At 30.2% G+C, this 72,089-nt stretch overlaps 2 protein-coding genes across 6 annotated transcripts in view; one reads left to right on the top strand and one right to left on the bottom strand.

The window, feature by feature from the left end:
* Positions 1–21,202, top strand: part of LOC134707579 (calcium-binding mitochondrial carrier protein SCaMC-2-like) — a 24,069-nt gene extending 2,867 nt beyond the window's left edge. The window contains exons 5-10 of the mRNA XM_063567480.1: positions 1,773–1,931; positions 2,500–2,652; positions 6,643–6,750; positions 12,477–12,644; positions 13,967–14,111; positions 16,549–21,202. Of these exons, the coding sequence (XP_063423550.1) occupies positions 1,773–1,931; positions 2,500–2,652; positions 6,643–6,750; positions 12,477–12,644; positions 13,967–14,111; positions 16,549–16,721 (906 nt within the window). The 3' untranslated portion in view covers positions 16,722–21,202. The remainder of the gene's footprint in view (positions 1–1,772; positions 1,932–2,499; positions 2,653–6,642; positions 6,751–12,476; positions 12,645–13,966; positions 14,112–16,548) is intronic.
* Positions 21,203–23,318: 2,116 nt separating this feature from the next.
* LOC134707577 (formin-binding protein 1-like) lies at positions 23,319–67,486 on the bottom strand. Of its 5 annotated transcripts, XM_063567475.1 has the most exons (17): positions 67,337–67,486; positions 51,393–51,508; positions 50,352–50,405; positions 48,077–48,224; positions 46,868–46,930; positions 46,550–46,654; positions 45,718–45,846; positions 43,084–43,230; positions 41,784–42,008; positions 38,973–38,987; positions 36,854–36,966; positions 35,386–35,518; positions 34,791–34,948; positions 34,022–34,069; positions 30,932–30,964; positions 29,350–29,462; positions 23,319–28,534 (listed from the first exon to the last, which is right to left on the bottom strand). In XM_063567475.1, exons 1-17 carry the CDS (start codon positions 67,358–67,360, stop codon positions 28,371–28,373), a joined length of 1,788 nt encoding a protein of 595 aa, XP_063423545.1. In that variant the 5' UTR covers positions 67,361–67,486; the 3' UTR covers positions 23,319–28,370. The 5 variants fall into 5 exon arrangements, with proteins under 5 accessions (XP_063423545.1, XP_063423547.1, XP_063423548.1 ...); XM_063567477.1 differs by lacking the exon at positions 30,932–30,964; XM_063567478.1 differs by lacking the exon at positions 34,022–34,069.
* Positions 67,487–72,089: the final 4,603 nt, after the last annotated feature.

Below are 72,089 nucleotides of genomic sequence, written 5' to 3'. Positions count from 1 at the left end.
TATAATTCATTTATAAAATGTAATTTATTTACAAGAATGAAATTCATTTATAATTTAAGTTTACAAATTAAAAGATATTTCATCTTTTATTTCTTGAGAACCTTAGTAAAGGCTAGAAGTTTAAAGGAGCATTGTTCTAAGCAAACCCTGTATATTTTTGTGAAGATGTTCTGATTATAAAAACAAATAAGCTACTTAAACGATGATTGCAATTGAATAACAAATGTGACAGACATCAACTAACCGTGGACAGTAGTGTAGCAGCACAAAACAAGAATAAATAGAAAGACATAGAAAAAATAAGTAGTATAAAGACAAAAGACAGATCCCAATTAAAAAGTAGTTTTAATAATAAAAATATATTCAGTGCATGTCTTTAAAAAATGTGTGAGTACCCCAAAAAGAGTTATCAGTAACCAAAATAGAAATTATTTAGGACACCTGCATTTACTATGAATTTATTTGAATTATCTCAGATAAAATAAAAGAACATGAATGAGAAATAATTAATAATGTGTTGGAGGTAAAAAAAAAGGAGTAATTTCCTTTTTAATTTAAGCAAACTAAACATCAGTGTTAATGTTTATCAAACATATAACAAAGTTTAGAAAAACTAACTGCAATAAATGTTTTTGTTTAAGTAGTCTAGGTTCCTCTTTCAATAAAGATGATGAAAAATGTGCAAGATAAACAATAAATTTGTTAGGTAATAAATTATATTTTGTGTGCCTTATCTCCCTTAGACTACATGTAACTGGTTAATTCCAGTTAAGTTAAATCTACTTTCTTTATCAGTGTATACAACATCATGCATGTTGTACATGATTTTTTTGGAAATTAATAAGGAAAACAACAGGTAAAACAGAGAGAGGTGTAATTAACCTGTCATTAATCATAAGATAAAACTACATGAGGATGAAATACTTATAAAAAACATGTGACAACTTAAAACATTCATATGTATGCTAGATGGACTCACATAATAAGATGTGATCTTCTTAATAATGAGGTAAGCACTGATTTTCTTTTTGCATCTGTTTGCAATTGTGTATATGAGTGTGGCAATGATGGGTTTTTTTTTTGGAAGGGAAGGGGGGGGGGGCTCCCTTTTGATTTTTTGTAAATTTTAAGATTTTACATTTCCCAGGACAGGGTTTTATTATCTAATAAAAAAAGGGGGGATTCTCCAGTTTTCAGACAATAACTCAAAAGTGCTTTGAGCAGTTTTCCTGAAACTTTGGTGAATTGTTCATATCTGTTAACTTAAACTCCCTTTTAATTTTTACAAATTTTTAATGGACCCTTCCAAGTTATGGGATTTAATTCATAAAAAAGGGGATATTTGCCAGTTCCAGACAATAACTTAGTTACTCAAAAGCAATTTTCATAAAACTTTGGTGACTGGTTTATATCTATTAGAATAACCTCCCTTTAGTTTTTGTTTTATTCATTTCTGAATTGACATTGAGGAGGTATGGAACTTTATTCGTTGAAAAAGCGACTATTGTATTGTGCAGCCCTTTATTATCTTGTGAGGTGAGATGAGATTTAGCTGTAGTTATACAATACTGGTAATATGATAGCCCAGTTATCACTATCAACATTATAAAATGAAAAGATGCAGATTCATGTCAGCATTAGATGTCAAACAACTTTCAATGCCTTTGCTATTTTTGAATATTTGGTAAGCATTAGATAAGAACACAACAACTACTGCTCTGATTCATTTCCAATATTGAAATGTAAAATTATAGAACTTGTAATCTTTTCAGATTATAGACATTGGTGAGAATGCAATTGTACCAGATGATTTTACAGAGAAGGAAATGCAGACAGGAATGTGGTGGCGTCACCTAGTGGCAGGAGGAATTGCTGGAGCTGTATCAAGAACAGCTACTGCACCGCTGGATCGTATCAAAATATTCCTGCAGGTAAATTGAGCCTCAAGATAAAATATTTATCCTTCATCATCAATATAGAATTTTGTTATGATAATAAGAGGTCAGACATAATCATCAGTTATCAAATAAATGGTATTTCCAATTTCTGAATTTGTATTAAGGAGAATACACTTGATGTCATGTATGTAGGACAAACTATTTTTAATGCCAATATTAAGGCAAGAAATATGGGAGGAGCATGTTGTGATATAAAAAGAATTGTCACAATTTGTATCTACGTATTTTCCAATCTTGCTAGCATTATGATAACAACTGTAAAGATGTTATAATAAATAGTGATCTTGTAGCGAACACACAACCCTATACTGTGTTTGTTTTTTTCTACGATATCTAGTTAAGAAAAACTTTATCTTGGAGAAGTGAAATCAGGAAGAAATAAACAAATTTTACAACAATAAAAAAAAAAAAATATTCCTTTGATTGTATTTAAGATTACTCAAAAATTGTTAAATTTTCAAAATTTGAAATTCTTCATATTTCCTCTTTGAATTAAGATCAGAATGAAAATGGCTTTTACTGTAACATTTCTTTCTTATAGGTTCATGGAAGTAAAAATTCAAATTATGGTGTTGTAAATGGATTGCAGTACATGGTCAAAGAAGGAGGAGTTAAATCTCTGTGGAGGGGCAATTTTATAAATGTTCTTAAAATTGCACCAGAATCTGCTATCAAATTTATGGCTTATGAACAAGTAAGTATTCAGAGTAACTAAAAGAAATACACAAGTAGTAAAACCAAAAACTGAACATAATTGAAAAATCGAAAATATTTAAAAACATAATAAGCATTCATTTGTTTCATAATAAAAAAAACATTGCCACATATAAGGTGGCTCTGGCCTCAGTGTTCTCCCCAGGATTTTGGGATAGCACCAGGGTAACGCGTGACGAAATGAATTTTACAGTATTTTGTGTCGTGTTGCGTCGCTTATTTTTTTCTTGTTACTTTGTGTCATAACCTGTTTGCCTTTGTTTTGTTTACTGTGGTACTGTGTTGATGGACTTTGGGTCAGAAAATTATTGGCAGAATAAGTAAATCAATAAACAGTTTGTATTCTTTAATATCTTTGAAGAATAAATAAAAGAAAGCACAATTAGTCTTTAAGCTAAAGTCACTTCTTATATTTTGATCAAGCCATTTTGTCCCAATACTTGTAGTTACACTACACATTCCCCATGTTTGATTTCACCATAACAATGAACTTTGAACAAGATTTTGATACAGAACCTTCAGTAAATTAAAAACTATTTTCCATAGTTTTAAACCTGATTTTTTTAGGCAACAAATTAATTTTAACAGGTATTACTTTGTTACAGACATTGAGAGTACTCTATAAAAGATAACTATTCTCAAAGCTATTGTCCTGCATGGGAAAGTATGAAAGTTGTGGCAGAAGGCTTTAAAAAACCTGTTACAATCATATAGATTTTACAATAAAAAAAATACCTGTTTATTATTATATGTTTGTGCATCAATATTGGTATGATTCTCAAAAATAATTTGCAAAACATTTTCGTTGGTATGTTCTAAGAATGTTTTTATCCTTAATGTAACATTCTAATATAATTTTGCATTCAATTTGTACTTTATTTTTATTTGCAATGAGAAATTATATATGAGGAGCATTTATTTGTAATTAGCAAAATCAGGGGAAGTAACTCCACAATTAATTCTTACAGGGCAAATTATTTTGACTTGAGACTGGCGTAATAGGGTTCATTAACAAATGTCTGCTTGTCCCTCACAAGTCTGTTATTACAATTATGATCTCTTAATTAATTAAAACACAAAAGAATCATGTACATCGATTAAATCCAATCATCAAGGTTAACCTCAACCAGGTAAATCGATCACGTGGTGTAAACAATCTACTTGTCAATACTGGATTAAACTGGTTAGAACTGGTCAATTTTTTAGCACCACGGAGAAAAATTATACATCGCGGCAAGAACGATACCACCGCGGTAGAAAATTATACATCGCGGGCCCGTGGTCCTTTAAGGGCCTGGGGAGAACACTGAATAGAACATGTAGAAGTTTCTAACAGAAGTGCCGTATTTTTAGTTATTTTATTCTTTGAAATAAATGAATCAAATTGGTCGAAAAAAAAATTAAGGGTCACCGACCATTTAAGCTCAAAATTTTACTTTTTAACAGGTATGTAAAAGGGACCATTTTTCAATGAAATGATAGGGAAAATAGAGGTGTTGACATATATTTTTATCGGAATATAAAAAAAAAGTTCTATGACAATTTGCACAAAACTGAAATATAGCTTCAAAGAATGAGCCAATAAAAAACTTGGTCACCGATAAGGAAACTAAGGAGACTACGCAATCCTACATTCCGTCGTTGTCGGCGGCGGTGTCCACAAATATTCACTCTGTGGTTAAAGTTTTTGAAATTTTAATAACTTTCTTAAACTATACTGGATTTCTACCAAACTTGGACAGAAGCTTGTTTATGATCGTAAGATAGTATCCAGAAGTAAATTTTGTAAAAATAAATTCCGTTTTTTCCGTATTTTTCTTTTAAATGGACTTAGTTTTTTCTGCGGGGATTCATTACATTCACTCTGTGGTTAAAGTTTTAGAATTTTAATAACTTTCTTAAACTATCCTTGGTTTGTACCAAACTTAGACAGAAGCTTGTTTATGATCATAAGATAGTATCCAGAAGCAAATTTTATGAAAAAATAAATTCATTTTTTCCGTATTTTACTTTTAAATGGACTTAGTTTTTTCTGCAGGGAAACATTACATTCACTCTGTGGTAAAAGTTTTTAAAATTTAAATAACTTTCTTAAACTATCCTGGGTTTGTACCAAACTTGGACAGAAGCTTGTTTATGATCATAAGATAGTATCCAGAAGCAAATTTTATGAAAAAATAAATTCATTTTTTCCGTATTTTACTTTTAAATGGACTTAGTTTTTTCTGCAGGGAAACATTACATTCACTCTGTGGTAAAAGTTTTTAAAATTTAAATAACTTTCTTAAACTATCCTGGGTTTGTACCAAACTTGGACAGAAGCTTATTTATGATCATAAGATAGTATCCAGAAGTAAATTTTGTATAAAGATAACTCCATTTTTTCCGTATTTTACTTTTAAATTGACTTAGATTTTCTTCAAGTTAACATTACATACAGTCTGCAGTTAAAGTTTTCAAAACATTTATTAGATTCATTAACTATCCTAGATTTTTACCAAACTTTGACAGAACCTTCTTACAATCATAGGATAGTATCAAGAGGTATATTTTTATTGATTTTTTGCCTCATTTTTGTTGAGCCTGCAATTTACAGCAAAAGTTGGCGAGACACTGGGTTCCGTGGAACCCTTACAAATTTTTCATAAATCTAAGTAATCTTTTACAAAAATCTTCTCCTCTGAAACTACTGGGCCAAATTAATCCAAACTTGGCCACAATCATCTTTGGGGTATCTGGTTTGAAAAATGTGTCCGATGACCTGGCCATTCAACCAAGATGGACCCCACGGCTAAAAATAGAACATGGGTAAAATGTAGATTTTGGCTTATAAATCTGAAACCAAAGCATTTAGAGCAAATCTGACAAGGAGTTAAAATGTTAATCAAGTCAATATCTATCTGCCCTGAAATTTTAGATGAATTAGACAATTGGTTGTTGGGTTGCTGCCCTCCAATTGGTAATTTTTAAAGAAATTTTGCTGTTTTTGGTTATTATATTGAATACTATTATAGATAGAGATAAACTGTAGACAGCAATAATGTTCAGCAAACTAAGATCTACAAATAAGTCAACATGACCTAAATGGTCAATTGACCCCTTAAGGAGTAATTGCCCTTTATAGTCAATTTTTAACAATTTCATTAATTTGGTAAATTTATGTAAATTTTTACGAAATATTTTTCTCTGTTACTAATGGGCAAGGTTCATTATAGATATAATTGTAAGAAGCAAGAACGTTCAGTAAAGTAAGAACTTCAAACACATCACCATCACCAAAATACAATTTTGTCATGAATCCATTTGTGTCCTTTGTTTAATATGCACATAGACCAAGGTGAGCGACACAGGCTCTTTAGAGCCTCTAGTTTTCATTATACTTTTATTGTATTTTCTGTAAGGGTTTGATTTGAATAATGACCTTTTTTTTAAATTACTTGTATTCGTAAATTGTAGTAGTAGAGAGAAAGATTTTCACATAAGGAGGCATGTGATACTGATTATTTTTAAAATTGCTATCAATTACTATAAATTCAGAAATTATTGTGATGTTTTTTATTATTGCGAAAAAAATGCCACAGGGTTAAAATCACAATAATTGAAACTCACATTTTGAAATTTTTTGTATGAATTAAAAAGGATTTTTCTCAAAATTGCAAATATTAAAATCAAAATTTATTCTAAAATGACAAAATCACTAATAAATGCACGCAATAATTTCTGAATTTACGATAGTTAATGATACTGATTTCATCTATACATTTTTATATGATGTATATTAAAAATGTTGCTTGATTAAAACCTTGTTTTTCTTGACATATTTTTTTTAAAAACAAATTATAAATGAAAAATGTGTTGTGTATAAATTTTAGTACTGATCTACATTTACCTTTGACTGGTACACAAATTAAAGAAACTGAAATCATACTTCATTGATTTAGCATTATGATACAAACTTTTCTTTTATTAGTATAAATCCATGTTCAAAGGTGACAGAAGCGAAATAACAATGGTGGAGAGATTAATGTCTGGATCTTTGGCAGGAGCTACAGCACAAACAATTATCTATCCAATGGAGGTTTGTTATTAAGTAAAATAATCCCTATCACAGTCTGTTGATACCATAATAGAAAATATTTCAGGACTTCAGATTTTGTGATGGCAAAATTGTTCTCTAAGTAGGAAAAAAAGATTTATGTATTAGTTTGGGATATGGTGAGGTTCATGGGGAACCATGAGTGCTATTTGGTTTGTAGTTGTACACAAGTGTTGGCATCTCATTTCCATGGATAATTTATGGATTTTGTCATGGTCTATTGACTTAACTTTTTGCCTATTTTACATGTATTAGTTTGTGATTAGGTCAGGTTAACAGCTTAGGAGAAACTATAAGTGGTTGGTCAATGATGTTTGGTATGCAGATGTATTAGCATTGACACATCCCATTTCTATGGCGATAGTTTGGCTGCTCCCTCTCCCCTATTAAAATAAATTTGTTTATTAAAGTGTCACATATTGATTGCCATAAAACCAGTTATGGTTAGCAAGTAAACAAAAATATTATTAATATCTTTGAAATTTGGAACACTTCCATTTTTTTTTTACCAATCAATGCATTTGAATGGGGACATATGTTTAGAATCCCCCTTTTAAAAATGGATGGATTTGCCCCTGTTTTAGTATGGTGATGTGGACAAGATATCAAGGAAAGTGATTACCTATTTTGTATAATCTACTATGTTTATAACCTGAAATCTTCTCCATTGATTTAGTATCTTTCATAGTAACTTCTGTTTGAGTCGTTGGCCCATTTTTATGCCCCTGTCACTAGGCTAAAGGGGCATTAAGTGTTACCCTTGACTGTCCTTCTGTCTTCAGTTTGTCCTTTCGTCCGTCCCAAAAGTATTTCCAAATATTATAAGCAAGCTTGAGTGGGGGCATTTATGTCCACGGACACATTCATCTTTAATTGTCAAAATGACTGCCCAATTCCAGAGTGTTTCTCTGAAAAGAGCAGTGTTGGATTTTTTAAGGTATTTGTTTAATATTTACATTTATAGCAGATCAATTGCATAAAAAAATCGAAACATGTTTCTGAATCCCATTTTTAAAGGCAGTGCTTTAAGGCCTGACTTTTAAGTCATGAGGTTCATCTTTTCATACGCAATCCATGCTGGGGGTCTTTTGGCCAGATATAGATCCGGAAATGTTCGAATTTCTCCTCTTCTTTTTATGGTATGATATGGTTTTTGTTTCTTTCATTTACATTGGGGACTAAAGAAACGATCAGTGTGTATTGTTCGTTTTATAGAACTTGTTAAAAGTGTGTATTTTGCATTATAAGCAGTCAACCTGACTACAAACTATCATTATTTGTATATTCCGTGTGGAAAGAGGTCGGGTCAATTTCCAAGTGTTATCTGACATCTAAAGATTCTTTAATTAGTTCAGACGTTGATATAACAATGAAAAGTCGACTGAACATGATTAATATTGCATCTTCTATAATTCAAAGCGGAATTCGGTTTATGAACGAGAAACCGTATATTTCGGTATTAGTTACGTATGTTATCTACGTATTATCCTGGTTCCCGGTACTACGTTCCGGGTATTAGCTATTTGATATATTTGATGTGTAACATTACAATCGGGTACCAGCCAATCTACGTGTGTATGTGTACATGATTTACCGCCAAAATGACCGACTTAAAAAATAGTCCATAAACGTTCCGTATAATGATATGCAAATTCATAATTAATCGTAACTTTTTTTTTATCTTTGTATAATTAATATAACAAAATGGATTCCACAAAATTGAAAATAGCATTATTTTACGAGGATTTCTCATATTTTTTTCACTTCGGGGCGCAGTAATACGTATGTTTTGAAGAAGCTCGACGAATTTAACAAAGTGAATTGAGAAGGAAACGGATAGATATACGTTCTTGCTATCAGGTAAAACAATTTAAATGTACAGAACAAACACATTTACTTCACACAAATAGTACAGGCTTAAGCTTTTTATTGTCTAGCTTATACACGACTGTAGTCAAGTGTTTAAACGACGGCGGTGACATACTGGGTCAAGTCTAAATATGTAAACATATCCACGTGCTATTAGGTAGAACGCATCGTAATGCAATATCTACAATTTTTCCTCCTTTATACATCGTTAAACCAGATATATTTCTCCTTTTTACATCGTTTAACCGGATTTATTTCTCTTTCAAATACACTTAAACACGGGTTGTATGTACGTATCTTTTCTAGTGTTTTCTTGTTGTTATTAAAGTTCATTTGTTGATGTTTAGAAATTTTTGAACGACTGAACACAGGAGTGAATGAATGCAACACTTATATATACTGAAGACTTGGGCTGTACAATGATAGTATACGTATATCATACTGATAATCATTCTAGCAGTAATTATGTTAGTTTAGGATGTAATGTCTAATGACAGGAATTCATGAGCTATGCCTCAGGCTTTCTGAAAAAATATCAATGACAATGTAGACAGGAACAAAACATTGACACGAATGATGCTCTCTTCTATGTTATATAGTTATTTAGGTATATGTGTTGCACAAGTTTCAATTAAACTTAAGTTGTAAAACTTTTTTTCAGGGCACAAACCCACTTTAAAGAGACTTGTCTACTGCCATACCCATCCTATTTTCATGCACCATTTGCAAGCGAGAGACTGAATGGTTTGCAAAATTAAAAATCAGGACGGTGTCCAATTAAAACAAAAGAACTAAACTGGATGAATATTGTAGGAGAAATCTAGACATGCTAGAGGAAAGTTTTGATTTGTGAAATTGGTTTTCCTGAAAAGTCATTCATCCTAGCCTGCAGAAAGGAACTATAACTGTCCACCACCAACTGACGAGCTAATGTTGAGCTTCACATATGGAATTACTCAAATACCATCAATGTCTATGTTTTCAGCACAGATTTCACAATTTATGACACAGCTGTGCTTTTTTTTATACTGTTAAAGAGTTGTATACTAAATTTTATTTTTTTATCAATAAATATATATTATATTAATTGTGTCATCTAAGAACAAAGTCTTGTATTTTGCCAAAAGATGCATACTAGTGAATGAAAGTGGTGCAGTTCATTTTGCTTTGGTATATAGAATTGAATTACAATTGTTCATGTTATTGGAATGCATATAAAAATAAGGAGATGTGGTACAATGTATATGATATTAAGTGAGTTTATCAAGCAAAAGTGAATACGAAATAGGTATAAGCAGTTACAGGTACTACTGTACAATCTCAAACAAGGAGAAAAACTCATACCGTAAAGAGAATTTCATATTTACAAGTAAGTTTTGTTTTTGCGTTGAAAAATTTTCTTCTATTGTTTTAATTGCAAATATGGGAAGTGGTTAAAATGCTAATGAGACAGCTGTTATGGCCACAGAGCCTTAATTGAAAACTTCTTTTTCATTCATACCGGTAGATTTTGCCTGGAGTTAGAAACATATCTGCCAACTTTTCAAAATGCACATGGGGGTTTTATGTGAAAGATGGTTCATATAGTCATACAAAACCTTCAAGGGGGGCTTCAAATCGAAGCAGGACAAGTCGCCCCACTGGCTAATCGGCCCACTTTTTAAAAAAACACCACAAACTGATTTATCAAATCACCCCACATGTGAAATTGGTTAAATCATGTTTAATATTACTCCTGCCAACTCGCCCCACATGTGAAATTGGTTAAATCATTTTAAATCGGGGTTCTCGCTAAGGATTTTTGAAGGCGAGTCCAGGGACTCGTCATTTTTGGCCACGGTGAGTCATGGTAACTGTGTTCAGTTTTTATACAAAATATTTCAATATTGATGTATTTGTGGACTCACCATTTTTGAAAATGGTGAGTCCAGACAGATTTTGTTGAGTCCAGGACTCATGGACTCGCCTTAGCGAGAACCCTGTTTAATATTACTCCTGCCAACTCGCCCTACTTATAAAAAAACAGTAATTTTTAGATTAATATATATATATATATAATTAAAAATAAAAACTCGCACCACTTTAATGAAAACTAATCTACACAGAATACAAACAAACCGAAAATTAATTTAATTACTATTATTGATATATACTGAAGAATAAATGTAAGTTTTGAAGCTTAGTTATTTGCATAACAATTGAAAAGAAACCTGTTAATTGTATCATAATGCAATATAAGGAATTGAACTTATATTCAATGGGATAACATCTTTTTCCATACGTGGGGCGAGTTGGCATTACTAAATTCATCCTGGTTAATAATATATTTATCTAGATTTCACCGATTTCCATTAGGTGGGACCAGTTGGCAGGAGTAATATTAACAGAATTTAACTTATATACACATGATACAACGGGAGAACAACTTTTTACATAAGTGGGGCGAGTTGGCATTACTAAATTCTTCCTGGTTAATAATATATTTATCTAGATAGTAACGTTTTCTATTAGGTGGGGCGAGTTGGCAGGAGTAATATTTAAGGGATTTAACACAGTTCACAAGTGGGGCGATTTGGTAATCCAGGTTGGGGCAGGTTTTTTTTTAAAGTGGGGCGAGTTAGTGAAAAAGTGGGGCTATTTGCTAATGGGGCGATTGTCATGGATTCCCTTCAAATATATTCTAATGTGGTTTTTGGCTTCTTCTTGCATTAACAAGCTTATAGCCATTGTTGAATAAATTGTTTTCTTTAAATAGTCGACAAAATTGCTCTTACAAAATTTCCATTTGGGAGCCTCAAGCTCGATGGGGGAAATACTCTGCAAATACTGACAGTTGGCAGGTATGGTCATCAAAATAGTTGACATGTTACTATGTACATTTACCATTATGTTACTTGATGTTCTTGCTATACACACAGTACAGAGACTAGTCAATCTTTGTGAACTATTTTTTATGGGAGTCATAGAATATGCCTATACAATCAATAATTAAAAATAGTCTATTTATATTGAAAAGGAAAAGTTCTTATATGTCTAAAGAAGAGGGACGAAAGTCACCAAAGGGACAGTCAAACTCATAAATTTAAAGCAAACTGACAAGGCCATGGCTAAAAATGCATTTCATGGCGAGGCACAGAAAATATACTGTAAACAGTAGACTATAGATATAGGTGAACTAAGGTACAAAAGAACTCTAAATCTTAAATTCTACATACCACCTCTGTTCTATGGAAGATAATGATATAACTGGACTAGAAATACACACAACCTGTAATTAACTGCCTTTACAGCGCTTTCGCGCTTTGATTGACAAAAATGTATAAATTGATCTCTTGGTGTGTAAATATTTGTATGCCCCTGATGTAATGTTAAGCCCCTTTACAAATGGAAAATTACTAAATTTTTCGTTTCCATTCTCTTAAGTTTGCCTCATCAAAATGTTATGAAACTAATACACAATGCTTTTTACCACAAAATACAGATAAATTTGAATTTTTGTGGTGTCACTTTTACTGATCTAAAGTTTTGCCCGCTTACAAATGGAAGAATTGCTGGATTTTCCATTTCTGATCTCTAACTTAGGTTAGCCTCAACCAAATCTAATGAAACGTATACACATCATGCTTATTACTATGAAACTAAGATTGAATACAAATTTGGGTAGTGTCACTAACAGTTCTTGAGTTGTGTCCCTTTATAACATTATATGCAATCATGGCATCATCTGTGTCTTAAGGACACATTTCCCATTAATCTTTTGATAAATACTGTTTAAATTTAGACAGCAGTTTTTAGAGTTTAAATAAAAGACTATAAAAATTGAACATTTGTAATTACAGGTGTTAAAGACAAGATTAGCATTGAGGAAGACCGGTCAGTTTGATGGTATCATTGACTGTGCAAAAAAAGTTTACAAGTCAGAAGGTGCACAAGTATTTTACCGTGGCTATGTTCCTAATATGCTTGGTATTATTCCATATGCTGGTATAGATCTGGCTATATATGAGGTAAGAACAATCCACTATATATTGATCTTTACACTTTGTGAATGCTCTTTTATTTGCTAAGGTGAATTGTTTATAAAAAATCATTGTTAATAGTTATTTAAATCTGTGACTTCAGAATTTTCATAAATAAAATATCAGTGGGGAAATCTGCTACTTGAGAGGTATGAATTTTCTGGTGTTTTTTTTTTAATTATTGCATAACTGACCGGTATTTATTTATATGCTTGTTGATATGGACGAACTGAAGTTAGTTTAAAAAATTATGTTATCCAGTCTTCATAACAGGTGTTGCTCTCCACCTATTAAAATTTACTAAAAATTATGATCCAATTGCAATTGTTTCATCAAATCAAATTTCATCTGGTCAAAATTTTACCGAAATTGCTATTAACAAACCGCAGTCAAATCATATACTGTGGATTCATTTATTTTTGTGGATACCAATTTTTGTGGATTAAAGAAAACTTACATGTTCGTGGATACTTATTTTCGTGGTTTTGCCGAAATCTGCATACAAGCCTTTAGAAAATTTGTTATTCGTTGAACATTTAATTTGTGGTTAGACTCTACCCACGAAAGCCACGAAAATTGGTATCCAAAGAATAATAATGAATCCACAGTATATGATAGTATCTGGATGTGATATTAAAAAAAAGCATTCTTACCATCCTATTGAGTCAGAAGACAGCTATAAATGAATTTCAATTTTCAATGATGATGATAGAATTCCAGCAGCAAACTAAATGCAAATTCAGTAGGAGAACATGATAATGCAAGATGAAAGCAAGCCCTGCTTTTATCTCAGTCAATTAATAATAAATTTGACCCTAAATTTGAAGATTTTGCAACAGAATATTTTTAAGTTTTAATCTTTAGCATTATACCCCAAATATACACAGAAAAAGTCCCATAAGATTTAACTTGAGGAAAACTCAAAAATCGCGATTTTAAAATTCCTATGGAGATTTGCATTGATATGGGAGATAACTCTGCAAAAAATGGCAGAAATATCAATTCAAATTGATACAAAATTATAACTTGACCGCTTCTATTCATCAGAATGTATTAATTTCTTGATATTATAGCCGTCTTTAAAGTATAACAAACAAATCTAAAGGTGTTTTCATATCTTATATTAAGCCAACCTTCTTTTGTTCTTTCTCTTTAATGAAGCAATTCTAAGTTTGGTTTTTGTTTTGGTTTACTCAGTAAGGGATCAAATTGCTTTCTAATGACTGTATTTATAATACTTATAACAATGAATTGGAAAATTAATCCATTTGGAATAAAGGCTTTTAGATATTGAAATTTCTTTTTTTCAGACACTAAGAAACATCTACACAAAGAGAACAGGAGGAGCTGACCCAGGAATATTTGCATTATTAGCTTGTGGTACATGTAGTAGTACATGTGGACAGTTAGCTAGTTATCCTTTAGCTCTGGTCAGAACAAGACTTCAGGCACAACGTAAGTATTCAAAGACATTCGTAGACATGAATAACACTGATTATCATGGATTTATACATATATTGGTTGCTTTTAACTTTCAGATTTAATTAGATTTACCATGGTCCCAGGATTCATTTTTTTCTGAAAGGAATTGGTTTATCAACTTATTTGTTCTTTCTTTTTGTCTGATATTGGGATTTTTTCACCAAAAAAATCATTGGAAATACTTTTAGAGTTTACTATATAGTCCTTATTGTCTTCTATAAAGCAGTAACTATAAGTGATAAATGCTTGATTTTTAAATCACATCATCAGTAAGTCAGATCTTACCAGCAGTGGTATGATTGCCCATGAGACAACTCTCCACAAGAGACCAAATGACACAGTAATTTATAACTATAGGTCACTGTTCACATAAATACAAGTAATGAAAGTTACCAACCAATGTCCAACTTTCTATATTTGTGTATTTTTAATAATTAATCAACAAATTGATTCTGTGAATTTTATGTTCTAGAGAGACATATAAAGACAAGTATGTATGGTTTGTGTGTGAAGATATGTTGTCACTGTAAATTAATCAATGTGTCATGTATAATATGTTTCAACAAACAGTGCTATCATCTTTGTTCCTTCATACGTCATAAGAACTTCATCATAGGGAATAAACATACCAAAAAAGCATTGTTTTCGGTTTCTAAGTTTTTCATTTCGTTGTTTTAACCCTTTCCTCCATAATGACGCCTTTTGACGCCACCCCCTTTACTCCATAATGACGCCTTTTGACGCCTGTGTAGTACCTCAGTTGAAATGCTCTGACTATGAAATGTCTGGATCAGACTTAGAAAAAATTGTATCCAATATGAAAAGGATATCCATGAGAACATCTGACTTGAATTTCATTGATGAAATATTTGTTTTCACAATGCATCAATACTTTAAACCTGATGATTTTTTTTTTATTGAAAAAATCCTATGCGAATCTAGTATGTAAAAAAAAAAAATCCATGGAGGAAAGGGTTAAGTGTTGTAATTTTTTTTTATGAATATCTGATACAAGTGAATTTTTTGTGCATTTATTCTATTTTTTAAAATTTTTTATTGGTGTTTATCAAATTTTTAAAATCTTGGTGTACTTTTGGTTTTAAAGTAATTAATTCCATTTCATGGTTGCCTGCTTGTTTTTTGTTGTTGTTTTTTTTAAATTATTTCTCATAAATTCTAAATACAAAAAATCAGCTTTTAACATGGAGAGGATGATGTTTTCAATTAGTAACCTAAATGTTGACACAACAATATATATTAATATCACTGAATCATGCAAATATTTGTAAATTCATTAAATGAAAAAGTTTGCTTGGAAGAACTGTATATTGATTTCAGCAAAATAATTGAGGGAGGTGCCTGCCTTAACATTCACCTATACTTGTTTTGGCAGTCACCTGTCTCTAATGGTGACTTGAAGACTCTCCCAAACGTATTTTATATAATGTAATTCTGTTCGTCAAACACCTGTCTAACTCAATCAATGGTCACCTACTACTCGCACGATATAATATGTTTATATTCATAATAATCTACCACTATAATCATGACAAAAAATATGTGTTTAGTTATGAGGCAAAATGAGAATAGGAATCCGTTATCAACCAAGATTGTACTTGTAATAGGAAGAGTATTTGTGAATACTTCATTTTTAACTCTTTTTGTTTTCCAACATTATCGCCAATTTATTTCTTGATGTATATTTATGCATTCTAAATGTAGGAAAATAATACATGTTATTTGCCCATTATCTTGAAAACCCTTATAAGAGGGTGGTAAAGGGTTATTTTCGTGCAACGTGATCACCGTTTTTATTTCACGTTCAACATGTTTTTACTTTTTATTTGACGTTCAGTCGTGCAAGACAGGTGCCTCATTCAACGTGTTCTGCTTATTTAATTTCACATGCATCGTGATTTTCAAAGTCTTATTTTGCGTGCTCGTATTTTTCAAATAAAATTCAAACACTTGACAGGGATCATCAAGAAATACTTTTTTAACAGTCGTAAACCAATTATATTATAAATGTGTATACTACATCGGGAATATCAAGTAAAACAAAGCGTTATATATACAAGAAGACAGTGACTCAGTCACAAAAGGTTCACATACAAGTATTTATTTTTCGTGCAACGTTCATTACAGAAACTATTTCACGTTTTTTCGTGCAAGCACCCCCCTTTGCCACCCTCTTATAAAAACAAATTTAAATGACAATGGAAAACTGAAACTACATTCATGTTGCTGTCCAATTCATAAATTACAGACAGAAAAGTCACTAAAGTAATATCAGTTAATTTCCACCCAAAAAAATATTTTGTCCTTTGATCCTTGAACCTTATTCCTGACTTCCATCAATTAACTATAAAATTTTAAAAAATTAACATATAATTTGTGTTTTTTTTTATAGGAGAAGGACATGACACAATGTCAGGAATGTTTAAGAAAATCATCAAACAAGATGGACCATTGGGACTGTATCGTGGTTTGACACCTAATTTTCTCAAAGTTCTTCCAGCAGTTAGTATAAGTTATGTGGTTTATGAAAAGACTCGGACTGCACTTGGTGTAAATATGTCTTAATGTAGATTTTTATTTAGGTGTTTATAATAAATACTTTATTGTAAGTGTCCATTATCAAACTGCGATACATTTACTACAATTTTATAAGCACTTGCATAATTAAGAGATTTAGACTAATGTTCAGGCTTTTTGATTGGAAGTTATATGCCATGTGACTAGAAATCAGACTGAGGCTGTCTTTATTTTTGTATCTTCCTTAGTTAGCACCTATTTATATAGTTGATATTGTAACTTTAAGGATATTTCAAGTGGTAGCAATATTTTACAGTACAGTTAAAAAAAAAAATCTTTATGAGAATTATTAAGAATTATTAACAGTAAAAATTATTTCTTTCAAAACTATTTTCTGCTGTTTAAGATTTTTTTACATTGATAAGAAAAAAAGGTTTGAGAGGAAATAAATGCTTAAGTATGGTTTGTGAGAAGAATTTGTCCACAGAAGTTAAGTTTGTCTCAATTTTTTTCCCATTACAAGATCTTTATGTTTTTTCTTATTCTATCTTTCTGATTATATGCAATAGATAACGATATTTAATATTTTTTATTTGAAGTAATTATCATCTCTTAGCAGTATATTATTAGTTGTGTGCCATGTATTTTTTGTTAAGGATATAGAAAACCATACTAACAGAGGCTTAAATCTCATATATTTAGCTGTATTATTGTAATGTACTATTCAAATATTTATATAGTCAGTTATATAGAAACGGTTTGTTAATGTCTGAACCATTTTATAATTATTATAGGTTGATTGTTAATTTTGACGTTTTTTTATTTTCCCAATTAATCTGTTAAAATTGTTTAAATTGATACATGTACTACCACATCCTGTTAAGTTTAAGATATTTTGCTACAAGATTTTGAAAAGCCAGAAATATCTATTTGGGATGGGATGTTCATATCTGTTTCAACAAAATAGATAAGCAAAATTATGATATGCTAAGAATGTTAAATTGACATCACAAATGACATTTCTGTACTAAAGTGACAGAACACTATTGTGCCATTTATTCTTTTTAATCAATTAGCATAATTTTTGAAAGGATTATTATTTTTTGCAATTTCAGAAATTGTTAAATAACCTTGCCCTCACACCACTGCCAAAATGAAATAGCCAGTAATCATTCCCTACATTGACAACACTATAATTTAAAATTATAGCTATAAATAAATTTATAATTATTACATCATTCATATTTTAACCTTTCTTTGACAAAGCAGCATTATTAGCTGAAAGATAGAAACTTTAGAAAAAAACAAAACTTAAGGCAGTTGTTTTCCATTCATTCTGTTGGTTCATAATGTCCAGTGTTTGATTTTTAGGTTTTATTGATTTTTCCCATTATGATTTTATACCTTGGAGTTTGAAATTTTGTTTCATTGTAATACCTTTTTTCATTAAGGTAGTACCTAACACCTTGACTAAAATTAATTTGGCTTGTTTAATTTTCATAATATTCTGTATACCCTTTGACAAAAATATAAAAAAAATAAAAAAAACTTGAACCCATCCTTCCCTCGTAAAAATTTCATTGGATATATAGCAGTTTGATAAAATCTAATTTTGTTCATTGAGAAGCTTAATATTTCCTTAACAGAACAAAGTGATTAAAACGTTTAGCTGATATTTACAGAGTTATCTCCCTGTAGTATTAGGAACCCCCTTTAATTCATGGAATTCTATTATCTATTAAGAGAATACTGACAATTATTTTAACCTTTTTGTTTGTTTTTGTTTATTTACAAAGGCAGTGTTCTCCACGGGGCCATTAAACAGCATGCTACCATGGCACTATATTTGTTTAGTCATAGTGCTGCAGACAAAATAAATTTATAATATAATGTATTATAAATGTTCTGGTATAATTTGAAGGAAGCAGTGCTATTTCAAATTTTTAAAGTGCTATTTAAATATACTTTGGAGAACACTGAAAGGTGGTTCAGTTTTATTTGCAGCAACTTTTATTAAGTTTATTTTGTTAAATGATAACCCAGAGGACCAATGGTTATTTGTTTTACCTTCATGATTTGGTTACTAAGGGATTTTGTTTTATTTTTCATTGGTGCAGTTAAATTTTGTTATTTCTATTTTTTGTGAATGTTGCACATGATAGTTACAAATTGCAAAACTTCTCTCAAGTCACGCCATCCACCTGGTTTAAATTTGTTTCAAAATTTTGTTTATCATTTATGAAAGATATTTATAGTTAGTCTTAACTATGATGTTATGTATGTGTTAGTCTATAATAAGTCTTAACTATGATGTTATGTATATGTTATTCATTTTTTATGCTCTTCAACTTGTGCTTTATTTGGCCTTTAAAACTTTTTTGATTAAAGCGTCATCTTTGAGTCTTTTGAAGACAAAGCACACATCTGGCATACATATTTTAAGCCTGGTTTCTAGGATAAGTTTGTTTTCAAAAACCATGACATATTTTTCTGAAGCATTCCAAAATTTTTGAGTATTTACTTATTTTTTAATAGAAATTGGCTCTAGTAGAAATTTCAGTGTTTTTTATCAATTAGTTTGTGGAAATAGTTATATCGAATTCACCAATTTTCAATCCAAATGCATTCAGTATACATGTACTTTTAGACATATTCATTTGTATAAAACAACATTGAAACTCATAATGTTCAAGTTTTGTGATTTCACAATTTCGAAATTTTAGTGAAAACCAAATTTGACATTGCCAGTTTTATATAATATATGCATTATTTGAGATGTATGATTTACTGAAACATAGCAGTTAATCAGAAAGAGAATAAGATATAGTAGTTACAAAAAAATATGTTCAGTGGCAAATATTTGTCTTTGGTGATATCTTATTTTAAATAGAAATTTTGGAAACATTTCAGAATTTAATGTGGTTTGCATAATATTTCCTAAAGGATACATCATAGCTTAGTTAATTGTCAATAGATATCCAACCAATGGTGCAATTATTATACCCCTCCCTCTGCTTGCAAGATACAAAAAAAAAAGTTTCTGGGGGTGTATGTGAATCGATATGTTTGTCTGTCTGTCCATGTGACTTGTAATTAACATCTTGATAGTGCTGCTGATAATGTGCTTAAAGAAATAAAGTCTCAGGTCTACATGTTTAAGGTGGAGTTGATAAAACTTACATACTTACTTCAATATTGCAATATGTGGTTATAGTATTGAGGGGTGGGTATTATTTTTTTTATTTTTGGTGTAAGAACAATTAAATTGCTCTTTATTCTGTAGTTCTGTTTCTATTTATTGAAAATTTTACATATCTTTAGGGTTACTGCAATTTATATACAGGTCCCCAACTTCCAGTTGATAAAACAAAGTGTTAAGCTACAATCTGCTGACAAGATTTTTTTTGGAACTTGATGCTTTTGTATAATTTAAAATTTTGTCTTCCCTGTTTCAAGATAGATGGAGAATAAAAAGTTAAATCTTAATTGAAAAGGGTAATCGTCATATTTTGATTTACATTGTTTATAACTTGCAGGCATGTGTAATTTAGTGATTAGTAAAATGATTATAAATGTTGGTATACAAGTATGAATGAAAGAGGTGACTGATAAGGAAATTGTACTATTTTGCTCATTTTCTGAAAAAAATTCAAGCATTGCATAACAGGATTGTTTTTCATTGATATTGAATACATCTTATATTGTTAAACGCTACATGTATATTTATGTAAAAGAGAAGGTAAAACAGAGCTTTTGTAACAATATTATATTTTAAACATGTGGCAGAGAAATGTTAGGAACAACTTTTTGAAAGGGGATTCACTTGGTTATACCTGAGGGAAAGACATTTTTGTTCTTTGATTTGATTTGATTTAATGTATTTAAAAAGAAAAACGGAAAAGGAAAAATAATTCTAACCTTTTCCTGGATTTAAAAGACAAAAGTGTTATAAGCTTGATTTTTAATCCTTTCAATGTAGCTGCCATAAACATGTAATCAATCTTATGTTTGTAAACAATTTCACATAAAAAAAAACCTCTTTGGAGATTTTCTATACTCTTTGTGTTTTAGTTGAATACATGTATGTATGTATGTCTGTCTGTTTGTTGGTCTTTATGTGAGTGTTTGTAGTAGTGTCATACAGAATGCTTGGGATTCATAGACCTGGATTTACTATGTCAGGTTGAGGATTACACCTGGAGAACTTTGCTTATACATGTACACCTTAAATGTTTGCATTGAAGTAAAGTAAAGTTACTTTGGAATCATACCAGATATATGCTTATAAAACCAAATATACTTATGAATGTTTGATATGTCATGTACTCTGCTGTCTTATATATATTATAATGTGATTTAAATGTGATGATTTGTTACTGTTTTGATTAAATCTCATTTTTTACCCATAATTATTAATAATCTGAAATAGTTTGTACTCGTTGTAATGAACGTCCTGTTTAACTGCAGGATATTTCTGCTTGTATTATATGTCACTATTTTTTTACAATTAAAAAAAATATATAAATTCATTGTGTGTTTGATTTTATTAATTGAAATCATATCAAATGTTTTTTAATAAAAGTTTATGCTTATGAGTGGGAGTTCCAGTGAAATATTTTACTTATCTTTAACCTGGTAGAATATTTATTTGAGGATGCAAAAATTTTCAATTATTGCAAGCCCCACCTATTCAAGGAAGAATTATGCTCATTTTTGTCTGGCCTTATGCAACATAGGGACTACAAGGGGACAGGGTTAACTATTTGTATATAACTTTTTATTTCAGAAAGTAGAAAATCTGAATGCTTCATACCTTGGATGTAGATATCCTGTATGTTCAAAGTTCTGTCTGTCATATATCCATTATCCTTTTTCTCATTCTTGTCGAGCCTGTGACTGTTGTCACAGAGAGCTCCACATAAGGATAGTGATCAAGTTGCCGTGTTAACTAACATCTTAAAGGCTCAATATTTCAAAATTTAGAGGACCTGGATGCTCCATACTACATAAGTTATGATATGCAGTTTCCATCTGTCATATGCACATTGTCCTTGACTTCATTGTCATGGTTCAGTGACTACTTCAAGAAAAAAATCAGATTTTTTGTAATGTAAATTTTCTCTCTCATCATGAGTAATAGGATAACTATTTTTGGTATGTGTGTACCTAATAAGGTCTAATGCATGTCAGACAATTTTCATTGATCAGTGAACAAGGTTTATAAGGTTTGGTGGTCAAGTCAATATCTCAGATACCATGAGCAATAGTTCTATATTTGGTGTATGTGATGATTTTAAGGTCTACATGTCAAACTGGCAGGTGTCCTCTGACCTTAACCTCAGATTTTTATGGCTCATTGTTCAGTCTTGGTTAACTTTGTTTCTTAGATACTTTAAGCAATAGGTCAACTTTATTTGATGGATGGAATGATTATAAAGTGTCTGTCCGTCAGGGTTTATTTGACCTTGGACTCATTTTCATGGTCCATTGGTGTTAAATTTATGTTGTTTAAACTTTCTTCAAGGTACTGTATGTGTTAGGACCTCTATATTTGGTGTTTATCGGTCTGGCAAGTTCACCTGACCTTGATCACTGCTGATGTTAAGTTTATGTGATGCTTAAAAGTAAAATATCACAGATTTTCAACATCAATTAAATCACTAGTAATGCAGTTGAGACACTTCAACATGTGCCCTCTTGTTTAACCTAAGGCTAAAAAAAATGAGGGTATAGAGGTTTTTTTTACCTATCCATCTCAGTCTGCCAACATCTTAGTTTCATGATGCTATATTTTATTCTTTATATTCGCTCTTACATTTCTTGGGTATCTGGTCATTTATAATGAGAGGAGGATTCAATTTGGATTTAGGTAATTATGTCTAAGGTCAAGGTCATATTAAAAATAATTGTGCAGGGAAGGAGTTTCTTTATTTTGACTTAGAATCCTGCATTGGATTGGAACCAAACATATACATTATACGTATAATAAAATATCACTCTGTCATGGCTCAAAGGCCTATAAAAATTGCAGAAATAAGTAGAAAAGAACTTTCCATATAAAAATTCCAGAACACTGCATGGTATGCAATGAAAAATTCATATATAGTCACACATTATGAGCCAATTCCTAATGAATTATGAGATAATTGCTACTAATATCAAGGTCATGGCTACAAAAATAGACTGAAAATTAATTCAGACTAATCAAATTTGGTTCCATTTACAATCTCTCAATCAGGAACCTTAGTCAGTAGATAAAGGCTCCTTGGAGCTTCTAGTAAATCTTTTGAAAACATTAGTAGCAAACTGTCATACATTCGGTTTACGACACATTCCTGCCAATTTTGGTCTCATTTGTTTAATAGTGGTCATCCAAGGAAGAAATTTTTAGTGTTTACAATGGATGAGATGCTAAAACAGGATCAAGTTGTCTGATGATCTGGTAGACCAGGAGTACAAATGTTCATAATTAATCTTAAATAAGACAAAGCTGTTGTTTATGTGATGTTTGCTAGTCAAGTTTTTGTGAATTATAAGTACTGGGTTTCAATTCACAAACATTGAAACATTTACAAATTGGTAAAAAGATAAAAGCAGACAGCTGGATTGAATGGCAAACCAACAACAAAAATAATTAAAAACAAATCAACTTTTCATTCAGATTTATTTTTGAGTTTTGAATTGCATTATCATTGTATAAACAAAACTGTTAAGTATATATATATAATAGAATAATAAAAATTTGGCACTACCCTTAGGGAGTCAATATGACAGCAGTCTAAGGATGTCCACATAAAATGCAGATTATATTTTTTATGTACAAATACAAACAATTAGAGAGAGCCATTGAAGATTATCATTGATTTGCCCCTTAAATATGTGGAGCTTTAAAGATAAGGGAGCAACCATTTCTATTTGGGGCACACAAAAAGGCTTGTGATCTCCGATTATTTTAACCAAAACTTTTTTGCACAAATTTATTTTGTACTTCCTTTATTTTGTTTGTCTTTGATATTTATTTTTTTCTATGTAACTTTAATTCTTTTGGAATATTTTTTCAGAATTATGAACTGATTTCATTTCCTTATCTTTTCAATAAATATCAAATGATTGCTCCCATCTAACTAAACTCAACAAGATTAAACTTTTACAAGATTTCACTGGAATATAAAACATACAAAAATTCAATTATAACCATTCTAATGATTATTTATGTGAAACTTTTATTCATTCAGACCAAGAGATAACATCTTGAATGGCTGGAAGACATTTTTTCAGATCTTCATCGTTTTTATAAAATGTTTAACTTCCCAGATACACTTTAATTTCTATTTTATAGTTGCCTCAGGATTAATAAAATATGCAATAAGTTACTTTAGCACTAGTATCAATCATTTTTTCATCCCATTCTATAAATTAAACAAATTAAAAGTATACCAATCAATACAATAAAGTATGAAAAGTGTTGCGAAAAAAGATATCCTACTTTATTGTCTTCAGGAGTAATTTAATATAATGATTTACAATACATGAATTAACTACATACTTTAACCAGAAACACATCGTGGAACTTAAAAGTAATCTTTTCTAAGTAAAACCTTTAAAAAATGCTTTCAGTTAGGGAACCAAAAAATGATAATCTTCAATGGGAACTGAAATTGTCTCAATTCTTGTGACTGATTTCAGGAAAAAGCAGACTTTGGTTCGATGCCAATTATTTTTATGCATTTGAAGTTCATGGTTACTTAAATTAAGAGGCCTGGAAAAATGAAGGTCTTAATTAAATATATAACTAGGAACTAAATGTTCCACCAAAAATCAGCCACAAGAAAATAAGTTCTCCAAAGCTATTAATTGTTCACAGACAAATCGACAGACGTCGCAAGACATGGTTTAGGAGACTAAATATCATTATGTAATTCAGAGACAGAAAATGATTGTTTAAGTTTTAAGGGAAATAAAGATAATAAACTTTAAAATACAATAATGACTTCTATAAGAAGTATTTTCACCAAAAATGAATTCAGAAGTTGCCATTTAAAAGGATACAATTGCAGTAAAATATCTGCACTTGCATGATTCTCAATCAAGATTTGTGAATTGAACTGTTACTGTAAATTAAAAACAACTATAAAAATTGCATAAAATAACTCTATTATATTCTTATGTCCGATTTATGTATTGAGCACATAATTTTGAGCTACTGAAACAAATTCTTCTAGTTGTACATAAAATGAAATAGCTTTTGAAATCATGTATCTATCGATTAATTGTGAAATCATTTACACAATAATAATGTCTTGCAATATTAACTTATATAAAAAAATTAACACTACAAAATGGTAGAAAGTCTGAAATCAGTATAAACACTTCTCAGAATACGTAAATATAATTTCCGTATTTTATGTGGTTTGAATCATGATATGAATGATATAAGAATGACTTCATGAATCAAATGTATAGATCTCTGAATAGGGAAAAAAGGGGGAGGGGAATTACAAAACTCAACAGATCCAGCTCTGAGTATCCAACAAAGCAAAATAAATCACATCACAGAAGATAGCTCTAGTTAACAGATAAACAAAGATAAGCAAATACACTTATATATCACTCAAGCTGAATATAGCACAACTCCACATGGCATACCACACACATCCAAAATAACAGATAGCACATACTATATCATACAGCACACTACAAGTCTCTCATTAGCATACTTTATATATCTTATAGAGTTACAGTACATAATTTATATCTACAGAATAAGATCTATGAAGACTTGAATATTTTTTAATATCCCTATGTCTATGATTCATTGATCAGTTTTAGTGAAGAAATAAATTAAGGGTAATGAACAGTGGTAAAAATAAACACCAGCATTACGTGGCCATGCCCTACCATAACAGCAAACTCCAAAATCAGACTTAAGAAATAAGTGTATTGGTTAATATCTTCTATTGAATAAGATAATTTCTCAAAGGACAGCCACTGAGACAATCAATAATTGTATGGAGCAGATATGGATATTAAAGAAGATTTGTAATTTCCAATATTTTTTTTTTATAAAAATCAGGCAAATTCAAAGTTTGGTGCTTTTTCTTGTATCTTGGACAACATTTGTATTGCTAGTATATTGTGCTGGACATTTAATTTCATCAGATACTAAGACCAGACAATTAACAACAGCTCCATGCCATATTAAGGTATTGTTTTTGGTTTACCTTTCACAAATGAAGTTTAAAATAAAAAAAAACATTTCTTTCGTTTAGGTTTTTAGAAATATTAAATTAATGAGCTTTCAAAAATTAACATGGTGAATGTTGTCAGAAAAATAGTATTATAATAATCCATTTCAATTATGGAACATTAAAAAAAAAGGTTCCGACAACTAAAATTTCGATCTTTTTATCAGATATATATCAAATATAGGTACCATGTTTAGATACTGAATTTCAATGTCTGGTATACATTACAACATAGATTCTAAAGAATTTGCTCGTGAAAGTTATGGAACTTTATTTATCTTAGGAACAAAAGTGTAAAAGCACCAAATACCATAAAAGAAACTTGCATATAAAAAGGTTTTATAATATTTAATTATTTACGTTTATCTAATAAAAAATTACACATAAAAACAGGGGGCAAACCATACATACAAAAAATGCTTCAGAACACATCAAAATACAGTTAATTTATATGTATATGTTGTATATACATTGATAAAAAGTACACAAAATCTACACATGTATTATGGAGATAGAAATGGTTTGATTCAACATATTACATTAATGAGTTAGATATGAAATAAATTAAAATACTTAGTACAGAGTACATGTTACAATTCAAATAAAATAATCTGATGAATGAAAAGATTACTATCTTAAGTTATCCCTAGAATGTCATGTTTTAAACATTTCTTTTTTGATAAAAATTATGGGGGACAAATAGAGTATTCTATGCAAAATTCTCTTCTGAAGTAACTGCATAAGTTGGCAGTTAGTGATATTCAGGTGTTTTTTTTATTATTAAACAATAGAACTACCTCACTTGAAAAAAATGTTTAATCTTTATTCAAACTATGTTTCAAATATTCTTCTGTTTGTACCTTTGTTTTTCTCAAAATTTGCAATAAAAATAAATCCTAAACAAAAATTCATTATGTATTTATTCAATTCAGATTTCTATCTTGAAAATACTATAAAAAGTATTGTTTTCAAACATCTAAAGATTTTTCAAATTGACAATTTCTCGAAATAATGCTGTAATACTGATTGCAAACACATAGCTTGTTAAGCAGAAGCATGTACAATCACATTGGGAACATCTTTGATATATTTCAATACTGTAACACAGTTGACAAACTCCATTTCAATGATTGTAAATTTTTTGTATGTGAAATTTCTTAAAGCCATTAAATATCAGCAGGTACAATTATGTCAATCTTTTATTTGACTTCAGTCGGATTATCATTGATTAAATCTATCTGGGTTTTGAATTAGATTAAAAAATGAAGAAAACATTTCATAATAAAATATGGTTCTCTCATTTTTTTTCTATGCATGAAAATTTTATGAACAATTTTTGTAAAAGTTATCTATTAAGTATAAAATGATATAAACATTTTGTTCAACATTCCAAAAATAACTTTTCAATCAGTTACAATGTGTTCTCTCTAAGTACATAGAGAGTTGATTGTCTTTATTTATTTTTCTAAGAAATGATTTAATAAGGTGTGATTCATTTTTTCTTGAATAAAGTAAGAAAATAGTAGGATTTGGGGATATTTATAAATGTGATTGCATATTCATAACTTTAATTAACAAAAAAGTTTACAGAGTTGGAGAGAAGTAAAAAAAGAAATCTTGTATCTAGATAAAATATGGAGATTGACATTAAAATATGCATATCGCTACACTGATACCACAATTCTAATTATTACAATTACATAAAAACTTTACAGCACAGAGACCATAACTTAAGTTATCTCTCCTTTTTGAACAAGAGAACTATAACCCAAACATGGTATGTATGCAAGCTAACAATTACGGTTGATCTATAGACACTGAGAATTAAAAATAAAATATTTACAAAATTGCACTGTTCGCCATGTACAATCATGACAATATTTATCATTGAGATTGATACTAAAGGCAATAATGGTCATACTTAGGGTAATATCACTTATATTGACTGGTCACATGATCATAAATTAGCAAGTAGGATGGCATCACTTCTTACTTGATAATGCTAAGAAACATTGGAAGTTAAATATGTCATTTGTTAGTTGGTTAAAGACGACAAATGCTAGTAAAAATTAAAGTAATTAAAAAAACACTGAGTGATAATAAGAAATCTTTTATCTTATTCTTGTTTCATTACTTCATTTTTTTAAATGAACTAATACATAAAAATCTTAAACATAAAAGATAAAAATCCAAATCTAGCATTTGATGCAAACAATAATTAAAAAGTAGAATTATCTTATTAAAAAAGTTGACAGATTTATCTCTCAACACTTGTATATTTACATCTCAATACTTCCCATAAAATATAATTTCAATACATTATAGTCAGTAGTATGATATCATGATCTATTTATAGTCTATTTCATATATAGTTTTTGAACATTTTGAGACTTTTCTCTCAAGTTAAATGATTATCTCCCCTTTGCATTAGCATTCTATGTCATGAAAGTGTTCAAACTTCATCTTGATCAAAGAAATGTATTTGTATGTATGATGTAGGGACAAATCCTTCTCCTTCATCTTTTTTCCTTACTCTTGTCCATCCATCCCCTTGATCCTGTTCTAACACACTCATTTCTTCATTCTCTTCCATTGTAACAGATCCTTCATTTTCAGCTACAAAAACACAAATGTGAAATTAGTATATAAAATATATATATATGTGTTTTTTGTTATTTTATTCTGGGCAGATGTTGTATTTTAAAATCATTATCAAACCATCGAATTTGACACATGCATGACATGTTGGCCAAACTACTGAAACCTGTTTTCCAGCTAACATTTTATATTAAATTTATGTATAACTCAAAATTTCATTAAATGCATATTTTTCTTTGTGTTTATGTTTGAGTAACAGTTTTCTAACATATGCTTAAAAACATTCATATAGTTCTTCTGATTTATTGATCTATAATTACTTTCAAAAACATGTCTTTTTAAAACATACAAACCTTAGGAACAAAAATAAGTCAAATGTGAACATGTGGATATTAACCTTTTAATAACATTCCTGATATAGTTCTCTCCCTTTTTCTTCCTCCAAATGTTTGATCTCATACAAATCTGCTGCATGATATTCTTTTTTAGTTGTGTTTGGCTTTGAACTAGCTGTCAGTTACTGAGAGTACTCTCAGATTGGTACTTTTAGCTGACTATGTGGTATGGGCTATGCTCATTGTTTAAGGCTGTACAGAAACCTACAGTTGGTATTTTCTGCGTCATTAGAAGTTGTCTCATTGGCAATCATATCAAATCCTCTTATTCATTTAATTTATACCAATTTTTGTTTTCATTCAAAATACAAAAGTTTGCTTTCAAATTTCCTAATCATTTAAAGCTTTACACTCAAGGCTTGTGACTTATCTTTATGAACAGATTTTCTTTAATCTTAGAAACAAAGCTTCTTTCAAAGGAATCATAATTGAACTTACCAGTAAATGAATAAAGAGCTCTACATGTGCCTATTACAGGATACTGTTCTAGAACTTCTTCTGGGTCTTCAAATTCATCAGGACTGTGAAGTTCATCATCATCTGGTATTGAACTGGAAAACAAATGTTCAGTGTTAATACAACTTTAATGTATCATGACTTGTTATCTGATGTTTTGTTCAGAAATGTCAGTTGATATACTGTAAAATGGCTATTTTCATTGACTTTTTAGAACCATATCTATTTCCAGGATTTTGTGTTCATGTATTTCTTGTGTCTGATTCTCACACAATTGTATCTTAATCAGGATTTTAGTTAAAATAAACTACTCACAAGAATTTCCTCTCAATATTTTACATCGTAAATTTCCTCTTAATATTTTACATCAGAAAATGATAAGTTACCATTAATTTACTACAGTCAACAAATAGACAACCTTCATGTCTTAAGAATGACAGAGTTAGTATCTTCATAAAAAAAAGGAAAGGAATCAAAACTTATATTCTATAAACATACAACCTTATCATTATAGAGCTGTCATTGGTCAGTTAAGCCTTGCTTATGCCATAGAAGACATTTCACATGAAATAGTGAAGACAAAATAATTCAAGAAAGTCAGGATATCTAATCAAGATTAATCATTTTTAGAAGATGGAATTTTCATAGGAATAAAAAGTTCAACTAGCTTTTCTTTCATTCTGAGGACGCAAAAATAGGCAAAAAAAATCTAAGCATCTTTTTGTCAACTTAAGCAAATGATGTGAGAAATTATGATAGAAAGTTAAGCAACTTTGCATCAAGTTTTTGAGTGAAAATTTCTGAAAATAAGAAGTTTTAAACTTCTCAAAAAATATAATGACATTAAAACATGCACATCCTTGTACCCATTGGTTTTTATTTTAATTAGTATGGGTGTATATATATCTAATCTGTCTCTCACACAGTTGAATTTGGGTAATCCCAAATATTTGACTTCTGATACTTTTATATTTTAAAGGACTTAATGAACGTTTTTCCGGGATCATGTATTTTCTCAGCTTTTTGTGATGTTGAATTGCAGTTTGATTGATTGATTGTCTCTTTTCTTTCAAATTTTAAAATAAGATACCAAAAATTACATCACTAAATTTACAATCAAAATGGAATAATGCTCAAAAGTGCCAATCTGGTACATTTTATCCTGTTGCTAGTGCCTCTATAATAGCATAATAATTTACATAGAAACATTTCGTTTGTTAATTTACAATATATATAAATAAAAAAATGTTTATATGAAAATACAACTCTCAAAGAAAAAGCTCACTTTAGTCAGTGTTAGCTAGTCGGGTTAGGAACTCACCTGTTATAAAACCACAATATTTCATACAAACATGTGATAAATAAAATAGCAAAAATCAAGTCAGAGCCGTTTTTCCAACAGCTATCATTTGCAATATTGGACAATCTGGTGATTATATTTTTGTATTAGTATAAGCATTAGATATAGCTATAGATAACATAATCTCAAATAAAAGCCTTTTAGTGATTATTATTATCTACATGCAAGACCCTTATAAGGAATTTATAGACAATAATGGCCTACCTTTTTTTCTTAGGACTGTTAGGGATGTCAGGGCTGTTGTAAAATGATTTTTCGTCAGTTAAATTATTCAAATGAAATATTTACTATCAAATAAATGTTTATGATATACCCATTAAGAATTTTGCAAATCATGACTTTCATTCATTCCCTGGATGAGTTGTATATTTCTGTGTTCATTTGCTCGTTCTTTTCAGAACTGATTTACCTTCAACTTGGGTGATCTGTGTTAGCATTATTTTTATCTTGAATTTCTCAGAATGAAATAATGTTTTGAAATGAAGGAAACCTTTTAAATTTAAGGAGACATAAGGAAAGTAAATAAATTGATGACTCTTAAATCTTTCATTTCAGTAATTAATTATCAAGCCACAATAAAAGTCGCTAAGAATATTGCACCGCCACAGGAACACAGAGGGTGCTACAAACATTGCAAATAAATGAGACAACTTATTAAATCAATGAACTACAATCTTTTTCAGGTGAACCAAATAAATGAACCGATATTGAAATTAGCCAGTTTTAACTAATATCTGACAACTTTGATAGTGAAGTACATGTAATTTGTCCTAGTAAACAGAATCATTAAGACATAGCTTCTATTTACAAATTCTAATTCCTTTTCTTAGAAGTGATTAGTTTTAGTATTATAGAAATATACCTAAATATGTGGCAAATTTTTCTTTGTCTGTAATTTACAACTACATGTGTTTCTATTATTATTAGCTTAAATCATTAATGAACATCATTCTTCCCTTTAAACCATTAACTCTAATAGTCAACCACTCTCAACAGTTAAAATGAGTTTAGTGGTATTACCAATAAATGACTTCTGCTGATTTTGACCTAGAACAAGAAATAAAGGTCATTTCCATTTGATGCAATAATACCCTTAAATTTGTATTCAAACCCTGTAAAAAAGAAACGGCTAGTTATATACTTATAATTTCTACATTTTTCAGTTTTAAAATGTTCAACAAGTCTTGGATTTTGAAAACTTTGCTTTCTTGAGTATATACATATGCTAGACTTAAAAGTCTGTATGCAGAAAATTTGAAAATGGATTTGTGATAATGTTATGAGTGCAATTGTGTAAAGCACTTGTGTTTCTGTTTGCAAGCACATGGAAACAAGATGTGATGGACAAATGGACAGATATCCTTTCATCTATTATATGTTCTAGCAAACTTCACTTCAACATTGGATTGGTCAATTTCTAGCAATGAAACAGAGCTGAAAGTTGTGAAAGACACAGAAATGGGTTAGGTGGTATTACCAATAAATTACTTCATCTGATCTCGTCCTAGAACAAGAAATAATAATGACAAAAATTTAGTTACCTTTGTGTAATAAAATCCCCTTACTTTGTTTTAGAAAAGACATTTTATTTTTTAGTTATAACTTATACTGATATTAAATTACTAATTTATATAAATGTTGTGCTGCAATATTAAAGCTGTCAGTTGCCTTCAGAAAAGTTTTAACATTCAAAAAATAATCTATTTTGATCAGATCAATTTGGGAACTAATCTAATCTACTTCTAAGATTATACAACAAAATAGCATATAAACCTTTCCATGGTGTGACCAAAAATCCTTTATAAAAGGTAATTTTAGGGCCCTTTATATATATAGCTTGTTGTTCGGTGTGAGCCAAGGCTCTGTGTTGAAGGCCGTACATTGACCTATCATGCTTTACTTTTATAAATTGTTATTTGGATGGAGAGTTGTCTCATTGGCACTCATACCACATCTTCCTATATCTAAAACATAATCATGAAATTAATATTGTACAATTTCATATCTATTTGGTAACTTTTCCTTATCTTTACTTTAATTTTGTTTAAATAATCACTATTTTAACCTTTAAATGGTTTATTCCACTGTCCAAATCAAACTTGGCCTTTACAATTCAATGTCTGAGACAGTGTGTGTTTAAATTCCAAAAGTTTTCAGAGATAATTATTTACTATCATCAAGAATTTCTAAAAAAAATACAAATTTGGTCAAGCTTTAATTCATTAATAAACTCGAAACCTTAAGTTTGACAGATAAACGGACATTGTTCTAAGCATTTTTATATTGGAACAAATAAAGGTATTTTGTTGTACAACAATGCCCCATAACCTTTTTAAACATAGAATAACAAAACATACACACATAAAATACATATACATTACATATACATCAATAGTGAATATTCTCCATTACTGCTTTGTAATATTATAATTGAACATTTTAAATTCTTTCTATTGCAGTATTATTATTATTAAATGTCAGAGTCCAAGGGGTCAATTTTATCTTTTGATTTTCTTTTGATTGAATGGTTTCTGCAATCTACCTGTAACCCTATCATATATCAGTTTTTTACTACCCGGCTAGGTTTCACTCTTTGCATAACAAAATTATTAGACATATAATCATTTATATCTAAATTCAAATGGTTTGGGTTTTTTTTAGTACGTGATTTAATAATTTGCTCATGTTTTGAGTCCACTCACATATATAAGCATGTAAAATCTATAATTGCGAATCTGTATGTTTTGCATTTTAATATTTTGTGCAGGAAACAGAGACAAAGAAACATTGTGAGTTTGGATTACATTAAACTTTTTATAAGTACACAAAGCCACACAATAATAAGACATGGTAAGGAAAACCCAGCAATTTATGTCTCCTTAGACGAAATAAATAAATAATAAAAGTATTAAAACAAAAAGGTATACAGTATAAAAGAGAATGAAAAACCCTACATAGTTATTTTTTAAAGATTAGTCTGAAAAGCTAATATTTTTTAAAAAGCGTAAAAAAAAGAAGTAAATATTCTCTACATTAACAAATATTTGTCTTTCTTATTTCATTTTTTTTCCTTTCAATAACACATGTAAAAAAAACACCATTTTAATCATGCAATTTAATCTCCCACTTTCCGTTTTTATTCTTTGAACATAATTTACATGTTCTTATTCACAAAACTTTTTCTAAATGCCAAGTAATTAAAACGACTCATTGCTGAATTTTTAAAAACATATTTTTGATTCTACAAGATGCTACCGACAGAAAACTACACTTCTACTTTTACAAAGGTCAAACCTGCTATATGGTGGAGGCCAATGATTTGAACTGTTTGTACTATAACCCCTGAAATATTTCATTACAAAAAACACCAACTAAAACCCACAGCTAATAATGAACATAATAAGACGCACACAACATAAAATCAATGATTTGATGAAAGTGATAAAAGAAAAGTGATTAAACATAAAATGAAACAGCAAATAAAATAAGCTGAATTAAATTGAGAAACTGGGATTTCATTATTTTCTTTTTTTAAAGTCTTATCACTTTTGCATTTTTAATTCCAATGGAAAGCATCTTATTTTTGCATTTCTAATTCAGTTCGAAATCAAATACATTTGAATCTACATTTGAAAGTCATCAACCGTAACCCATTTCAATAAATTTATTACTACTTTTCATACAACAGTTGTATGAAAATTCTAACGATATATCTCAGTTTCCATAAAATACAATTATAATCCACAAAAAAAAGAAGACATGATTTGATGAATTGACATGATTTCTACATCACATTAAATATCTATTCTTAGTAACAATAAATATCTATTCTTAGTAACAATAAATATCTATTCTTAGTAACTAACCATGCTCATGCATCATGTACCAAGTTTGTTGGAAATATTTCTGAAATGTTGCTAAAATTATTTCAACATTTAATAATAATTGGGGCACACAATGGCTAGTACTTTTCATAAAAAATCGCAAGCATATGAGAAATTAATATTCAGTAGAAAAATACATAGTTTTCATATAAACAATATATTTTGTGATAGATACATACGTATAAACATCATTATTAGGCTGTTGTATACTAGGAGGTGGAGGAATTATGTTAGGATCTCGATTCACGCTACCATCAGATGTGCTTCGGGACAGAGAATCATCTGACACCGCTAAACTTGTTGTACTCTTCTTCCCTTCAGCATCATCTAAATAATTCTGCAATAAATACATAGGCAAAATTATTTTGGACATCAAGATCAGGCTTTTATGCATTTATCAAAATAATATGTCTTTCTAAAACTGTTTCTAGTTACATTTTATTTATAACCAAACTCATAGGAAATTTCAATGAATGGAAATCTTGATACAAATTTGAAGCAGATCTGTTAAAAATATAAGGCTCTTTTTTTCAACATTAAAATCTTAATCAATATTTTTAAGTCAACACTTCAAAAAAAAATCCCCAATTTTGAAACACATCTGTGAAACCTTCATTCAAATTTAATAAGGATCCCAAAAATATAAAGGTGCTAGCATAGAGGCAACAAAATTATTAAAGAATGGAACAAACACAGTATACTGTTTAAGACTTCATTGCATGGGGTGTAAAGCTAAAACTGCAGGGAAATTTTCTATCATATTGTTATTCATACCACAAATTTCGATAATTCTTTTCGACAACTATCTAATTTTTCACCATTTTCCTCTATTTTTTTATCTAAACTATTTGGATCTCCTAATGCTGGATTCTGTACATAAACATCTTTCATCTTTAACATGCCTTCCCTGAAAGTTTAAAAAGTATATATATTCAACTGAAATATTCATTAACTTGTGTTGCTATTAAAATAGTTCTTCAATATGATTTCAATAACACAGCTAAATAAGAAAATATATCGCCTAAAGTCAACTCACTCAATCATCATTTTTACTTGGGTTCTTCATTTTTTTTTTAAATAGGCACTTTTTTTAATTTTCAATGAAGCTCCTTGGTTCTCTTTACAAAAGTGATTGCTTTCACCACCAATTACTGCCTATGTGCTTAAGTTTAGACACCAATAATCAATTTATTACTTAAAACAAGAATGTGTTCATAGTACACAGATGCCCCACTAGCACTGTAATTTTCCATGTTCAGTGGACCGTGAAATTGGGAAAAACTTTAATTTGGAATTAAGATTAGAAAGATCATATCATAGGGACAATGTGTACTAAGTTTCAAGTTGATGACACTTTAACTTTATCAAAAAATACCTTGACCAAAAACTTTAACCTGAACTTCACACTATCATTTTCTATGTTCAGTGGACCATTAAATTAGGGTCCAAACTATAATTTGGCATTAAAATTAGAAAGATCATATCATGGGGAACATGTGTACTAAGTTTCTAGTTGATTAGACTTCAAATTCATCAAAAACTACCTTGACCAAAAACTTTAACCTGAAGCGGGACGAACAGACAAACGGACGGACGAACGGAGGCACAGACCAGAAAACATAATGCCCCTCTACTATCGTAGGTGGGGCATAAAAATAGGTGCATACAATGACTAACAGTAATGTTTTAACATTTAAAATCTTGTGAAACTCATAAATATTTCTTTAGTTTAAGCGTTTTCCATTCATTATGTGGAAATATGAAGCAGTTCTCAAGGAACTTAATAACTTTATTTCTGTTTTTTTTTATTGTTCTCTCACTGACATATACCTTCAGTAGTCTTTCCTTCAATCATATACCTTACTCTTTCCTTCAGTCATATACATGGTAAGAAAAAAAAACCTTGTTATGTTGCTGTGTTACATATTTGTTTTTTCTTCATCATTTTGTACATAAATTAGGTCATTAGTTTACTCGTTTGAATTGTTTTACATCTGTCATTTCAGGGCCTTTTAAAGCTGACTATGCGATATGAGCTTTGCTCATTGTTGAAGGCTGTATGGTGACCTATAGTTGTTAATTTCTGTGTCATTCGGTCCCAGTCATGTGGAGAGTGGTCTTATTGGTATTCATATCACATGTACTTTTTATATGCACTTTTTTTTAAATATTTCAGCACTTGGAAAATCCAGCACATCATATACTGCAGATATATACTGTTTAATAGAATTTACTGTTATACCTCTCTGCTGTTTCCCTAGTAATTTCTTTTTTTATTGAATCTATCTTTTTCAGTAACTGTTTCTTCCTCTGACTGGGAGGTAAATCACTAAAATCTTCTTTAGGATCATCACTCTGTCAAAAGAGAAAACAACACACATAACAATGGACCTTCTCATTCTTATATTGTTTGGATAGGTATTATGTTACTCCCTCCTCTGTAAAAGGCTGTTACATGAAAACAAACTTTGAAAATGAGGTTACCTATTACAGAAGCAATTTTGCAATGTTGAAGTTCGTACCCTGGGTCCCATGCAAGTGTTCAGTCCCCAAGTTAAACAGATGAACAACCAAATGTGTACAAGAATGTTTTGCAAAGAGTTTATTTTCAAATTTGGTAAGGTTTGATGTTGTCAAAAGAAAAGGAACTACATTTTCACTTCAAAATGAAGTGAATTACAAATTTATGTAAAAAGATACATCAAATGAATATTACCTTTTCAAAAAAACACATCAGTTTTTTAATGTCGGGGAAACTACATTTTTGATAAAAACAATAACTGTTTTCCAACATTTGTATAAATTCACAACTAGGTACACATCAAGGTTAAAAGGTGTTTCCTCTTCTCTTCAAAATAATGACACGCTGCATTTGATGCAAATATAATATATGTCATGCAATGATATAGATATATAATAAACCTATCTCTACAAACATTACATACATATATGCAAAACATGCAAGTATACCGGTGTTATTTAAATCAATTCACCTTATTTTTTTCTCTTTTACTAACACTGTTAGACATTTATTTTTTCTTTTAATAACACTGCAATACACTTATTTGTTTTCTTTGAGAAGGACTCAAAGACACAATAAAGCGAGGTCCTATAAGCAGGGATTGAGTAAAAAAGCCAAACCTTGGAGGCAAACTTAATACAAATTGGATTGAGAAAATAGAAACCATATTGATGAATGCCTTTTTAGGGTAAAAGCAATACCTGTTTTGGTGGTTTAAAATATCATGAATGAAAAACTTAAAAAAGGGATAAATGTACAACATAAATCAAGTGCCATAACTTGGACAGGGGAGATAATTCAGACCATGCTACAGGTCATGCCAATACATACCAGCAATCCAATAATCTGAGATATGCATGGAAACAAATCATCAGATAGCTTATATATACAGTTATACAATGATATGATAAAAGATGCTTCTAATGAAATGATGATTCAAGCTTTTTAGTGAAAAATATGAGAATGGAATTTAAATACTTTCAGATTAGAATAAATTGTTATTGAATTCTTTTAAGTAGAAGAAATCTAGTAAGATTGTTTGTTAAATTTTAAGGCATTTAACATCTCTATATCATACTTTAAAAGTAAGAAAACTATTAACAACAATGAGTCATTCAAAAAGAAAAACAGATATACAAGAAAATTACAAAAGAAATACATGTAATTCGAAATACCTAAACAAATAAAAATTCAAGACAGGTAGGATGTTTGCAAATAAAATATACAGAAAAGAAGAAAAAACATTCACATCCCACAATTCTAACACATTTTTATTTTTGATTCCCATTTTCTAAGTGTATCACAAACCATTACCAATCAAAATTGTGTTAACCGTCTACAAATATATACTACTCTAAGACTCTTAACCAAAACAAAATTTACAAATAAAAGTGTTCCAACATTTTGCTCTGACAGACAAAAGTACTATTTAGTACAAATGTTCTACATGTACTCATTTTTCAGAATTATAAATCATAAAATATTCTGCTAATTATTTTGCTTTGATTATTTGTGTCTTTTTGATGCTTACAAAATTTTCTGAACTTAAAATATATTCATGACCTTTTTCAAGCCACAAAACAACAAAGCAATTATTTCTTGACATAATTAGTACAGAATAGATAACAGCAAAACTTAACAAGCAAAAGTTATAATATCAATAATTCTTCTTATTCTATTATCAAAATTTCGAAAAGAAAAATGATGAAAGAAAAATTTCATCAAATTATTGCAGAGCAAAATGTTGTCTAGTGTTAAGAATGAAGCTTATGATAGTTAGTTTGACAATTAAGATGAAAGGGTACCAAGACATATACCCCACCATTGTAATATCACTTACTCGTGTTACATTCGTCTGAAATACACCAGAATACATAATGCTACTAATAAAGCAATTGATTAATATCTAAGTACCTGAAACCAAGGCATCAAAAAGGTCCTATAAATTAGTTTTAAGTTTTTAACTTAAGCTTAAGGGTCCAAAAAGTTTATAAAATGGTTATTTCTATTAAAACTTTTAGGAGATTTTATTGACCTTCATGGCAAGCAACTCTTAAAGAATTGTCTATTTTGATCAAGAGGGTCATTCAAATTACAACTGGCATAGCAAATTCTTTTGTGATGTCAAGCACAATTCCACATGTTTTTTTTTTTTTTTATATTAGCACAACGCTTTGCTTCCAAAGCGAAAGAAGAGAGTCACATTAGAATTGATATCAAAATGCGGCTGTCCAGTAGCAACAAAATACATGTATGTAGAAAAGTCAAGATCTTCTGTACAAGTACCATGCAAATGTTAAAGCTCATTAATGACCTAGTCAATTAATAACCTGATTTTTTTGGGGTGTTTTTAAAGCTTTTTAATAAGGTAATGTGACTTCAGATAAAAAATGAATAAAACTTAGACACAGAAGAGGGGTAAAATCAAGTGCTGAAAAAAAATTGAATAAAAATAGAATCATAGTGAGAACAAAACTCAGGGGGATGGGGCAATGGGAAGTGGAGCGAGAGAAATAATGATTTTTTTTGTTTTCATAGAGGAGCAATTTTTTTCTGTCAGCCTTGCTTATAGGTAAAGAGTCAGTAATCAGAGAACTATAATTTCTATGCTGAAGCTTATAATTCATTTGAAATTTTTTTTCGTTTTTAGTCTCTTTGTTGATTATTTTTTAGTAAGAAATACAACATCTTTGTTAATATTTTATTATCAAAAGGTTCCACTTATCTTATTTATTAGTATAATGTGTTAAATGTACAGCAAGAATAGCTGCATGTTTATCTTGTATAAATGATATACTAGACATAGTTTAATACTAAACCATTTTTTAAACCACAGATCTTCATTATTGATGCAATATATTGTCATACGAGATTAAATATCCTTTACCCTTATCATTAACATCTTAGTAAGTAATAATTTAAAGAAAATAACCTCTCTGTCAGTGTTAAGAGTCCTGTTCCCATAACAGATTTGAAAATTAATGTGCACCATTTGATTTTGAAATGTTATGGATAATTATTTTTTCAGTAGTACATTTGTAAGTACAAGTAAATTAAAATGATAAAAAAAGGTGTTTTTTTTAAAGTTAAATGTAAATGACATATATATGAGTTACCTGATATATTTTATATGATTTATGCTAAAATAAATGGTATATTTAAAAGTAAAGTATTATTAATTACAACCTGCTGACCAACAAAGTAAATTCTCAATGTAAAATCTGGATTAAATCCCTGACCCATGAGAAAACATGTAGCATAAATATTTTTAGAACAGACCAAAAATGCCCCAAAAAATATTAATCACAAAAAAATTCTTGGACTACTTTGGATTTAGGTTTAATGCATTATAGAGAGTACAGAATTTTGTTGTGTTAAATAGACATAGGCATTGTATTCAAATCATTAATTTTAAAATGATAAGTTAAAAATAAAAAATTTGCATACGCGCCATAGCAAAGCAAAGAGTTCAATGCAGGTTATATCCGATTTAGAATGAAGTTTAATTATAAGATATGTGCCTTAAAATGAACAGAAAGTAAAAGATGACATGATTCAATGGTAAACAGAAACATGATATAGAAGATATGATACCCTACAGGCTCAGCAAGAAATAACTTTCAAGTTCCAGCAAGCAATATACAAGTACATGACATACACAAAAGTGCAGTACAGATCTAATGGAATTTACACTTCCCCCAGGCACTAAATGATATTTTCATTACTGTTATATTCTAAATTATGATGACTGTTGTCATGCATCTTTAATCATTGATTATTGATCTTTGATTTTCAAATTAAGTTTCACTTTAAAGAATCTGCCAAACAATTAAACACACACACATCTAAATAATAATATTCATTTCAAAAGATTTTGAGAAATTATCTTTTTGAGATCAGACTTTTTTTTGGTGGGGGAGGGGTGTGATGAGTTATCCCTTTTAATCAAATCCTGAAAACAAATTGTTCTGGCTAGAAGATTAATGTGTAATATCCATATGACTTGCTTGCACTGTATATACACCAACAACTATAACATGGCAATTATGCAACATATATGGAACCCACAGATTATCAAACTTTAAATATTAAGTCAACAGGAAAAATCAACTATAAATCATTCTAATAACTTATCCAGTATAAAAAAAATCAAAATTTATCTAAGAAAGAGTACCTACAGCCAAATTGTTTGAGTGAGTATATCCGTCATATACTGGATTAGGTTGTCTATTTGTTAAGTGAACCCTTACTTCTTTAATACCACTGTTAAAAGTATTTGGTCACATTATTGATTAAATAGCGGTTATAGACATTTTTCGTTCCCACTTATTAACAAAAAGTAAAATAACAAAAATACCAAACTCATTCAAAACTTATTTAATTTCAATGTCAACTTAAAACACAGCAAACTATTTATTCTGGCCACACTCATGTAATTCAACAATAATAGAAATCTTGAATTCAGTATTTTGATCCAAGTTTGAATTATGTTTGCAAAAAATTGTAATTACATTGTTTATTAACCATACAATGTTAAGATGAAAGTGAGAGGAGATATTTCCCCAAGAAATTCTGATTTATAGCTAATTTGTCCCATAGTTATGAAAATGAAAAAAATCATTAAAAAAAATCATATAATTCTGAATCTCACCTTTGAAGAGCTAAATAATCCTAATATACCAGTTCTTTTCTTTGATTTTCCTCCACTTACAGTTTGGCGCACACTACCTTTTTCAAGATTTAAATTTTTCGGCGTTGTTGTTAATGTATTTCCATTACGTCCATCAGGAACTTGTGAATTACTTAAGTCATCAAACGCAATGTCAGAAGGAATTGGATAACCAGATTTATATTTATTAACAACAGATCTCGAATCCTAAAAACAATAAATCAATGTGAAATTTCAATGTGTGTGATATTTATACTAATGTGTCTTTAATCTAAATTAGTCATCATATAATATAAACTCTACAATACATCAGTGTTTATTTGAAGCAATATGTTACCATATATATATATGAAAAGCAAATTTAAGGTGTGGTATATTCTATGTAAATACAGGAAAGACAATGTATAACAAATGCTTTTTCCCCCATTATTTATTCCCCCTCCCGACATGGCATTTTCATTTGTTTTCAGCTTTTGAATTGGAATGCCACTTTGGTATCTTTCAGGTCCAGAAAACATGTTTTTTCACATAAATGATCAGATATTTTTTTTCCTGAAATATACCGTGATTCTTTTTTTTCTGCAAACATTTTAAAATAAATCCACCTTTTTATAGTGTGTCTGTAGATAGGGAAATATGATTTTTGTTTAATATGTGTATAATGGTGGTCATGAAATACACTCATTACATATTTTGTTGAGTATGTTTGTTCTTTTTTGGCATTTTAATAATATTTTGCATGGGAATTGTCCATCTATACCAACTAAATCCATGAAAGTTGGTATCCCACAAATGATGATGAATCCACATTAGAACAAATAATGTTGACATATATCCATAGCGTTTATAGAATTTCACATAATAACAGATAGTGTTGACATACCTCCATAGCATTTATAAACTTAAACTTTATAAAAGATAGTGTTGACCTACCTTCATAGCGTTTATAGAATTTCACATAATAACAGATAGTGTTGACATACGTCCATAGCTTTTATAGAATTTTACATTATAAGAGATAGTGGTGACATATTTCACAGCGTTTATAGAATTTTACATTATAAGAGATAGTGTTGACCTCCCTCCACAGCGTTTATAGAATTGAACATTATAAGAGATAGTGTTGACCTACCTCCATAGCGTTTATAGTATAGAACATAATAAGAGATAGTGTTGACATACCTCCACAGCGTTTATAGAATTTTACATTATAACAGATAGTGTTGACATACCTCCATAGCTTTTATAGAATTGAACATTATAAGAGATAGTGTTGACATACCTCCACAGCGTCTATAGAATCTGATGCTTTCACCATTCCATCTATACATGTATTTATTATAGGAATGATATTCCTTTCAATGTCAGCACTTTGTTTTATATAACTTTTCATTTTATCTATTCTGTTTTCATCTATATTCTGCAATCTCTATTGGAGAAAAAAGAAGAAAATAAATAAACTTTTTTCATACATCTGAAATATTTATTTCATAATACAATTTAGATTTTTAAAATGTGTATCTCCTAGTCTGTATGCTATACAAGCAGTTCAAGCCAGATGAAATCAATGAACAATTCAGTATGCTTCCAGATAAGTCATTTGCCCCTATAAACAATATGGCTGAAACAACTGACATTTCCCTTTCATTGGATACATGTCCTGTGGCTTGTAAGCTGTATTTCCTTCGGTTTATCACAATTAATATCAAGATAATATTTGATTTTGCTACCTTGATTATCATAACTTCTATAGCTTTGGATAGTCTTATTGAAAATGTAGGTCTTGACTTATGCAGGTGTCTTGTAAGGGTTCCAAAATCTTTTTTTTTTTGGAGTATATTATTTACAGAAATTATTCTATTAATCAAAACATCCTCCTGTCTTTAAGGTATTTTACATATAAAAGATTTAACTGCTTATATACTTGAAAAAGCTTGTGTTCAACTTTTTCTCAAACATTTTTTACATGCAGGGTTGGCAAAGTATTACCCGCCCGGGAATTCCCGGGTGGGAAAACCCGGGTTTTCCCGGGCTGGGCAATACTCCCAGAAATGGAGAATACTGGGCATTACTGGGCAATATGATTTTTTAAGTTTATTTTAATATAAAATATTTTGTGACAAGTGAACCAACACCTTCTAACGGAAAAGCTGGTAGAGTAACCAAGATGGATACCGAAGTATGCTGCGGTTGTCTTAAAACCTCATGGAAATATAATATGTAGAGACAACAACATCTGGGTTACTGCAAGGTGATAGTTTTATTGAGTCGACATGTTTCGCCGCCTCATAGTGGTTTATTAAATGTCAGTTCATTTCCAAATATTTGGAAATGAACTGACATTTAATAAACCACTATGAGGACCTCTACACAGACGTGCAAGAATAGCAGCTAACCACATCGTTTATAACTTTATTGACTAACTTTCACTTTTAACTATACTAGATTCTTATTTTAATTATACTTTCACTTTCTATTTATATATGAACCTCAATCACAGTGACTACGGAACATACCAGTCAAGATAAACATTTGTTTTTATTTCTATTTTTAACTTTTATTCTTGCTACATTATGAACACTATTTTACATTTTCACTTTCACTTTTATTCTTTTACGTCATAATTAATACAACCGCATTATATACACTTTATGAACATGTAAACTCTGTAATATTGTCCTGATGATGCCGCATTAGCGGCGAAACATGTCGACTCAATAAAACTATCACCTTGCAGTAACCCAGATGTTGTTGTCTCTACATATTATATTAATATAAAATAGTTAAGTCTTGGTGTAGTTTCATAGTATTATAGCTAAATATATACTTTTTATACAGATAACCATTGACAGTCATTTCTAAAAGAATGAAAAATTCAATTTCATTCCCTTCTATGAAGCCGGAATACAAGATTTGCACATTTAAGGAAACCTTGTTAATTACCAAGCATTGTTTCAAGAATCCATACTTTGAAGGGAAAAAAAATGTTGCAATGTTTAAGTGAATTGTTTATTTAAATGTTACACATTCATACATTTGTCATATAGCTAAATAAACACCCTAATTGAGGGGGGATAGGACCTTTATCAGGACTCCGTGATCTGGTGTTTTTAAGCTTGGGATTTCGGGATTGACGCTTTCGGGATCCAGGAATTTTATTTTTAGGAGTTTCGGGATCTCAGGATTTCGTGTTTTTGAGCCCGGGATTTCGTGATCAGGACCCCTCCTACCCCCTCTCCTAATTAGGGGTCATGCCGTTAACACTTATAAAATTGAAAGGGATGATTATTGTTACATTAACAAATCTGCATTCTAATCAGAATAATTACTTACTACTTAGTGAAAGTGCATGTATACATTATTTAAATGTAATTTTTCTTACATGTAATAGGACTCTTAATAGGAGTTATATTTATTCAAAAAAAGTTTTTTTTCTTTATGATTTACAGTTTTACCAATCCAGACAAACAAAAAAGGTTATATATATATCTTCAATGTATGAATCCTCTATAAAATTCAGACTAGTATTTTATATTACCCAGTATTGCCCACTAAAACCCAGTAAAACCTGGGTTTTCCCAGTATTCCCCACTGGGCTGGGCAATACTCAGAAAACTCAGGTTTTTGCCAACCCTGTTTACATGTTTAAGTTACTATGAAATTAGAACTTAATAGATTTTCGTTTTTTTTACCTGAAAAATTCAACAATACGAATCATCAGCAGTAGATTGACATTTACAAATACCTGGGTTTACTTAAAGCACAAGGTATTCATAGACAGACTTTAGTTTATTACCAGAAACACATTAAAATATTTTGTATTACCTGAAGCACTTTGGACACATTTTGTATTACCTAAATCACTTGTGGACACATTTTGTATTACCTGAAGCAATTTGGACACATTTTGTATTACCTGAAACACTTGTGGCATGTGTGTATGATAGTGTTCATGTTGATGTTGATTGGTTTGCTGTAGTTGAGAAGCGTATTCATTTTTACAATCGTCACTTTGTTGACTTTTCAACATCATGTTATTCCGATGCTACAAACAGAAAGACAGAATTTCACTAAAAACATACAACAAAGAAACTTGCTGAGCTTATGAATCAATTTATTTTTCTTCAGGTTTGGTAAGATGTGTGTATAAAAACCTGTTATTTAACATTCAATTGTCAGCCCATGAAGTAACAACAACATTTGTATGAATCAGACATGGCCAGTCTTTGATCTTTATCCTCAATGTTGTCTTTATCTTCAATATTGCTTGCATAGTAGAGAAGTAGCAAATATAATTTGTTTGAAGTCATCTGTATGAATTTGAATGAAGGCAATGACTTCACACCTGTGATGCTCACATAGGCAGTTTTGTATGGTCAGTGTCCCATAAATTGAAATAAGGATTATTTTCTATTACAAAAAATATATGGGGAATTAATCAATGGGACACAGATGCTGCATGCATTTAACATTAAAAAGGGTCATTACTCATGAACAGTAAAAAAGTGAAGCTACCCAAAAACCTACTTGATCTGAGTTTTGTGGTAATAACCAATGTGTATAAGTTTCATAACATTTGATTGAGTTAAACTTCCAGTTTGTAAAGAGGCATAATAATATAAATATCCGGGTTATCACAAAAAATTTGGTTTTTCATTATTTATTTTTTTATTCTTTTCAGGTACATGTTTCAATTGTTATAACAAACGACGTTTAAATATTTTCTTTTTTTCAAAGAGTAGTAATACCTTTTCCACCTCTGCTCTAGAGAGGTTAATATCAGCATCTGCCCTTCTATAGGCATCTGTAGCTTTTTCAGCTTCCCTAAATGCTTTTTCATATTGCTTTTCTCTCTGTAAATAAATATCATATGAATTTGTTTTAATTTTGCAATACAAACAGAACAAGTAAAAGAATAATTTAAAGCTTTTTTATACTGACAGGAAATCAAATAATTCACAATGCTCTGCTACATGTATTGTCCTCAAAAAAATAATTTACCAAATGCAGACATTTTATCGTAATATTGAGTTTTATCTTAAAGGAGATAGTTTTAATGATCATACCTTTTCTAGTTGAGCAAGTGATGCTTTTAAGTGTTCCTGTATTTTAGCACCTTCTTGAAGTTCCTGTAAAACAGACACATTACAGATTAATTTTTGAGTTATCTTTGAAGACAAATTAGAGAGTAATCTTCATAAACAAATTAGAGAGTTATCTTCATAGACAAATTAGAAATTTATCTTCATAGACAAATTAAAGAGTTATCTTCATAGACAAATTAGAAAGTTATCTTCATAGACAAATTAGAGAGTTATCTTCATAGACAAATTCAAGAGTAATCTTCATAGAAAAATTAGAGAGTTATCTTCATAGACAAATTAGAATGGTATCTTCATAGACAAATTAGAGAGTTATCTTCATAGACAAATTAGAAATTTATCTTCATAGACAAATTAGAGAGTTATCTTCATAGACAAATTAAAGAGTTATCTTCATAGACAAATTAGAGAGTTATCTTCATAGACAAATTAGAGAGTTATCTTCATAGACAAATTAGAAAGTTATCTTCATAGACAAATTAGAAAGTTATCTTCATAGACATATTAGAGATATGATTTATATCTTGGTTTGTTCTATGGTTCATCTTCATAAATATTCAGTCTCACCAGTATAAATGTTATATAAGCACACCCATATTCTACACAGTTGACGTCTGCTTTAGATCCTAATATTTTCTTTCGTTATAACCACTTTATTTTGTATCTACTGTACAGTCTACTACAAAAATGTGTATGTCCAAATATTTTTTCAATATTTGCCCCTATGAAATTTGCTAGAAATTGCCCCTATGAAATTAACCAGAAATTCTACGACTTAAGTGTTATCTAGATACACGATAATGATCCCTTCATTAGCAATTGATGAGATGATGTATCATACGAATGACCATTGTACTCACAGACTCAAAATAATTGAGATTACTTTGTTAGATTTTTCCATAAAAGGCCAGGTGTACTAAATGATAACATTCTGAATCTGTGGTGGATGATGAGAAAAAGACAGGAAAAAGTCAATGTGACTGATTAATTGACTGTACTTATCTTCAATATAATGATGTTAAATTCTTAAACTTTTCAGGTAATCTAACCAGAGGAAAGTTCAAAATTTGGGTTTTTTAAGAGTGAAAATCCCAATTTAATGGGCATGATGCTTCGTCTTTAAATTCCATACAGCCTAAAAATGTTGTAGGGTCTAAATATTTTAAAAGTTACCTTTTTCCTATCTTGTTTATAGTCTTGTATAAGATTATTTAAATCTTTCATAACATTTCCCTGTGTGTTTTCTGCTATAACTTCGTGTTGACCAGCCAAATCATGTAGTTCTTTCAGTAAATCCCAGAATGCTTTAGCCCAGGTAAATCTAAAAAGAAAAAGGTCAAAAACAACTTAAATATAAAGATACCAATCTGGTCACTAAATCCATTGAAGATATATTTTCTGGTTAAACATGGTAAAGATATAAACATCTTAACTGTACAGACAGGTAAGAGTTATCTTTCCTTGTATAAATGTGAGTTCAACATAATCACTTCATAGCCCACAAATTAAGAGCCACCTATTCAATGCATATGCAACCTCTGAATGACTCTTCATAGTATTTATTTTATTAATTTCTGGACGAGTCAAGGTCAAGACACAACATTGGTTTGAATGTAATAACATGAATTATATGATGAAATAAGCCATATCATATTATATACTTCATGTACTTGTTCATCAGACTTTTGCTGATAAAAATAGGGGACAATACATCATGTATTTTACACTTTTTTCAATGATTTACATATAATAATATGCATAGGAAATAAAATACTGAAGAATCATCAATTTTAACAGTAAACTATTTTGCTGATTTCATTAGAAAATTAAGTAGTGTTAAATCTATATCAATTTTGATTGAAAAACTTTAGAGGACTTTAACAGGCTAGACATGCTAGAGATGTAGTTGAAACACAATTCAAAACATTCAATGAGAATTCTTGAAGATGACCCATTTAACTATTTTATTTAGATCTCTGTGATGGTTGACTGATTTGTATAGTAAATAACTTCACATAAAGTAGAAACACATTTAAAGTTAAACGTTACACACATATGTATATGGTCACGAGCAAATTTAAAACATCTGACCCCTAAGACCTTAATGCAAGATCCTATAACACATTTGCCTCTTTTAAGAAATGTGTATTTGCAATTATGATTTTTTTCCAAGTGTACTTGCATAACATGTATAGAATAGAACATCCCTTGACACACATATAAAATAACAGTAATTATGGCATGTCACACAACTTTAAAATGTTACTGAATGCAGATTACAAATAATTGCTTCATGTGTATCAACGATTGATTCCTTGTTTTTAAGAGTAGCACAAAGTATATTATATTCCTATTCTTTTTTAATGAAGATTGGTGTACCATAGTCTAACACATGGACAGGGAGTTGTTGGAATTAAAAAAAATAGCGGACTCAAAGTTTTATCCAAGATTACAACCTAACATGGAATTACAAATCATATTACAATTTCCTGTAATAATTCAGGGAAACAATATACTGCCTTGTTATAAGTGTCTTCTCTTAATTCAAACTACAAAGACAAACCAAAAATAGAAAATCTTTTCCTTTCACTTATCTACTTCCTTATTTGAAGAAAAAACGAATAATTAAAATCAATCCCCAATTTCCTCATCAGATGCAGAACAATGCAAAAATCAAAAGCCAAAATCAATAATACATATAAATTATTTGAATTCAATCAGCATAAATTATTATCTCTTATCCAATTTGATCTCTTGATCAAAGATTATTGAACAGAAAATTACATTCACAATTTTGTAAGGAAATACATTATCCCTTTAATTTTAGGTTGAAGAAGGTCAAATTCAGAACAACTTGAGTTCAATTACAAACATCCTTCCGTGTATTAATAGGTTAGACCACAATGTTTTATAGGATTAACTATAATCAGTTTCTATTTTGATGGCATTTTATATATAGTTATCATAGTTGTGCACATTTAAATTATGATAATACTATAAATAAAATATATTACACTTTTACTCTCTTTATTTAGCACTGTACATGTGTTAATCCTTTCCTTTATCCTTTATCCTTTATATCCGTGATTAAAATATCATAACAACCAAAACTACACATATGATACTAAATCTAATTAAATTAACTCCTTAAATAGCTAAGTTGAAATTCTAAAATGATGGGACCAGTTCAGCTTAGGCAAAACAGCCTGCCCAATTTTAGATATACCCTTGAACCATAGAAACAATTTTAGTTGCATCCGGACATTTTAATAACAGTTCTTGATGCATTCATTTAAAAGAACTGATCATGACTGAGGTTGGTTTTCTCAAGAACAGTTAAAGATATAAAATTATGTTTGGTCATTGCTAAACTCAATCCAGAATTCAAATCATTTTGAATAAGTAACATGTCTTCCCACAATTCCCTGCAAAAACTTATCCTACATACTGTCCATACTCCTCTTCATCTTTCTTTTTTGGCTGGTAATTCTTTACAAGTCTTCTGCAATTAAAAATCTTTATTTTAGTCTTTTTCACTTTCACACATTAACAAATTTACCTACTTGTTTGAGGAACTTAGGAATGATGACTGATCTTTGATAGCCTCTGTAAATTTTATTCATAACTATTTTACTTTAATTTGGCAACTAAAATCTCGATCTTTTTATATATATAAACATGATATACCCCTTTCAATTGTAAAAGCATTATATTCTGAGTTAAAAAAAAAAAAAAAAAAGTAAGAAATACTTTAAATTAAAAATTCCAAAGTTGCAGAAATAAAATTAATAGTTAAGTTGTTTTTTTTTCAATTAAAAATTGAAACTCATGTTTATTTTTAAATATAGAATATTTGTTGTTAAACTTTCTTTTACTCAGTATAGTTATGGTGGATGTCAGTTTGGTTTTTGTGTCATTGGTCTCTCATTATATGACATAGACATATATCCACAACTCCTTTTATTTCATATAACTATAATAATCTTTCTGTAATAGTACATAGCTATATAACTTTGTGTAGATTCCTCTCAATCATTAAAAAAAGCTTTATTTCAAAGGACTACTTTGTTTTTTGCATGACAAACTTACATCTGACAACTCAAGTACCCTAGTGTCTGGTTTCAAAAAAAGCATTTGAAATATTTATATGCACTTATATAGAAATTTTAATAAGTTCTTTGTGAGTCAGGAACTTTGTTAATAGTTGTTGCGTGTTAAATCTTGATGCTTTGACTTATTTGGAGAGTTGGGTGTTTACAGCTAATCTTTTTATTGTTCCTATTATTTTTATCACAATTTTAATTGTTTTATCCCCCCACTTTAACGCTACACATAGTATTTATTATTGTCAAGAGACTCAAGACAACTGTCTGTATGTTACCCATAAGATATCTGTTGGTTATTTACATTGTTTTGGGAAAGGGGTGTTACAATACATGTTTATTAAGGTTAATCTTTCTTTTATACTTCAAACTAATTCCAAACTTACTTTAAATTTTTGGCATATTCAAATTCAATATGGCTACGTTCTTTTAGAAAATTAGTAAATCTTTCACAAAAATCCACTCCTTTCTGTGTGTGAACAGCTACTGTATCATACTGATCCTGAAATAAGAAAAAATAATTATACATTGAGCATGTCTAGAATTCAGAAAGGGACAGCATACATGTAGATTACAGTTGGTTATATTTTTTCTTATATTCTTCATTTAGTTGGTAGAATAATTATCTTCATTTGAATATATTCCCCATAAGAAAATATGTACAAAAATATATTCATATCTAGCTAATGATCTGAATATACAATTTTTTTTATGTGAGATCAACCAATTTGCTTGGTCTTTGATCAAGAAACCATTAAGTTTTGACCCTTTTTTCATCAACAATGTAATAAGTTTAGTGGGGAAACTGTACAAAGAGTGACTACAAAAAGAAGTTTGTTGTACATGTATGAAAATTAATCATGTTTTTGTACACAAACACTACTACACAGTCATTGTAAATAAACTTATCATCTTGATTTTATACATTTACACAAACAACAAGATGAATTTCTTAACACTAAACAGTTTTTACATTTCATCTTTGTAGTATATATGTTATAAAGATTTCCTGCTAGACTTAATAAAATGGTTATATTCATGAATGAAATCAAGATCTTTCAGTTGAAATATCATCTCTGAATGTATAAATAAATTTGACATTCATTTGAAGATAACTTTTCTTGCCTGAGGTCATATGTCAGTATGATGTGTTTATCAAACTATTAAATCCTAACATTCAAACTGGTAATTCTATGATATGTTTATCAAACAATCAAATTCTATTTCCTATCCAAATCAAAAATAAACAAAGTTGAACATGTACAATGATATACATTTACTAACATGAACACAAATTTAGCATACAAGTATTAAATGAGCATGCAGGTTATTTTTTCTTGAGACAGTACAAAGCCCAGGAAATACCTGCCTTTATTGCTAATAATTCATATTGGTTACAAAATATCAGTGTTCTTGAAGGCTAAAAAAATTTAGTTAAAAAAGACTTACAAAAAAGTATTTCAAGGTTTTGCATAAAACTTGGAAAGTTTTCAGTAAAGTTTTTAGACCCCTTTCATGCATTATTCCAAAAAAATTAAGATGCATATGTAATGTACAAATAATACTGCACTAAATGTACTTAGAATAATATATAAATTTATTTCTAGGAATGTATGTTTTTTAAGCGACACCACATGGAATTGATGACTTATGGGTAGAACTCTCAATAACAGTACAGATCTTAATCATCTTTACAAACAATCTGATATAACAGTTGGCATACACATAATCACATCATTAAACTACATCTAAAGTGTAAGGTTTATACATCTTTACACATGATTTGTGTTGTATTACATGTACTAGAGTAAGTATGTCAATTTCTAATGACAGTTTTATGAATGAAAGGTCAAATTTCTTGACCCATAAATCATACCTACAGGTATATTATACCTATATCTTTAAAACATTTTTACACATCTATGATTTTCAGACTTTAAAGTAAAGTAAACACTGAGTATGACAAATAATATATGTAAGACAAGATAAATTCTGACCTTTAAATTTCCTCAACTGAAAAGAAGGGAACAAGCAACTAATAATTATGGGGAACATAACAAAAAGAATTATGACTATAAGTAAGAAAAGACCATGGCCAGACAAAACAAAGTACGGACACATTTTTTGAAGGGCAAATCCTTTTTCACCTTGTTTGCAACTGGGTCATTTATTTCTGTCATTTTTGTGGATCAAGATCATCAAAAACATAAAAGGTCACAAAATCTCTTGAAACCACAATGTTTTTTTCTAAATCCTGTGTCCTAATATACAAATGTATATAACTAAAAAATAAAGGATGCATCCTGGCTATATTAGAATAGATTGAACAATAAATTGAAAACCTTTTGATGTATATTGACAAAATTCATACAGATATTTTTTTAAATAATGACCAGGATGACAAATATGAACTTTAATGTGCTGTGTAAAAATTAACTATCTGTAAGATGTAAAACCATAAATATGAGGAAAAAATATCAGAATAATTTGACATAGTTATGTTCAATTATGCGTAAGTACATTTTGTACAATGTATTAGATTATTGACCTAGTCTTATCAATGTCACTAACAACACTATACAGACAGAACTGAAAATACATCAATATAAGGTGTAGATCTATACATGTTTATTAGTGGAGGAAACCAGAGTGCCCTGAGAGAACCACTACATTTGTCTGGGAAACAAACAATCCTAGTCAAATAAGGTTGGAGTACACACCTGCCAAATGCTGGACTTGTACTTAAAACCTTACCGTTGAAAGGCTAGTGATACAGCAGACTACTTAGACCACTTGGCCCCAAAATGTATATGAAGATTTTTCTAAAATAAATTTTTGACACAGAACTATTTCTTGACTATATATGTACATGTACACAATGTAATTTGTAAAATTTAATTCTCAATTCATTCACATGCATGTATGTAAATTATATGAAAATTTTAGTTCAATAAGACATGATTCTGACTAAGAGTAAAAGGGCCAAAAAATCTCAGTGGAAAATCCGAAATGGGATAAGCTTATAATGCTTATCCAACTTACATGTACATACCCCCAAATACTATTGTCTCAGACTGATCCTAGTACATTCAGCCAGGTTTTCTTTTATACTGACCTATTCAAATTTCACAAACTTTTAACTTGACAACTATACATAATGCCAAAAATCAATGAACCATGACTGAGGGGTCAGGGCCTATATCAGCTCCATGGAAATGAGATTGAGATGAGTTAAAGTTAATAAGACTGAATACCAAATATTATTGATTAGGGTACATAGGCACTCAAAATAGGAAAGATAGAGTGTCCTAAACTATAGACTTTTTTATTGCCTTACTATTATTGGCCCTGAATCACTGCTCAGTACAGTAATTATTTCAAATTCAGGTGTGGTTACAAATTTATTCCACATTTCTGATCTTAATCTGTAGAAAAAGACAGCATGAATTACAAAAACTCAGGTTTACACTTCATAGTATTGGTTACATAATTTGTCTAGCAGAAACCAAGGAATTTGTGAATCATGTTGTTAACACAACAATTTGTGCATAACATTTTGCAATTGAAAAAAATTTGTAACTGTACAAAATTAGCTAAAGTTATTTGATGTAAATATATTTTTACCTAATTATCAACTGAACCACATAAAAAATAAATATGGACAATAATTTAATTACATACAGGTATGCTAGTTTGAACTCTTTTGAGTGAAACTTAATATATAACTGTCATACAAGGAGGTGACCAAAGAAGGAAGCAGGGTTTCAATTTGTCACCCTCCTCAGCTTTTAATAAAAAATGTCAAAAGTTTCCATTTTTTTTTTTAATTTAAACTTAGCTTTCATAACAAACTTTACAGACAGAATCCAACTTCAAGCAGCAGACTTTGCCAAATAAACAGTTTCTATCCAGGTGTACAATTGCACTCAAGGTCAAATCAAAAGACCTGGCATATGGAACACCACAGGTCAGTATCAACATATTCCTCATTCTCTAAACACTTGTTAAACAGACAGTGATCTGACACATAATCTATAAACAATACACTTGTATGTATCTATAGAGGTGATGCTAATGTGTCTTCAGGAAGCAATTACTATGATAATAAAATCATGATTGTTAGCCAGCTCCACAATGTATTATAATGCAGCTGGTGCATCAGTGCAACACATTTCAAAGCGGTTTTTTGGCAATCAGTGGAAGAAGGAACAAATCTGATTTAGAATGAGTCAAATGGACAAATAACATCTGATTAAATCTTAACATGTCAAATCAATGTCTAGACAAATTGCAATGTTTATTTGAGAAATCTGGGATATTTTTCATGATATCCTTATTTTTCATGATATCCTTGACAAAGTAAAATTTGGTAAAAAGGTTTGTATCTCTCCATATCTCTTACATAATGTCTTATATACATGTAGAATTTCAGAATTTATTTTGTTAAATTTGGGACCTCAGGATTTCATGTTTTTGAGTTCGGGATCAGGACCCCTCCAACCCCCAGGGTTCTAACATGCATTGACTATGTATTTGCCAGTTTTCCTCATTTAAGGGCAGTTACTCTTAATCAGATGTCAACTGATGATTAAGTCATATGATTTTGATGCTCCTTGCAGACCTTGCATTTCAGATTATTTAGGCCACTTAAATTTTTCTCCTTCTATTTAATATAAAATTGAAAGTAAATAAGCACATGTATATAAATACACATTTCACCAAAAATATAAAAATTGCTATCTTTAAACAATGTACACCATTTGACTAATAGTTAGATCTGGTCCAGTCTTCATGATGAACTGTTAAATCTATAGGCCCAGAGCTCAAATTAATGAAAATATTTAGTTAGATTCTGTTGGCCTGTAGATATGTCACCAAGGTTCCTCCAGAGCACTGTTAGATAAGGGGGAGCTAACTCGTTTGTGCTGGAACCAAGGGACAGGGGGTCAGTCTATCGCTAGACTTAATGTTCTGATAGGCATAGCTAAAACGCAAGGAAGGTTTTCATAATTTAATTAATGTAACAATTTAAACGAATGATGATAACAAATCAATTAGTAAACAATTCCAAATAATAATAATAATCTAATTAAAGTACAAAGTATCAAATCTAAATATCAAATCCAAAGTAAAACTATTTCTCTTTAAAATGTAAAATATAAAATAAATGCCAAAATGACTAAATCATAAAATATACTTAATCTCAAATTCAAAAATGCAAAGTCTCAAAATAAAAGGATTCTCAAAAGTCTTCCAAAGTTAAATAATGAGTCAAGAGATAAATTTTGTCTCACACTACATAGTCAACTGGTAGACTGGTAGACAGTCTTATAGGGCCAGTATAATGACGTGAGTAGTGTGAGGTTACGCTTCCGAAACACTGACTGTTTTTTAAAAATAAAAGGTGAGTCAAAAATACATTTTTGTCTAAACACTACAAAGTCAACTGGGAGACTGATCGACAGTCCTACAGACCCAGTATAATAGACTTTAGCAGTGCAAGGTTAGGTTTCCGAAAGCTGACTGATTTTCCTAAATTTCACAACGCTATTTATACTAAAACATAAAATAGCTCAACATGACACGAGATGTTAATATTACTCTCATTAGTAAAAAGAGACTTTAATTAACAAAGCCTAATCCTAGTGACATGTATGCTAATTACAATTAAGACTTCAAAATAAAGTGCTTTGAGCAAACTGTGACATTTCGAGTACTAATGCCACAGCATAGGTAAAATTAATTAAACAGATTAATTAATACTTTTATAAAATACAAACAGTAAATTTTCTTTCATAATATAAAACATATTTTTATCCAAAATAACACTAACACAAATTTAAGCCAAATAACACACCATGACAGATATAATTATACAGGCCCAAGAAAAATTTTACAAGCCTGGGCTGCCACTCAGCGTGAAGTCTGCGATGAGTGGTCTAACTGATATTTCTGCTGTTTAAACTGTGGATTCCTTATTTTTATTTTTCAAATCTACAATTTTATAAAAAATAATTCGGACAAGTGAAGTAATTCTTCATCATATACCATGTACAAACCATTATTCCTATATACATGTATGTACCAACTTTCATGAGATTGAAGTGACTACATGTACATGATTTTGACCCTTTGTTATGATTGCACGATCATGCACAATTCTCTAAAACATAATATTGTGAAAAACATTATACATACATATACATGTACTACTCAACATTAATGAGTGTTCTTAAACTTGAAAAGTTATTCACGTAGTCTGTGTTTTTCATGATAAGCCAACCAAAATTGTTGTTTCTTGTGATTTTGGGCATTGCAAAATTCAGACTTGCAACAGTTGTTTAGAACATTTAAGTCATACTGCTCTGACTGCATGTCAAAATTGTGAAAATTCATCATCCTGGTAGATTCTCATCTGTAAGAAGGTTCTTAGGCAGCAAAGAAAAGTGTACGGATCGGCAAAATTCAAAGATGCCTGCATCTTACGTTATAAAGGGACATTACTCAAGAACCGTAGAAGTAATGCTACCCAAATTTGAAAAAAGTTTTGAAGTTATAGGCATTGTGTATCAGTTTCATAACAATTTGTTTCAGCCAACATGACCAAAGGAATTAACTTTAGTGTAATAAAATTAAACTGTTGGACCTGCAAATGCTTCAAAGATACATGTACATTCAAGTTGTCCACAGCGACATTATATTACAAGCCCATAATTGGTGATAACTTGTAGTTTACAAACATGTAGTTGGTAACAAAAGCAAATAAAGGAAAACTGAACACAAAATTTATATAAGATGAAAAAAAATATACCCTCTTTATCATGTTGGCAGATTTGTCTTTATATTACCATTCTTGCCTGAACTATTAATCAAGCACAATTTTAAAGGTAAAAAAAAACAAAATAAAATGCTTCGCTGAGAACAGCCTGATACGACCGCAGAGGTCAAACCCTGAACAGTTGGGGCAAATTTTGACACAATATTCTTAATTTGATACTGTTTGAATTTGGATTGTGATAAAATTTTTGACATAATATTGGTCTCTGACACAATATATAATATATAAATGTAGTCAAAGATCTTACACATATATTGTGCAATACTGTGCAATTGAAGATTTCTTCTTTACACTTTTCAAATATTCAAAATTAAAAAAAAAAAATAAAGAAAAATATGAATCCCTTAAAAAAATTTGTAAACCCCCCCAAAAATTATTAATACCTCCCTTGGAGCTATAACCCCAAAACTCAATCCCAGTCTTCCCTTTGTTATATGGAACATAGTGGTACAATTTCAGAGGGATCCATACACGTACATACAAGTTTAACTGTTATTATCTGGAAAATAGAAAAATGGTTGTTTTTGGCCCTTACACTGTAATTCCAAAACAGTTGGCCTCATACAAAACCAGATGCTCCGCAGGGTGCAGCTTTATACGACCGCAGAGGTTGAACCCTGAACGCTTGGGGCAAGTATGGACACAACATTCAAGCTGGATTCAGCTCTAAATTTGGATTGTGATTAATAGTTGACACAGCATAGGTTTCTGACACAGATTGAATGTGGTCTAATAATCTTTTAAAAAAAAAATTGGTTTGAGCAATTTACTATGCTGTTGAATATTAATCCTCTCAAAAAAATGTTTGAAGCAATTTTCTTTTTATTTATGAAATCTGAAATGAGAAAAATTGACCCTCTCCCTATTTTTTTTCTTTCACATCCTCCTTTCCTTCTTCTGATCTCAATTCAAATTTCTAATGGAGTTTGCAACAATAACTGCTAATTTAAATACATCATAAAATATTAAAATGTAAAAAAAAAGAACTTGTTATCACTGAAAGGTAAAGATTGTTTTAATTTATCAGTTGGTAGTAAAAGTGAAAATACATTGTTTATTGTATAAAACAATGATTTAAGTTGATTCAACTACTATTCTGGACAAAGAAAGATAACTCCAATTGAAAATTTCTTGCTATTGCACAATATTGTGCGATTGAAAATACTTGCTATTGCACAATACTGTGTAATTGAAGATTTCTTGCTATTGAACAATACTATGCAATTGAAAATTTCTTGCTATTGCACAATACTGTACAATTGAAGATTTTTTGCTATTGCTGAATACTGTGCATTTGAAAACTTCTTGCTATTGCACAATATTGTGCAATTAGATATTTCTTGCTATTGCGCAATACTGTGCAATTGAAAATACTTACTATTGCACAATACTTTGCAATAGAAGATTTCTTGCTATTGCACAATACTTTGCAATAGAAGATTTCTTGCTATTGAACAATACTGTGCAATTGAAAATTTCTTGCTTTTGCACAATACTGCACAATTGAAGATTTCTTGCTATTGCTGAATACCGTGCAATTGAAAATTTCTTGCTATTGCACAATACTTAATATAATAATTTTGAATCCTGATTTGGACCAACTTGAAAACTGGGACCATAATCAAAAATCTTAGTACATGTTTAGATTAAGCATATCAAGGAAGCCCAAGGATTCAATTTTTGTAAAATTCAAACTAAGTTTAATTTTGGACCCTTTGGACCTTAATGTAGACCAATTTGAAAACAGGACCAAAAAATAAGAATCTTCATACACAGTTAGATTTGGCATATCAAAGAACCCCAATTATTTAATTTTTGATGAAATCAAACAAAGTTTAATTTTGGACCCTTTGGGCCCCTTATTCCCAAACTGTTGGGACCAAAACTCCCAAAATCAATCCCAACCTTACTTTTATGGTCATCAACCTTGTGTTAAAATTTCATAGATTTCTATATACTTATACTAAAGTTATGGTGCGAAAACCAAGAAAAATGCTTATTTTGGCCCCTAATTCCTAAACTGTTGGGATTTCAACTCCCAAAATCAATCCCAACCTTCCTTTTGTGTACATAAACCTTGTGTTTAAATTTCATTGATTTCTATTCACTTATACTAAATTTATTGTACAACCAGATGCTCCGCAGGGCGTAGCTTTATACGACCCCAGAGGTTGAACCCTGAACGGTTGGGGCAAGTATGGACACAACATTCAAGCTGGATTCCGCTCTAAATTTGGATTGTGATTAAATAGTTGACACAGCATAGGTTTCTGACACAGAATGAATGTATTCAAATGAACTTAAAATTTTTGTTTTCTCTTAGAGCAATTCACTATGCTGTTGAATATTAATCCTCTCAAAAAAATGTTTGAAGAAATTTTCTTTTTATTTATGAAATTTCAAATGAGAACCAGATGCTCCGCAGGGCGTAGCTTTATACGACCGCAGAGGTTGAACCCTGAACAGTTGGGGCAAGTATGGACACAACATTCAAGCTGGATTCAGCTCTAAATTTGGATTGTGATTAAATAGTTGACACAGCATAGGTTTCTGACACAGAATGAATGTATTCAAATGAACTTAAAATTTATTGTTCTCTCTTAGAGCAATTCACTATGCTGTTGAATATTAATCCTCTCAAAAAAATGTTTGAAGAAATTTTCTTTTTATTTATGAAATTTCAAATGAGAAAAATTGAACCCAATTTTTTAATCACATCCCCCTTTCCTTTATTCCAAAACTAATTTCAATTAAAATATTCTAATGGAGTTTGCAACAATTACTACTCATTTAAATACATCATAAAATATTAAGATGTAAAAAAAACTGCTTGTTATCACTGAATGGTAAAGATTATTTAAATTTATCAGTTGGTAGTAAAAAGTGAATATACATTGTATATTGTATATAACAAAGATTTAAGTTGATTCTGGACAAAGAAAGATAACTCCAATTAATAAAAATTCTTGCAGATATTTCTTGCTTACTTTACTGGACAAAGAAAGATAACTCTTAATTAAAAAAAAAATTGCTATTTCACAATATTGTGAAATTAGATATTTCTTGCCATTGCACAATACTGTGCAATTGAAAAGACTTGCTATTGCACAATACTTAATATAATAATTTTAGATCCTGATTTGGATCAACTTGAAAACTGGGCCCATAATCAAAAATCTAAGTACATGTTTAGATTCAGCATATCAAAGAGGCCCAATAATTTGATTTTTGTTAAAATCTAACTTAGTTTAATTTTGGACCCTTTGCACTTTAATTTAGACCAATTTTAAAACTGGACCAAAATTTAAGAATCTACATACACAGTTAGATTTGGCATATCAAAGAACCCCAATTATTCAATTTTTGATGAAATCAAACAATGTTTAATTTTGGACCTCGATTTTGGCCAACTTGAAAACTGGGCCAATAATCAAAAATCTAAGTACATTTTTAGATTCAGCATATCAATGAACCCCAAGGTTTCAATTTTTGTTAAAATCAAACTAAGTTTAATTTTGGACCCTTTGGACCTTAATGTAGACCAATTTGAAAACGGGACCAAAAATTAAGAATCTACATACACAGTTAGATTCGGCATATTAAAGAACCCCAATTATTCAATTTTGATGAAATCAAACAAAGTTTAATTTTGGACCCTTTGGGCCCCTTTTTCCTTAACTGTTGGGACCAAAACTCCCAAAATCAATACCAACCTTCCTTTTATAGTCATAAACCTTGTGTTTAAATTTCATAGATTTCTATTTACTTATACTAACGCTATGGTGCGAAAACCAAGAAAAATGCTTATTTGGGTCCCTTTTTGGCCCCTAATTCCTAAACTGTTGGGACCGAAACTCCCAAAATCAATACCAACCTTCCTTTTGTGGTCATAAACATTGTGTTTAAATTTCATTGATTTCTATTTACTTTAACTAAAGTTATTGTGCGAAAACCAAGAATAATGCTTATTTGGGCCCTTTTTTGGCCCCTAATTCCTAAACTGTTGAAACCAAAACTCCCAAAATCAATCCCAACCTTTCTTTTGTGGTCATAAACCTTGTGTCAAAATTTCATAGATTTCTATTAACTTAAACTACAGTTATAGTGCGAAAACCAAAACAATGCTTATTTGGGCCTTTTTTGGCCCCTAATTCCTAAAATGTTGGGACCAAAACTCCCAAAATCAATACCAGCCTTCCTTTTATGGTCATAAACCTTGTGTTAAAATTTCATAGATTTCTATTCACTTTTACTAAAGTTAGAGTGCGAAAACTAAAAGTATTCGGACGACGACGACGACGACGCCAACGTGATAGCAATATACAACGAAAATTTTTTCAAAATTTGCGGTCGTATAAAAATTGAACCCAATTTTTTAATCACATCCCCCTTTCCCTTATTCCAAAACTAATTTCAATTAAAATATTCTATTGGAGTTTGCAACAATTACTACTCATTTAAATACATCATAAAATATTAAGATGTAAAAAAACTGCTTGTTATCACTGAATGGTAAAGATTATTTAAATTTATCAGTTGGTAGTAAAAAGTGAATATACATTGTATATTGTATATAACAAAGATTTAAGTTAATTCTGGACAAAGAAAGATAACTCCAATGAAAAAAAATTCTTGCAGATATTTCTTGCTTACTATACTGGACAAAGAAAGATAACTCTTAATTAAAAAAAAAATGGCTATTTCACAATATTGTGAAATTAGATATTTCTTGCCATTGCACAATACTGTGCAATTGAAAAGACTTGCTATTGCACAATACTTAATATAATAATTTTAGATCCTGATTTGGACCAACTTAAAAACTGGGCCCATAATCAAAAATCTAAGTACATGTTTAGATTCAGCATATCAAAGAGGCCCTAGAATTTAATTTTTGTTAAAATCAAACTTAGTTTAATTTTGGACCCTTTGCACTTTAATTTAGACCAATTTTAAAACTGGACCAAAAATTAAGAATCTACATACACAGTTTGATTTGGCATATCAAAGAACCCCAATTATTCAATTTTTGATGAAATCAAACAATGTTTAATTTTGGACTTCGATTTGGGCCAACTTGAAAACTGGGCCAATAATCAAAAATCTAAGTACATTTTTAGATTCAGCATATCAAAGAACCCCAAGGTTTCAATTTTTGTTAAAATCAAACTAAGTTTTATTTTGGACCCTTTGGACCTTAATGTAGACCAATTTGAAAACGGGACCAAAAATTAAGAATCTACATACACAGTTAGATTCGGCATATTAAAGAACCCCAATTATTCAATTTTGATGAAATCAAACAAAGTTTAATTTTGGATCCTTTGGGCCCCTTTTTTCTTAACTGTTGGGACCAAAACTCCCAAAATCATAACCAACCTTCCTTTTATAGTCATAAACCTTGTGTTTAAATTTCATAGATTTCTATTTACTTATACTAACGTTATGGTGCAAAAACCAAGAAAAATGCTTATTTGGGTCCCTTTTTGGTCCCTTTTTCCTAAACTGTTGGGACCTAAACTCCCAAAATCAATACCAACCTTCCTTTTGTGGTCATAAACATTGTGTTTAAATTTCATTGATTTCTATTTACTTAAACTAAAGTTATTGTGCGAAAACCAAGAATAATGCTTATTTGGGCCCTTTTTTGGCCCCCAATTCCTAAACTGTTGAAACCAAAACTCCCAAAATCAATCCCAACCTTTCTTTTGTGGTCATAAACCTTGTGTCAAAATTTCATAGATTTCTATTAACTTAAACTACAGTTATAGTGCGAAAACCAAAACAATGCTTATTTGGGCCTTTTTTGGCCCCTAATTCCTAAAATGTTGGGACCAAAACTCCCAAAATCAATACCAGCCTTCCTTTTATGGTCATAAACCTTGTGTTAAAATTTCATAGATTTCTATTCACTTTTACTAAAGTTAGAGTGCGAAAACTAAAAGTATTCGGACGACGACGCCAACGTGATAGCAATATACGACGAAAATTTTTTCAAAATTTGCGGTCGTATAAAAACCAAAAATAATGCTTATTTGGGCCCTTTTTTTGGCCCCTAATTCTTAAACAGTTAGAACCAAAACTCCCAAATCAATCCCAACCTGCCTTTTGAGTTCATAAACCTTGTGTCAAAATTTCATAGATTTCTATTTACTTGAACTAAAGTTATAATGCAAAAACCAAAAGTATTCGGACGACGCCAAGGGGATTCATTGTACCAATATGACCAGAAAATTGAATTTTTTGCGGTCGTATAAAAAGGAATCCCAACCTTCAACTGGTGGTATTTAACCTTCTGAAAATGATTTCATGAAGATCTACAATTTTTTTTGCGGTCTTAGTACATTTAGTCATGTTAGTAATACACCTTATCGCTATTTAGTCCAATCCGTTAAAAACAGTCATTTATACAACTTCCTGTTTCGGTTAGGCCATCAAAAATAGGAGTCAGATGGATGAAAAACTGTAGTTTAAACAGGTCTCATTAAAAAGTATCATGCATGGTGAATCATTAAACAGGGTCCCATATAGCTTCAACTGGATGAAAAAGTTGTGTAATTTTAGAACTTATCCAGAATGGAATAAATAGCGATTACGTGTATAAAACAAGCAGTGCACTTATCGTTTATTTGTCAGTTTAGTCTTTTTCTGTTGTTGGGATGTACAAGTACCCAGCCATATGGACTTTTTTGTTTTTTATGAACTTATTACTATATTTGTTTGCAGTGTTCTAACTAATGTACAAAGTTTGAACAATAGTTTTAAACTCAAACAGAGAAGAACATAACTTTAAGTATTGAATATTATTACTCCATTTAAACTGAAACTCGATTTTACCATATAGCCTGAGATATATAGTGTATTTTGTTTGTTTTATTTTCTTTTGATCTCAATTCAAATTTCTAATGGAGTTTGCAGCAATAACTGCTAATTTAAATACATCATGAAATATTAAAATGTAAAAAAAACAACTTGTTATCACTGAATAGTAAAGATTGTTTTAATTTATCAGTTGGTAGTAAAAGTGAAAATACATTGTTTATTGTATAAAACAATGATTTGAGTTGATTCAACTACTATTCTGGACAAAGAAAGATAACTCCAAAAATAGGAGTCAGATGGAGGAAAAACTGTAGTTTAAACAGGTCTCATTAAAAAGTATCATGCATGGTGAATCGTTAACCCTTTCCTCCATAATGACGCCTTTTGACGCCACCCCCCTTACTCCATAATGACGCCTTTTGACGCCTGTGTAGTACCTCAGTTGAAACACTTTGACTACTACATGTCTGCAGTAGACTTAATAAAATTTGTATCTAATATGAAAAGGAATATCATAGGACTATCTGACTTAAATTTATTTGATGAAATAGTTGTTTTTCACAATGCCTCAATACTTTAAAGCATATGTTCAGCACTTTATTAAAAAAATCCTATGCGAATCAAGTATGCAAAAAAATTATTTCAATGGAGGAAAGGGTTAAACAGGGTCACATCCATATAGCTTCAACTGGATGAAAAAGTTGTGTAATTTTAGAACTTATCAGGAATGGAATAAATAGCAATTACGTGTATAAAACAAGCAGTGCACTTATCGTTTATTTGTCGTTTAGTCTTTTTCTGTTGTTGGGATGTACAAGTACCCAGCCACATCGACTTTTTGTTTTTGATTAACTTATTACTATATTTGTTTGCAGTGTTCTAACTAATGTACAAAGTTTGAACAATAGTTTTAAACTCAAACAGAGAAGAATGTAACTTTAAGTATTGAATATTATAACTCCATTTAAACTGAAACTTGATTTTACCATATAGCCTGAGATATATAGTGTATTTTGTTTGTAATATATTTTGTACATATATGCATTTTATGACATATGCTTATAAATTATGAGGCTTAGATATTTGCCTTTTTTTCAATGACATTTACACGTAAAATTGCCATTTTTTACACTAGCACCCTGTCATATGCATTGTTTTTTTCTCACTCTTTTGGTCTTTTAGAAAATGTTGTTTGTGCTGTATTTGGACCCTTCTATAATGAAATGTTACAGACACACATATAAAAATTGCAGTTTTTATCCAATGCTGTCAAAGGATTGAACTTGGTTTCAATTTAGACTTGTTTAAATGTATGTCGTTTAAGCTTGTATTATATTTTCCTTCTGGTTTATATAATCTGTTCATCCTATTTTGATTCTTTAAAAATTCCTTAATTGAGGTAAATTAAATGGCCTTCCAAATACTGTTTGATCCCTAACATAATGGAAAAAATTTAGCCCCTAATGTTGTGTGTGGTTAACATCTTTGACGCAAGTTCATTGTTTTCTACTTGGTATTATATATACATTGTGGAAACCCATTTTTTGTACACCATGTGATCAATTTATTTGGCAATCATCAATGGCAGTCAGCAGAGCTTAAGAACATCAGTTGTTCGACCTGCTAGTCAAAAGTCTTGAGGAAACGATGATAGTCCATTGGAAGGGGACGATAAATGGCTGACCTGTGTTAAGAGAGAGCCATATCTCTTGCACGTTAAAGACACCCTTGTAGATTTCGAAAAAGAGTAGGCTAATGCCGCTACAAGGCAGCACTCGCACCCGCAAAGTGGAAAGGGATTAATATAAGTTGCAAAACTTGTTTCCCAATCCACTATAAATAAATATGTTTAAACTAAACTTTTGTTAAATTATTTTTTTCTTCATTGATTCTTTTGGTCTTATGGAAATATGTTGATTGTGCTGTATTCATACCCCTCTACAACAAAATTTCTAACAGGCACACATATAAAAATTGTGGTTTGTATCCGAAATCAATCATAGGTTTGAACGTTGTTTTCAATTTCAACTAGTTAATATGGCTAGTATATAGTATATAATATATTAAACATCCTCCATCCCTTGCTATTATCCAAAAAAAGGTTGATTTTCATCTCACGTAAAATGACTATTTAAAGCCATTTTTATAAAAGTTTATTAAAAACGATAATAAAAAACATATTATTGTCGAACAAAGTAAAAATTTATTTATTTGGGGCAAAATTAACTCACCACAAATGGAAAGGAACAGAATTTAATTTGATGAACATGGAAATGATCAATCAGAGGGGGCCAGGATTCTAATTTCTGACAGTTCACTCTAGAGAATAGTTTGTCTTTCATTTGTACATACATGTACATGACTTATTTCTTTCTGACAGTTCACTCTAAAGAAAAGTTTGTCTTTCACAATGTTTCATTTGTACACGACTTATTTCATTGTGTTCAAACTAATATGCAGTGTCAAAAGCATGACTATAAGAAGAATGTGGTGCTCTAGTTTATCACACTATAGAGCCTTGTAAGCCAAGTTGACAACGATTTGAGTATCACACTAAATATTTTCCTTGAAACCTCAAAAGACAACGGCTTCCTGTTATTTTGGTAAATTGTGGGCGACTTTTGTAATTATATTGCAACTTTTGACCGTTGCAACAATCTGGAAACTTACCCAAAGCTCAGTTCCCCAGCTCATGTCTGCATTAAGGAGCCCTTAGGGCAGTCAACATGTATGAAACGTTAAATATTTGACAATAACATTAGCCCAGCCTCTTATTACTTATCCAATATGGCGGATCTGACTCAATGAATAGGGATTATTATTTACATTAAGTTTCGTATACGAAATATTGTTACTGGTTTTTGTTGGAATTTTAAGTGTTAAAAACAGAATAAATGTTGAAATTGGGTTTAAATCAGGCTATCCTCGTTTTACTAACAGATTATTTACAGGATATTTGACAGACACAAAAATAATCAGGGGAGACAACTCCTTTTGTTTTTGTTTTTTTTTATATTTTTTTTAATATATGTAAATTAAAATCATTAATAGTGTAGGAGTTAAATTAAGTTTTAGATTAACTTTCTTATTGAGATTAGAAGTGTTTTTTTTCGCATACTACAAGTAAAGGTTTAAAACTTGATTTTTATAACCAGAGACATATAATTTAAATTATCTGTTTTTTTTCAAGTGGGTTTTTTATACATGCAGTTATACAAAGTCATATAATTTTGCAGAGACATACATACATGTGTATGATATCTCTGATATTTTACTTTTCTATACAGTATGCGGACAAAAGCAAATCTTTCTCATTACTGTCGTACTGTATGTATTTATAATTATTACAAAGAAACACATTTTCCAAAATTATTTTTAGCACTCAAGATCAGATTTTTATAAGTTTCCCTGTTTTTACATGCTATTTAATAGGAAGCTACCATTTGATTTTTATGGGAGGAGACAAATTTTGTCCAGCATTTTATTTTTTTGTAATCCATGTCCTGTCAAGTCTTTTTCATGATTTTTCATTATATAGTCGCGGGTCCTGCCTCAAAGTGTTTTTTTAATTGGGTTTATCTGAGATTACTTTAGTAATCTCAGAGTTTATCGAGACTTGTTTGTTCACATCCTAACCCTTTTGTTTCACTCAAACTCAGTCCTGACTTGCCTTTTTTTTTAATTTCATTCTAGCCCCCTTCCCCCCTCAATATCAAATGGAAGCTAGCCTGATATATTTCAAAAACAAAAGTTTCGTGCTAGCAGTTTTAATTTCAAATTCAGGGTTTTGAAGTCACCCTGAGCACGCCAAACGACATACAGTTTCTTTATGTAATCATTATTGTTATCTCCCTTATTTACAATATAACTGATTGCATATTTTTTATTTAATAATTTACATGATGCTTTTAAATTGAATAGATATCAAGTTGATATTTTGAATTCATCTGTTAAAGATATTTTTTTATATTCTACACGTTTAGTATTGGCATCTTCGCAAATCTTTTACAACCTTCTTTATAACTTATACATTTAATATAATAATTGGTTTAGTTTGTTTTGAATTATTATGTTGAATAGTCTGGGTATGAGGTACATGTTCAGTCCAAACCTAGGAAAGCAATCGCCCTTTAAGGGAAGTGTATCTGCCAAATTCCTTCTTATAGATACTGGTAATATTGAATTTTCCATTTCTCAGTTTTAAATAGTTATCAAAGATACCTGGATAATAATTTTATACGCCAGACGCGCGTTTCGTCTACATAAGATCAAAAAGTATTAGATCAATATATTTATAAAGCCAAACAAAAACAAAGTTGAAGAGCATTGAGAAACAAAAATTCCAAAAAGTGGTGCTAAATACCGGTCCTACTAAAAAGCGCCCGGGAGCGCCCGAGAGCGCCCGGGAAAAGAAAAAGCGCCCGGGGAAAAGAAAAAGCGCCCGGGGAAGGAAAATTAGCGCCCGGGGGAATAAAATAATAATATTTTATAACAATATTTGTTTTCCTTAAAAAAAATCATTGCTTGTTTTGTCCTTAATATAAATTGGGATATGTACGATGCTACATCGAAAGTGTTGTGTATATCTTGTTATAATTTAAAACTAAAACTTTGACTGTTTTAATGTCTATATATATGCTTATCAGGAATTTAATGCATAGTTTTGAATTAAACCAAACTCCTGCTTTTTACCCCCTTCATTTAACTACTGTACATGTATAGTACTGCTTTATTTGCTGATTTATAATGTGTAACTCTTTTAATTTTGATTAGATAAATATTTATCTGTGAAATTTAAGTTGTTTTTTTACATTTTTCATTTTAATATTGTTTTTGAAAAACATGTCTTTTGAAGTTTCACATTTTATAAATCTTCCGCATAAACTGTGATCTATTATTATCTGTCTTTCGAAATAGTATTCATATATTATTGTAAACTTTGAAAAATTCATACTTATTTTAATAGTGCTTTATTATAAATGTCTATTATCTGAATTTCAAATTAATTGTCTAAAATTTAAAAAAAAAATCAATGTACATAAAACTTTTTTCATCGACACAAAGTTGTCTCTGGCCAATAAAATATCTATACATTTTCCCCGGGCGCATTTTATTTTCCCCCGGGCGCTATTTGTTCTTCCCCGGGCGCTTTTTCTTCACCCGGGCGCTCATCTTTTCTGAAACAGGTGCCTTTGTGTCTAATCTTTCGTATACGACATAAAACCATTCATTTTAAAAATATGTATAAAAATTATTGCTATGCAGAAACACTAATAGTAATCAAAGGTACGGTGAGGATTATAATTTAGTACGCTAGACGCGCGTTTTGTCCACATAACACTCATCAGTGACGCTCATGTCAAAATAGTTACCGACCTTTCAGTAACTAAAATGACACAAAAGTAACACCATTGATAACACAGTATTCAGTACTGAACACAAAAGGAACAGTAATCAAAAGGAAAAGAATGGACGTGAAAAAAATTAAATTGTTAGGCTAAAAAATCCCACATCATATAACATAACATCAAACTACAACACCATTAGCTTAGTACTAGTAACTCCAATGCCAGGATGGTCTACCCCATAAATAGATAACCTTAACTGTATTTGGCAAAAGTTTTAGGAATTTTGGTCCTCAATGCTCTTCAACTTCGTATTTTATTTGGCCTTTCTATTATTTTTTTTTTGGATCCGAGAGTCACTGATGAGTCTTTTAGACGAAATGCGAGTCTGGCGTAAATACAAAATATAATCCTAGCATCTATGATGAGTTTATTTGTAACATCAATGACAAACACGAGGATTTTCATGGTTGACATATAAATTCAAACATTCAAATTGGAACTTTCTAAGTTAATTAGAAGGTTGCCAGTCAATAACAGTCAAGGAAATAGAAGTAAAAAAAATGAGATAGCATGAATAAAGGCAAAAGTAGTTTACCGCTGTTCGAAATTCATAAACCGATTGAGAAAAACAAAAACAAATCCGGGTTACAAACTAAAACTGAGAGAAACACATCAAATATAAGAGGAGAGCTACGACACAACATGAACACAACATTTAAATGTTACACACACAGAAACCAACTATAATATAACAAAGGCCATTTCCCTGAATTGGTACAGGATATTTTAAGATTTTTGGGGGGGTTGAACCTGGTTTTGTGGCATGCCAAACCTCGCGCTTGTATGGCTATGTCAAATATAACATTAACATGACATCGTTACATAACAGGACTACAAGACACATAAATGGGAGAACATATAGAACAGAGAAACACACGAATAATAGCAAACAAAGGGTACCAGGTTTTAATTTAAATTTAATACACCAGACACGCGTTTCGTCCTTACAAGACTAAACAGTGACGCTCAGATGAAAAAAGTTCGAAAGCCAAAACAAGTACAAGCACAAAGTTGAAGAGCACTGAGGACCAACAATTCCAAAACATTGTGCCAAATACGGGTAGGGTTTTCTGCTTGGGATAAGAAAATCCTTATAATTTAGAATAATTCATACGTTTGCAAACAGTACATTTTTATAAAATGATTATATAATAGATATACATGATAAAACCGAAGTGGTGGCTAACTACAGAATAAAACCAGCACATGAACATTCACAGCCGAGTTAGCTAAAGTACAAAGTGACGTCCCATTTGAATTTCTAAAAAAAAATCCCAAAAAAAGGATAGAATTTAGATAGAATTCAAGATTAGATTTTTAAAACTGATATACCATTTATTAATAATAATGAAAATTGCAATACTAATTTATATCAAATTGTGGAAGTAGTTAGATAATTAATTGTATTATTTAGCTATGTAGGTGTTTCTTCCAAATCAAACTAAACCAAATATCTTAAAAATTGTGATCAAGTAACAATAATGCTGTACCCAGTTACACTTATGACAAGTATCTATTTAGATATTTTTGTAGAATATTATTTACAGGACCTTAGGAAAATTAAGATTAGATGCTTTTTAGAAGCAATAGTTTTGTGAACAGTCAATACAAATTAACGTTATTAGTTTTCCACACGTCACTGTCAATTTAATACCGCATCTGATCTTTACTGGCTCTGGTATTCGTGCAATCGACTTTTGCATACTATAGCAACACAAATCAATTATCGCTTTTGGCTAATAAAACGTTTTCCTAAATGGGTGCATACATTTGACACAAACTTCATTGTCATTAATATCTACAACTGCTCCCGGATACAACTTGCCATCATAGTCTACAAGAACGTGTTTCTGTAGAACATCTTCTGAGTTGAATGCACTAAAAGTTTCATCAGTTTCCGTACCAAAAGTTTAGTTGTCAATTTCATTTTTCGGTCTAGTTTTGGAATCTTTTAAGTCTGTAGATATAGGAAGATGGAGTGTGAGTGCCAATGAGACAACTCTCCATCCAAATAA

This window comes from Mytilus trossulus, chromosome 2 (assembly GCF_036588685.1).
Source record: "Mytilus trossulus isolate FHL-02 chromosome 2, PNRI_Mtr1.1.1.hap1, whole genome shotgun sequence".
NCBI lineage: Eukaryota > Metazoa > Mollusca > Bivalvia > Mytilida > Mytilidae > Mytilus > Mytilus trossulus.
The sequence above is the reverse complement of the archived record's forward strand: the minus strand, read 5'-3'. Positions and strand labels throughout refer to the sequence as shown.

Bases quoted from the DNA above. Each gene is read 5' to 3' on its own strand.
- LOC134707577 (XM_063567475.1), bottom strand. From the start codon at position 67,360: ATGAGCTGGGGAACTGAGCTTTGG. The intron at 48,225-50,351 runs GTATGTAGGATA...TTTTCTTTTTAG, and splicing joins GATGAAGAGGAGTATGGACA to ATTTACCTGGGCTAAAGCAT. The intron at 46,655-46,867 runs GTATGATCATTA...ATTTATTTACAG, and splicing joins CACTTGCTCAACTAGAAAAG to AGAGAAAAGCAATATGAAAA.